Consider the following 62,050-nt stretch of genomic DNA (forward strand, 5'->3'; position numbering starts at 1 on the left):
ATCCATCCAAGCTGCTCATAGTACTCCGGTGTTCCGGTACGATAGTTGATTTTACCTTCAAGGTCGTACTTGTCGGTGAGGTAGAGCAGGATTGTTCCACTTTGCAAAAACTCGCTCATCCTTGTCTTCTAGGGCAGGGATGCGCCCATTCGGATTAATTTTCAGAAACCATCTTTGACATTTTAAGAAGCGTAAGACCCTGGGCTTATTGAATTTGATGTGCGATAAGCTTACTCTTTCTTTTGCTCATTAGTACGTATATCAACAGGGCGGTTCCCGTATACACCAGGCCAAGCTCTTCGAGGGCAATCGAAGCTTTAACCCCGCTGGGAGTAGCCCAGCTATAAAGAGTGATTTCAGGTGTCATATCGAAAGGAATGATATCGAACAAGTTATAGAAATGAATTTTGCGAGGGCAATGTTTAACACTGGAGTATGAAGATAACAACGTGGGGCGGGAGGGAAGATACATGGTTAATATATAGGTACAACGGGTATTGTAAAATTGGTCAGCTATTTGATCGCCATTGATCATTTGAGGCCACTGCAATCCACATATTAGCTAAAGTGCTATGAAGAGACTTCTGTAACCAAACAGGAAACAATGTAATTAGGGCACGTCTTCGTCATGTATGTATTTCAGATTTCAGATATTCGTTTCCTTAGAGAAGACAGCTTATGCATCCAGGTTCAGCAGCTTAATGACATCCCTGTTCGCAACCGCTAATACCTGGAGAAACATCTGACATTGTCAAATTATTAATATCCTCATTGGTAAGACAACTGGTGATTTGATAAATTACTTAGTAATGCAAAACAATTAAAACCGAAATGACAAATATATAGAAAAATTACAATTTTTAATTTTTACGTTCTGGAGTAGCTGAACACTACGAAACAGCATTCTAATGGCTGTATTTATTGCAGTAAAGCCGGAAGCATAGAGAGCGCGGATCAAGTGCGATAAGCTAGCGGATTAGAATTCGAAGAGTTGGGACATCCAAATTGAATTGATTACTCATCTTTGTGAAAAACTTACGTGATTTAGCAATAAGAGTCAAAGTCAATTACTGTAAATACTCATTCTTGAGACCAGTCTTGGTGGGAAGCGAGAATTCTGGTATACGCTAGTACCCAAATGCAACCAATGATCCCAATCCGGAGGTCACCCGGAATGTCTGAGTTCTAATTAAGCTATCTATGTAGAAGTGTTGTAATGATTTTTGGCATTCTGATTTGAGGACGCCACAAATTATGTAATATGAGTAAGCTAGTTAACTAATTAACTAGTTAAGTTAAGTTAATTGAAAATGTATTTTCAAGCCCCTAAAGCTATTGACGCTGTGCTAGATCGTCCGCTGCCTTCCGCAACCCAAATTACCGTACTTGAACAGTGCCATTAGGGCTATCTAACGCCTGACCGCACTGTAGCTCTAATTATTTATCATGCAGTACGTAACTTCCGCAGTCTAGTGTAATCCAAACATGCTTCGTCAGAATGCTCACTATTAATAGACGGCCTTCTCGGATATATTTTCTGAGTATCCAACAATACTCCTCATCATTCCTTTTTCGCCATGGCCATGCGAGTCACTCATCTCCACCTCCCTTCCTCGAACGTGAAGCTCTTCTATCGCGAACAGGGGCTTGCCACGTCACCCGTTCTCCTCATGCTTCATGGCTTTCCATCTTCTTCCCACCAGTATCGCAAATTAATACCACTCTTATCGCAAAAAAACCGACTGATTGCGCCCGATCTTCCCGGCTTCGGTTTCACAGAGGCGCTGTCCGAGTTCAAGTACAGTTTTGCCCATTAGCTGATACTATTGCGGAATTCTTGGATGCATTGTCCATTTCCAAGTTTGCGTATATATATTTGACTATGGGGCGCCTGTTGCTCTGCGTATCGCATTAAAACGGCCAAATGCCATAACGGCAATCGTCACCCAGAGCGGTAATGCGTACGAAGAAGGCCTGGGGTCATTTTGGGACCCGACTGAAGACTATTGGTCCAGTGGCAACTCTTCCAACATAAGATCAAAACTGAAACAAGCCTAAGCTGACTTCGAGGCCACCAGTGGCAGTATGAAGAGGGAAGTACGGACCTACATAAGATCATGCCAGAGTCATACTGGTGTAGGATTATGTTCTCCCTGCAACGTCCCGGCAATGCAGATATTCAGCTGGGATCTTTTCAAAGATTATGGAAACAATGTGAAACTTTATCCCGAGTTCCAAAATATTTCGTCGGACTCAGGTCCCACTTTTAGGCAGTGTGGGGTCAAATGACCCTATATTTTCTGTTGCCGGCGTGCATCCTTTTATAGGGACTTACCGGGCGCAGAGATTCACTTACTTGATGCCGGACTTTGCTGCGGAAACTGATCCGGAAATTATCGCACATCTAGTCCTGGCCTTCTTTGGAAAAGAAAAAGGTTGGTGCGCAAGTATGATTTGCCTCACACTATGACTCGCAATCGGTCTTTTCATCATGTCTTCTGTGCCGAAAGAAATGCGACATCGTGCCGGCGACTTTCTTGACAAACGCCAAATTTTATTTCAAAACGACCGTTTATTCCCTGCAACTTGTGAAATGCCTGCGCTTCTGAACATCTCATCTACGTTTTCCAGTGCCAAGATTATATCCTTGTATGCTCCTGATCGTATACTCTGATCTTGGTCATAATCAACGCTCATTTAGTTTGCTTGCATCTCTACTACCGCAAGATTCGCCTGCAACTAAATGAAGATCGGCATAATGTCTGATTTCGTCCGGAAAGAACATCTCCCCTCTGAGAACGTAACACCGAATGGGGCAACCTTTGTTTATTTTACTTGATGATGGCGTGGAAACTGGCCGTTCCCCAGCATCTCCATCAATTATGATATGCTCTCTCTTGTGCAGTAAATTAGGGGCTTGGTACTGTAAATGGTCAATCCACAAAGATTCCCATAAAGCTAGAGTGAATAGAACGTAGTCACATATGCTATAGCTTGCATGGATGCCATTTGTGACAGACCTGTGTTGATCCGAGCTATAAGCAACATTCCTCTGTTTGTGATATACTATTCCAGGAATTGGACCAAGAATAGCGGCCACCGTGGTTATGTTGTTGTTTTCAGCTAATTCTCTCTAAGTGCGTCGTGGCAGATAACAAGGCCCCCCTCTTTCAAATATAAAAATCATAATTAGCTAGAGCCGTTTTCCTCCGAAGAATTAATAAAACCTCAGTTGGAGTACAATCGAAGTTGAAGTATCCTAAGTGATTAAAATTTCCAAAGCAGAAGGGTCGTTGGGGAAGGGGGGAACTACGGAAACAAGGCCCCCCTTCCCCATCGGGACAACGTTCTCAACAGAGACACCGGCGCAGTTGGGGGAAGACTGAACTCAATGGAGGATGAGTCAACCGAGCCTTCGTTGTTCGATACGGTCACGAACCGAGAGCTTGCCAGCGTTCTGGAACTGGTTAAAGCTGATGCACGAGTTGCCAAGGGTCGATTACAGAAGAGAGTAGATATCTTTGAAGGTCATATGACGGCCCCATTTTCCAAATTGAGATCGTAATCTGTCGCATTTACCCTGTTTTTGGGTTGATTAGCCCTTTGTAAATTACGTGAACTATTACATGAATATTACATCGTAAATCTCGCCCCACAGAAAAATAGGTTAAATCAAACCTTTATTGCTAATGAATGAAAATACAAGCAGAGGGTCTCTCGGATCTGTCTTCGAGGAGCAGGGTGATATAAATTGGGCTAGCTTCATCGGCTGGGCAAGAATCCCAGGAACAACAGAAAGATACACCGACTTTGCATGCTAGGCAAGCATAATCATATGGCTAGGCTAGTATTCGCAGAAACTCGCGCTATACGATCAACTGCACGCTGCCTCTTTTACTTTCAATTCAAGGAAAATGCCTAACTGATTCCGAGATAATATATACCAGAATAATATATACCAGAGGTATAATGTCAAAACGGGAATCTAAAAACTTTCAACCTCGAAAGCCAACATAAGTTTCCACAAACGCACAACGCTGATACGAAGCGAATGATCAAAGCGAAACCAGCCAGAATGTCAGCTAGTTGGAGGCCAACAAAGTCAGAAACCTTTGTAAAAATGCGCTTAATTAAAAATCTGTTTACTCAACGGTGACGACGTATAATTATTTCATGATGGATACATGATAAGTGATATTTTCTTTCAACTGGCCGAGAACATGTCAGCAGCACGGTTATCTGATATTTGAAAAATATTATTCACTTTAAACTATATATATGACGCTGAGGATCCAATATTCATGGTGAGCGGAAAATACTATTATCATCACAAATGTAAAGCGGCGACAATTACGATCATGGATTGCGGCCCGCCTCCAAATTCTCTGCATAATGGATAAATAGCAGTCGCTGTAATGGCTATCCTCTCTGCTATCGCAACTTCTTGTCTGATCTCTTTTATTACATACAAATTGATCTTTTGCAATCCAGAGGACGCACAGTATATCGGCTACAATCCGTATGTTGTTCTCATTTACAATCTAATATTGGCAGATCGGTAACAGTCACTCGCATTCATGATTTGTTACAAATGGATTGCAGAAAGTAGGATCGAAGCGGCCGCAGCCGCTTGCATTTCCTGCAGGGGCTCTGGTTACAAATCGGGGATCCTTCAAGCGGATTTTTTGTGCTGTCAATTGCTATTCACACCTTCCTGTTGGTTGCAATGAGACGTCGGCTGAAACATCGAGTGTTCGTTTCTGGTGTTGTCGGCCTGTGGCTCTTTATCATCATCTTGACGGTCATTCCAATTGGAATTCATGGAAGATCCGTTTTTCTCTCATCTGGTGCCTAAGTTAGCAATCCTGAACTTTTGATGTGTTAAGATTGTACTAAAATGAACGAAAGTGTTGATTAGCGAGGACTACGAGTCGATCCGTTTATGGACTCATTATTTCTGGATTTTCTTGTCGGAATTTGGCACCGTCTGCCTTTACACAGCCATGGGCCTGCAGCTTCATCGCCGTTATACGCAGTCGGCCCTGGTGGGAAACAGACATTCCGAAAGTCTCAATCAGCTGCGTCGCGTTGTTGGATACATGGCAATCTATCCGATAGCGTACATCATTCTCTCGCTGCCTCTTGCCATTGGTCGCATGGCTACCACCAAGAACCGCAGCCCCAGCGCGCTTTATTTTTGCGTTGCTGGTACGATGATGGCAAGTTCGGGTCTAGTTGATGTGTTAGTGTACTCCCTTACCCCACGCAGACTACTCGTTGAACTAGGTTTTAACAACGATCGTATCGTCCACTCAGTCCACGATGGCAAGGAAAGAAAAGGCGTCAACCCAGAAAATTTCACCATGAATTCTGCAAATACGAGAACGGAAATATGCGCAAACTGTACAAATGTCACAGCGCATTTCGACTCGACGGGGACCACTATACAGTCTCCTGACACAAGCCCCGTACCAATGGGACAAGTGCATCTACATAGAACATTCGATGTCAACCGTGAACCCTGACGGCCAATAGCAATCACAAGAAATAGTTAGTCAAAAATTACTTTCCATACACGACTACGATAAATGCAAAATCCTTTGATAAGTTAGTGCTGTAATAACACGAGGCAATGTTATTATACGCGCCCACGAAATCTACTTCGTGTTGCACTCAAGAGTCGTCTGAACTGACACTGAAGGATCTCAAGCAGCTTTCGCACAAATGTATGACATGACAAACAATCGAGTGGACCGACGCGTTCTTTTTGGTTCATTCTCGCCTCCTTTTTGTTATTCTACCCGAATCCCTCCCCAAACTTCTCAACGCATACGAGTTTCCTTTTTTCATCTCCCCTCACCGGCCGCATAAATCGTGCAAAGCTCGCGCCAACCATAAACTGTCTTCTCATGAAGAGGCATCCTGTTACAACACATTTTCATGAGTTCACACTGAGCAGACATTTGACAAGCAACTGTGCAGAGAGACCACTAGTTTTCTGTTCACAGAAGTCAGCGAGACGTCGATCAAATCCTTGGGCGACAAATGAGTTCTTAACTTTATTAGGCATCACGAACAAAGAAAAACAGTGTAGCTTTCCAAGCTTTTTTTGATTCACTTGAGTTCATTTTCATACCATTATCTCTTCATATTTCCAAGTTGTGTTGCAACGATGTTCGTAAACACAACAGTGGGCATAGGTTTCTTCGCAACCCGTATCATCTTCATCCACACTTGTTGACAGACTGTGTCATATTGAGGATATTCCAGTCAACGGCTGGACAACGAAACTTTTTCCGACTCTCTGTAAAACAGAGCAAGACAATCCCGAATATACAAGACATGATACCGGAGCTACTGCTGTTCAGTTATAACCAGTCTGAGGACAAATTAGAACTCCACTTAATAAATTAATACAAGTCGTTCGGCATGGAGAAGAGATATAATTTTTCATTTCCGCTTTAAAATAAAAGGCCATTTTGTAGAAATAAAGTGTTACGCATCTTTCGAGCTATTGAATATGTTGGTGGTACTTGTCCTTATTATTTCTGTTGGTTGGCGAACCATAGAAGCTTTTATATTGTAGGATTAAGAATTCTGAGAAACTGCTGTTATTTCAAGGTATGTGCAAGAACAGAATCCACATAATTAGAATCGCTGTGGATGGTATCCTAGTAGTCGTTGGCGACCATTTCTGCAGTAAGATGGTAACCATGCCAGCTTGCTCTATGTTAACTAGTCGGGAAATGTGAATCTTCGTTGCCAGAGCACAATGATGAATCTACTATTATTTGTTCAAGTAATAACTTTGCAAGTTATTGGCTAGGAAATAATATTTGTATACATTTTCTTCTTCGAAAACGCTGGTGTTGGTCCATGTCCCCGCACTGGAAACGCTCATATATTCCATTGTCGGATGACCATCTGTGGAATGAAAAAATTTCATTTCTTTGGGCGGATCTTATGCCTGAAGCCGGACTCAGCTCATATTGAGTGATTCATAAAGGCAGAACTGAGGGGACGGTCGGGAACTGGATCTATTATGGAAAAAGGCGCCTTTATGAGCAAATTATAGCAACATATTAATGATCAGTTGACTTCGCCGCACGTTTCTGCTTGTTTGTAAGGAACGTGGGCGTTCGTAGTTAATGTGAGAACAAAGGTGAGCTCTGTGATCAAAAGTCTTGGCACTTTCTACGGTCATCCAGATCAACCCCCTTGCGCATTCTCGGTAGCTTGCAATCTGTATACTGTGGTACATAAGGTCGCGCAGTCTAAGGTGCCTGATTTGAATTCCTCAAAGTATTCGATACGTGTTTCCCTCCATTCCGACGCATAAGATACTCCTAGCTCGTACGATATTCGGTCTATTGGTTGGTTAAGATCGATTCATAAAGTGTTTATGTAATGTCCTATTCGGCCCCCGCAGCAAAGAAAAAGGGTCGCCACCCGCCACCCAGAAATATGACTGCAAATTCATACAGCCTAGGAAAAGCTCCAGCCAGAAGACCAACAGACACGCGCCATGTCTAGCGCGGACTATCCCATTTTACGTTTTATTAACGAAGACCCGACGGCTGTCTCCAACAGGACCGACAAGTTCTGCTCCATTCGATCTCACGTAACGCAGTGGTCTTGGCGGAACGCTAGGTATCTACCAGCAAAACAAGATGCGGCAGTGCGAACAGCTGCCAATGAAGACGACGACGAAACAAACATACAGAAGAACTCAAGGGGTTCATATGAAGGAAGATTGGTGACCAAACATCGTCGCGGCCACATGATCCGGGGACGAGGGCGAACAAATACAACGCGTCATCAGCATCGCTATATCGCAGAAAAAGCTTCTGATGAATCCGACAGAGTTCAAGATCTGGCCAGATCCCACGTTTCAGTCACTGAGCTCCCACTTTCAACCTCGGACAATCTAAGCCGGGAATGCTTTTTGGCGTTGATGGAAATGGACTTCTCGACCCATTTCAAGTCCATGTTGATGTTCCGCTTCGATCCTCCTTTCTGAACAAATGCAATACATACTGTGAGGAGAAATATTTCCCCCAAATCATTTGCGTGCTAATATGCCTCTTCCAGGTCTTTCAATAATCTGGCCAGGCTTGATGCCCGCAGCTTTTAAGTCAACGTTTAATAAACCTATGCATCGCTGGTTTTCTTTAACTCAGCAAAATGCCATACTACTCACGGCCATGTCTTTTGCCTCCCTGGCACACAAACGAGTCCGTTGGCTTGAAAATAGAGACAGTAGTTTCGAAACTGCAGATCAACAAATGATGGAAATCTGTGAGATGGAGACCGTGAGAATGATCAACGAAATAATTTCAGATCCTACCCGCGCAATCTCGGATGCAATGATCCTAAGTGTTCTGGCCTTAGCAACAAACCGAGCCGAAGAGTCCACCTTCGACGAAGAGGTTTTTTCTTCTTTCGATGCCCCTCTGAAGAAACTTCAGTGGTTGAATATCTATGGAGCATTGCTTGTTAATCCGGTACACCAAGCTGGACTTGCTCAGCTTGTTGTCTTACGGGGAGGCCTCGAACAGGTAGAACTTCCCGGTCTAGGAGCCGTTGTTTCCTAGTATGTCATCCTATTATGCTTCAAGTAACGCGTCAAGGATGCTAATTGTAATATGAAGTGCTGACATTATTGAGGCAAGCAGAGCCTGCTCGCCTGCCTTTTTCCCGGTAATACTGTTCTGCAAAAGAGCATCCGTGACATTGTGGACCATGTTCGACATTGATGAACACGAAATCCGCGTGCTTTCAGGATGCCATGAGCTCGGATTAACCTCCGAACTTATCGAAGCCTTCCATGCGATGCGCGCTTATTCAGCTGTTGTTGAAAAATATATGTCGGGCTCATTGGCCAATCCTAATTTGGACAGAATCGCAGATCAACGAAATTTTACCCAACACAGAATTTTAAGTCTGCCACAAGGTTCGCAGTTAGCAGCAGTCCATCACAAGCAGCTATCTCTGTATGAACCTTGCCGCATCGCCGCTATGATATATGGGGTTGGGGTTATCTTTCCTCTACCTGAACAGACCGCGCCCTTCAAAAGTCTGGCAACAATGCTGAAACGAGAGCTTCAGCAAACTGATTGGTCCTATTTCAGCCAAAGCTCCCTAAGTCGCCGGTTTCTTCTATGGATACTGGTCATGGGTGGCATGGCTTCGTTAGGTATGCCGGAGAGGAACTGGTATGTGTCGCAACTGCACACTTGTCTGTCACAGTTCCGGACGACAACTTTTAGCAGCCTCAGAAGAAGCCTCAAGTCAGTGCTGTGGCTAGATTGTGCATGTGATACGGGTGCTCGTGAACTTTGGAAAGCCTCTAAGGACCTTGAATGACCAAAATTTTCGTTAAGCCCTTGAAGCTAGCGTTCTTATGTTTGTTGTTGTCGCGTACCTATTAATTTGCCAATATAAATGAAAGCTTTGGTTTTCACTGCGTCGAGATTCAGGGGAAGTCCGAGAGCCACGGCGGAGACCTGATCCTGGAGATCACTCGACACACCCTACGATACCTATACTTTCTGGTGTCTTGGGTACCGAATGGATAGACTCAACAGACTGATATGTGATACCCAAGAAAATGTACAATTTTGAGATCTACTCTTGGTGGATGTCTGTACACCAGTGACGCTACGCTTCTCTGGCTTATTGCTGACTCTGCACAAGAGATTTCACTGCTTGATACGACAACAGCAGGCCTAACCAGCATACTAAATGCCATATACTACAGGCTCGATATTTCGGAATCAAGATTAATCAATATAGAGATATAATGCGTCTAAAATTGATAGTTTACTGTCAAGTTTATAACAGTTCATGGACAAAAGTATCTGATAATATTTCTCTTGGATTAATAGAATTGGTAAATATATGCCATTGTAGAAATATATACCTCAAGGAACAAGTCCACTGACTAAGATCCGAGGTTTTCGTGTGATTCAATTCGGTAAAAATAATTTTTGCTGTCAAGAGCCGATCTAATATATACCAACAACGTGGTATTATGTTTTTAGACCATGATTCCTCTTTCCTTGAAGATACTAGGGCACCCTTGAATTTTCATGCAGTAGAACATGAATAATTACATATTGTTGAATCTGTGCAGCATATAAATTTCAAAGCGTGCTCACCAGCTACAAAAGGGGAGCTCCCGAGCAAATAACGCTCCCATATCAAAGCATTGTCTCGATTGGATTCCGACATATAAACTTGTGATTAGGTATCCAAGCTTTCAGTTATAGACACAAGTTTCCTCACATCAACTGTACCTCACAAGAAAGCCAATCACCCCAAACACATAGCAAACGTGATAGATTGCAGCTCTATATTTCAACGACCAATGGCTATCGTAGGCTATTTCTACTGAAGTAAACTTTCTCATCACATATCTAGTGTGTTGATATGTTCTAGGAGCATTCGACGTATAGCGATTAAACCGCATATATTTTTATATCAGACCATGGCAGGGCAGCGTATTTTGTATGACGAAAAGAAATGATCTAGCTTGACGTCAACATATAACGGTTGTTATGCTAGGGAACTACAACCCACCAAAATATGCACCAATAACTTATAGTTGTTGAGATATACAATTTATGACACTTGTCAAACTCTGGGCGTACGACAGTCCCTCATGGAAGTGTAAATCACGAAGAATTAAATCTCTAATTCAGATAAATCTGAGGATGCCCGACAATTTAGAAGGCGAACTAGCTAATAAACAATGAATAACAGTACTAGTACAAAATAGGAAATATTAGTAAGGGGTAAAATTCCTGTATGTATCCTGGTGGAATTCCAATTCTTGACAACACTTACTACATGTTCAGAGATCATCATTTCGCTTGTGTGACTGAACAGCTTGTAAAATACATTAACGGGTAGAGCTCTGCTCCCTTACCTGATGTGTAAGAAATTTACTGTTCTTAGTAAATGTCTCATCTACCGTCTGGCCGTCCGCGGCGCAGGGCGAAGCATTGAATTACAAGCTCGCCTATGGGAGAGTTTCTGCAGCCCAGTTATGCAGTTCCACACCCCACAATTAACCCCGAGCTAAGTGCGAAGCCAATCAGATTGATTTATATGCCGACCACCACCAGAAACAAATGATGCGGGAAGTCTCGCAATTATTCCCGAGTGACTGCGCAGTTTGGTACATTATCCAACTGTCTGGTTCGCCCGCATGTCCGTATTCGTTAAGTGGAGGCACCCACGTATTGATTTCCAGAAATTGCACGTCATTGACAACTTGTTGGCATAATTACATGTCAAAAGGCGCATTGAGCCCAAAAACCCTGACCAGATTCTGTAACAGATAGCAGCAAGTATGGCTGGATTAACGTGCCTACGGTATCACTCAACAAGTTTACCTAGAAATTGATACAGATTACAGTACCCCCGCGGGTAGTGGGTTTTATAGGTTGCAAACACTGTCGTGCAATATGCATGGCGGCGAAATAACTACTGTAATGACTGAGTAAATAGAAATCGGACACAAGAGTTTATTTTATGATGACCCCCTGCTGCCGTCCTACCTGATGCTGTTTCTCCTATCCTGCGCAAAATATTCCCGATCCTCCAATCATACGCTCCTCGTTTCAATCCGGCCTCCTATATGACTGCACCGCTGGCTTCGGCTGAGCCTGTGCTGGGTGCATACATCTTTCGCGCGCCACGGTGATCGTAACGCCAAAGTGTCGGGCGACTCCACTTTGACCGATCTAGGCTACAGCGAGGTCTTTGAAGCGGGCTCCTTCTACCATGCTCGCTACATCGACAACTCCTCGGTCAAATATATCCAGAGCATCAGCTCCAAGGTTGCGGATCTCACTCAGATCCAAGCCTCAGCGCCCGTAGACGCGGTGCTGCAGAACTCGGCCACAGGCTTCTTGCAAGGCGTGTACCCACCCGTTGGTACAAAATATGGCTCCATGAAGCTCGCCAACGGAACGACTGTCCAGTCGCCGCTGCAGGGCTACCAGTTGATATCTCTATCCGTCGTTGCCACCGGTGAGAACAGTGAGGACGCGAACTGGCTGCAGGGTACGACAAGCTGCCCCAAGGCCACTGTCAGCAGCAATAACTATTTCCTGTCGAGTCAGTACAATGAGTTGCTCTCCTCCACCACCGATTTCTATCATTCGCTGGCGCCCATACTGACTGCGGCTTTCAATGAGTCCTCCATGACTTATCTGAATGCCTACGAAATCTTCGACTACCTGAATGTTGCCCGAATCCACAACTCGTCGACCGACTTCTCTCATAGTGGCCTGTTGACCAACTCCGTGTACCACCAACTAATGACCCTTGCCAATACCCACGGGTACGGCCTGGCCTACAACGCCTCCGAACCTGTACGGCTTATTGCTGGTGCTATCTTGGCCGGCGAGATCCTCCAGGGTCTCAACAACACCATCACCGGAACGGGAGAGCTGCTGGATTTGCAAATTGGCTCTTACGGCACTATTTTCTCGTTCTTTGGACTAATGCGATTGCCTAAGGCCTCAATGGATTTCAACGGTATTCCAGACTGTGCTTCCTCGTTCGTGTTCGAACTGGTGACCAACGCGACTGGTGGCGGGATCCCCGTCACCGATGAGATTAGAGTGCGCTTCACTCTCCATAATGGCACCCTCACCGGATCTGACGAACCAGTGGGCTACCCATTGTTTGGCACGTCGAACGAGCTGATCTCTTGGTCCGATTTTGTTTCGGAAACGCAGAAGATTGCTGTCACCAGTGACACGAACTTGTGCGAGATGTGCGAACTCATGACGGGTTCCTGTGCAACCTTAGACTCGAACGCTTCTATAACGGCCGATGATTCGTCCTCCGGCTCTGATGGTGTCTCGCGTCCCGTTGCTGGTGTGATTGGGGCCATGGTCACGTTGGCAGTCATTTTGGGTCTTGAAGCGCTCTTTTTCCTGACCGGTGGCTTCACCATCACGCAGCGGCGCAAGGTGGATCGGGTGGCAGGCACTGGGGGTGCCATGACCGGGGACAAGAAATAGTTATCAGCCTGGTTGTCCACCGCTAGCCCTACTTCAATATAGTTAATGATAATCTCAATGTCGTATTCTGTCAAGGCCTTGTAGGTAGTCTCAGGGTCGAAAAATATATTTTACTACACTCCTTGCCTTGCCTTTTCCAGTTTTCACCTCGACGTCTTCTGCGTAAAATTGATGTCCTTCAACGGAGGATATTCAGGGAAGTTTAGTCTGTGATAAGGGCTTAAAATGTCAGACCCTGCCGATCGAAGAGCTATCTAAGTTCGGTTCCGAAGGTGCAATCCCACCCTGACTGCAGGAATTTGCCAATCGTGCGTGAAAATAAGACACAGAAAGGTGACCCGTGAGACTATCATATGTCGAATGTGCGAAAGAAATCCGTTGTGAACCCTTGTCTTAGCATACGCGTACACTGGTGCCGATGTTGCCTGAAGAACTGATCCCATAAAGTCAAACATATCGTCTTACGCCTGAGTGACCAGTGTCGTTCTTTCAACTTTCCTTGTCACACTGCTCCATTCCTTCTACCGCCGGGAGATACTAAATTCCGTTCGGCCTTCCTGATCGGGGCTAATTGCTGACCCTGTGTTCCTAATTAGCATAATTGTCTTACTGGTTGGGTATCAGTAGAATTGTTGCTCTTGCGAGGCCGTTTATTTAAATTTCATGGTGGAAATACAAGCAATGTAAGATCTCTTTGACGTTGACATGTAATGGGCCAATAAGCTAAACTGACAATACCCGTTTGGCGCAGAATCTACTAAGAAGCTAGCTTATCGCATAACACTATTCTCAACCTCGAGGCCGGAGACACAGACGACAAGAGATTATGGAAACAACGTTTGATGTATCAGACGTGAGGTGTGCAGTTCCCTCTAAACCAAGTAGAGCAGTAGTCATTGATCAGTGAATTTAGTGTTTTCTGTTTTCAACTGTTGTTAGGCGCATAAGGAACGGTGGTATACCGCTCTTTAATTACTAAATCCACAACTTCTAGCGTGCTTAGTAAACGAGCGCCGCACGCAAGCGAGCACCGCACCCCAAAACACCATAGTACAAATATTATTTTTACAATTTGATAATTCAACAACGACGAAGTTGTTCACTTTGATTATTGATTTGATATTATTCATACGTATAATTAATAGTATGGACTGCGATCGCGTGCTCGATATATATCTAAACGCTAAATCTCAAATTTCTTAAAATCTCACAAATAGGCTAGTCATTTTCAAAATCTTATTAGAACACAATTAAATCGTATATTACGACATTATTGTTGATATATGAATCGGTAGAATATCGCGTTTACTATGGTGTTTTGGGGTGCGGCACTCGTTTATCGAATACGTTTGAGAGCTTCAATCTTCATAATAATAGTTCATTGGCCATTTCGATCAACGTGAGGGAGGATAACAAAAGCCGGATTGGTATTGGTTAACTAAACCATTAGTAGTTAATGCACCTTCTATAAAGGGTTAGTGCGCAAGCCCGACCAAGCTCGACCAATCAGTGATGTGATAAGAAAAGACCCACCTGCAGGTGGCGCGAATTACCCGTTATATTGACGTGGAACTGGCCAATCACCACCTTTGCTGGTAGGCCGCCATGGATGAAAGATAGTTTGTTACTGTACACTGCCATATCCGTACTTCACTTAGGTCGTAGGAATACTTATAACGAACAGGCGCTGTTGTGTTGAGTCAGTTCTGAATACGCATTATTCATCCATTGAAGTGTCAGGCCGATAACTCATTGTATGAGTCAGACTTTCATCAGCGTCGTCTGGGACTTTCAATGTCTCTAACTCATCATCATACGGGAAACGAACTGCGAGATGCTCGGAATCCACAATGTCCCCTAGATGAAACCCAGTTCATCCAAGAACACCCCGAGTTCAGAGCAGTAGCAGCAGTCCGTAAGTAGCGTACTTGAGCAGCCTTGAATCGATGTCAATAACACGCAAAAAGAACCAACGTATCTTTTCGTCGAGCATGACAAACTACCTTTACGCCACGGTTACGATAGTAAGAAGAGAGCTCATGTCCAGCGGTTTTCTGGGAGCCGAAATGCGAGAAAAGTGCAAGAACATTCACCGAACAAAGTTCTGCCAAGGCAATCATTCTTAAGCCAGTGTCAGTCTGCAGAAAGGGATAGCCAGTGTGGTATGGCAGCCCGTAATTCTTCAAGCACAATTCTAATGCTGATTATACTAATGAGATAAATCAAATCTCCCGAGTGAATGTCTGGACATTGACTCCAGCTACATCACCAAAAGTTGGCCTGTTCAAGAAGTGGACGCTCTGGACCGTTACTGTGAAAACTTTCTTCAATCAGTGATAGCCTCATTCTCATCTCGACCGAATACTCGTGTTTACGGAAACGGTCCCAACCGTACTTTGGCCCTGCTGTTGTCCTCATGTGAGTTTCGATTTACAAAAGTCTCTGAGATTATGCAAGTTTCGCTTTTATGTTCTTGCCTCTTTCTTTACACTTATTTTATCATATCACACGTCGAGTCTCGCTAACAAATCAAGTTTTCGAAGAAGAATTTCCGCAAGTGTTTGCTACTTCAAACTACCAATCTCGTCATATCAATTGGATTACATCGCATGTTACCAAAGACCCGGGGGCTATGTTTGCTCTGCTGAGCTATTCTGGGGCCCTGAAGAGAAGCCAAGTTTTACGGAAAGATCACAATATCAACGTAAGTAATGATAGTTCTGCGTTTCAAAAAAGAATGGAAAACTAATGAAGCTGAAGACTGGCTTCATTGAACACTGGCAGATTGTGTGCAAAATAAAAGCGGTCGAAGTCCTAGGAAACAGAATGAATAATGTCGACGATGCAACAGATATTGTCACCATCTACAGTATCGCATGCTTACTGGCAGCTGATGTAAGTGTCGTGCGATCTCGGTTAGCAGCTTATTACATGCTACAAACTGAACCACCTTCGATTTTAGTTGCTCAATGGAGAGAAAAGTGCTCTTGAAGTCAATTTGCGGGGACTTCGAAGTTTAATGACCCTGAGAAATGGATTTGAGGGCTTTCCTGATGCTGTCATCGATTTCATTGTGAGGTATATCTTAGCTACTACAAATGTGGTATCTGTGAACTTGCTAACAACTACAGAACTTGTCAAATGAGCGAAGCGTTCATTAATAATACCCCGCAACCAGTTCCTCCGGACAGCAAAGCCCCAATGTCTCAATAGAGGCCTGAAATATTTTTCGCTACAGCTGTAAAGATATTGGGCCTGGATTCAACCATCCCCGTCTATTATGAACATGCTTGGTGGTACCAAATTGTTATAGAATAGGATTTAATCTATACAGGTTTTTGATCTCAGACCGATCTAACGAATGAAATGTCTGGTTCCGGAGATCTCTACCTCATGGGGGTGATTCGAATGGGCCCCGATATCGCTTTTTTGCTGGAAAAGCAAGGTATCATAAGCAGAATTATGTCCAAGCCTGTCCATAACACACAAAGTAGCCTGGAAGGGCATCAATTCGCGAACTGGTGCGCTAACAAACACTTATGCATTGTCTGCGAACTTTATAATGTCTCTTGGGGGGTACGAATGAAGCTCTGAAATCAAGTGGTCGTATTCATCACGTAGAACGGGGTTACAGGGCAGGTCTTTTGACCATCCCTTGGATGGAAGAGGACGACTGCTTCTAAATCTTGGTATTTGAATATTGAACCCGCCTCACATAAGTATCGCCATCTTGTCTATATAAATTCCAGCAGATGATCGCACAGAGCTGCCAGCTTGACAGGTATGGTGCTGCATGGATACCTAGCTTTACTAGGCTGTGTTGCGACGTTGCCAAACAGCCCAAGGTTGAGGAGATCCCTAGGATAACGCGCTAGCTGTATTCGACACCCCGTGCCATTTGGTATTAGATAATACGTCGCTGCTGATCATGTCGCAAATAATCTCATGCTATTAAATGGTTAGATTGGGCGCCATTCTGGTGGTACCGCATGAAAAATAAATTAGCAAGACAGCGTAAAGTTCAAAACGTGGCCAGAGGAGTATTAACAGAGTAGTTATTCAGAGAGCAAATATGATTGTCCTGTTGCGCTGGCAAAATGTTTTGGCTACTAGGAAGTTGTATGTAATATAAATTCAAGGGTTTCCAAAGTCGACTGTAAAAGAAAGACACAATTTATACGCAGGAGCACTCTAACTATCTTCTAACTATTGTTTGTGATACTGTGGATTATATTGTCTCTTGTTTATCGGTCAATCGTGATTATTAGGATGGCACGTTGACAATGAAGGCTCAGGGGTCAAGCCAACATATACATATGTTGTATAAACATTAAAATGCTTTTTTCTATCCTGCCAATTGCGAGTATAACACGCTTGAGTTAACGGCGTGCTACTCATCTCACCTGAAAGATGGCGTGTACGAACGCAGAGTAATCCAAAAGTAGACAAGTCAAGTAGAAGTGATAAATATTACCATTAATCTAACACCGCACACAGCAAAACAAATGTGATTAAACCGACCTACAAATGACGTAATAGGATTTCTATCTCTGATTCTCAGCTCTAGTATTTGACTCAGATTAAGAACAAGTCCATGTTTAGTTATCCTATTGACTTGCCAGAACAGTTAAATAAAGGAGAGGTCAGACAGCTCCAATATGAATATTTCAACATGACCTCAGGTCAGCCAAAGTCCCAAGGCCGTCATGAAAATCAACAAAATCTGTGCAAGGACCGAATATTGCAATTCCGTCCGTCGCTCTAAAAGAATCTTTCATATACGCCATCGATCCCACTGGCATATCATGCGTTCCTCATTGCCTTTAAAGCATACCAAATGAATTAAATTATTGCCTTTACGGCAACTTCGTATGGCAGCGCCAGCGGGCTCCTGAGTCTGTCAACGCTTCCCATCTACAGCTGGGAAGAATATCAGCAATGCAGTTTGATTGAGTCCTGTATATGTTTGTCTGGCGTCCTGTTCGGATCGCTATCCCCACACCTTGTGGTCAGATGGACGTAAATGAGCCATTACCCCCAACCGATAGTCTGTAATGTTAAAGACGCATACAGTAATTTACTGATATCGGAAGTTGGCGGAGTCTGGATTCCGCGTATCCACTAGGAAATTTACTAGATAGTGTCATGTGACAATGATTGAAACCGATGGTATTCAGGTCTAGCTATCATGTCCATATTTATAGTAGAGACGCGGAAAAACTCTACACAGTGATATCTGGCCACATCGGGGCACAGTTCCCTGATTGGGAAATTTCCAGATGAGCGTGTCAGGCTGCGGCAGCGGATTAATTACCAGGAGCCATTATACTGACAAATGTCAAATATGCGACTGACGGTAAAGGTTTAGCCTCGCATTCGATTCGGAGTTAAATATGGGGCGCTGACTCTGGCGAGATTTCACTAACTCGATCGTAAATCTCTGGAATGCCAAGAGCGTTCCTGTTGCAACTCGTTCGCCTACAGCAAGAGAATTCCAGAATCTTCAGATCTGCTCCATGGACAATTTGCTATTCACAGCCGTAGATACTCTTATAGGAGACGGTGCAGCTTCTAACTAGAGGCTTTACTGTTCAGAAACCTACGAAAGCAATTATTGGAAACTAACCACAAAAATGGCGGTGAGACTTGCTCCGATCTTGACACGGCGAAATCCAGCTGGATTAAATGCCTGAAATGGTTAGCTCGGCGTTGGGGGAAGCTATCTTTATTGCTTCCTATTCTGGTTAATACATTCACCCTGTACAACCGGCACATCAAAGTGACTCCGGGTCATAGTTCGGACGTGTCCTCTTAACCGGCCGCGGAACCCACGACAATGAATGTTCAGGCTTTTTAATTCGCGGAACTCAGGAGCTATCTCTCTCCGCTCTCTATCGTGATCTTTCCATCCGCAGATTGTCTTCAACAACCATCAAAACTTTATAGACATAAGTGTTTGATAGTGCCTGATGAATGTCTGCTAACAAAATTACGTGCAGGCGGGAATCTATCCCTCTAAATTTTATATTCATATGGGTCTACTCTTTGTAAACCAAAAAACCCAGTCTGGCTAGAAGCCGAAGCACCGAGCTGCAACCCTGTCGAATTTGACCAAGGTTTAACGTAACCGAGCTGCTGTACGGAACCTAGATCTACTTCAGGGAGGCATTTGCCTTGATGGGCTAGCGTGAAATCGGAGTATGATGACTACAGTCGCGACCATGCAGAAACCAATTAGACGATGTGCAGCGGCCAAATCCAAGAATCATGCCACCGCTTTACTGAAAAATCGGCGGCCAAAAAAGAGGAAAAGAAAGACTGATGGAAGTTGTGTCTTATGAATGCGTCAAGCCGGAACTATCAAAACTGAATTAAGTATTGTGACCGACTAAAGTATAAATATCGCCATTGCCGCCCGGAACTCAAGACGTCAACCGATTAGTACATCCGAATTTGCCACTTTGAACAATTTCCACTAACGATATGGATCATGGGGAATTTGATAACTCGCTTCTTTTGCTCCAATCACAACTTCCACATTCCTGCTCATCTTGCAGACCAACAGTAAGTTGTTTCCAATCGCTCACTAATACTCAACTTTCGCGCCAGCCCGAGCTCACGTAATAGGATAATCCGAGCTCGCTAGACCCAGCCATCAAACAATCGTCACAGGCCCTCTGGGACCAAAATTCGAGCTTCAAAATACAACCAAACCACCAACGCCCCGAGCCGGTTACATACAATGGCCAGAAGTTGAGCGAAGATAGCTTGTGAGTAAACGGCCTTGCATCCTATGGTTCAAACACTAATAGACGTATACCAAATTCAGATACAACGAAGCGAGCGAGTTATACCACCCGTGTTTGGACTTTCGAGTGGAAGATATGCAAAACACTTCTGTCGCTGTAATAACAAGCGATACGACAGATTCATTCATTACCAACGAGAAGTCAGATTTACTCTCAAAGGAAAACGGTGACGTGAGAACGGTCAAGAAAAGACTCCAGAACCGAATTGCGTATGTTATGCCCTTCAAAGTCTAGAGACTTGGCTCATATATGGTCCAGACAGAAGTCATTCCGCAAACGTAAACAACAGTACACCGAATCGTTGGAAAGACATATTCAAGACTTGGAACAGCAGCTAAAAGAAATTCGCAATGAGAACGCCCAACTTAAAGATATTTCGGCTTCGTACTGTGCAGGCCAGATGCCGGCCCCGATCGCCTCACAAAGTTGTACCGAATGTGTCATCTGTCTTCACCTGAAGAGAAATATGGGTGGACGCATTGTCTGTCCAGAGTCTCGCCCCATAAGCAGATGCCCGGGCTCTTGAAGTCTATCTTAAAAAACTTGTTGCTTGCTGGTTATTCGCGCATGTTTTGCAGCCGGCTTCGCCATAAAGATCCTTATACAGAAATGAGTTTTGAAGCTATTAGCCCGTATTCTCATCCTTCATAATGTCCATCGACTTGAAGCACATGGAGTTGCATATTTCGAAAGACCTGCGCAAATCTATGATACACAAAAAGGTCTAACTGATATACAGGAACGAACAGAATAAGGTTCGACTGATTTAACAGTCTTTTTTTCCCTGAAAATCTATCTCCGAATTGTAGGATGAATGAGAGCTTAGAAACACAAGCCCCCAGAAAAATACAAAGCAAAACCAGTATCGCCTCTGCGCATCATGGCCTATTTGCAAGCCTATGAACTCATAGTATACACAGCGAGGCCGGTCTATCAAACGCACTCAGAGGTCGGCTCTCCAAGCCAACCTCTGACATGAGATATGCAAGAAAATCGTCAATACTTTCCCGTACAAGAATCCGGCAATGGATATGAGAGACTAACTCGACAAGCTGAAACAGCTGAAACAAAAGGCCCCCGTCAGAGTGGGGAGAATGCGGACGAGAAAGGATCGCTGATCGTCGAGTATCAGCGGTGGTATTTAAGTCTTACGTAATAAAATCTCTTTCTTTTCGATACGAGTAGCAATTGGTCAATTTACTTGGAGTCAATCTCCAAAACAAACATCGAATTACCGAGATATCAAAAAATGAAGTAACACTAAGATAATATGTAGACCTCCATCGAGCGTCTAAGCAGAAGATCTCGCATTTTAAGCACAACCCTACGACGTCTCTAGGATTTGGTACTGCGACCACTCGCAAGATACGATTGGATGCGGGGGCGGGCTTCGAAAGCTTTTTTAAACTTAAGAATCGGCTCCGGCAGTTCCGCCTAAGAGAGTCGGCATATTAGTGCCTTGAAGATATATTTATATTGTCAGCTCGGAAGACACATACCGGTAGCGTCCCAATATTTTCATCATTGTCGATAGATTGATAAACAGCAAAATCAGCATAACTGATATTGCTTCCCAGCAGATAAGGTCCCGCTCGTTCGGAGTAATACTCCGCAAGGATTTTATAGTATTTCGGAGCGAAATCATTCTTGTACTCGGCCGTTTTAGCCTTTAGCTGGCTTGCCCATTGTGACTGCAAATAACCTGTTAGTCCATGATAACTTACCGCAAAGTGACCAGCTATCTATGACTTACTCTCCAATCAATATAAATATCTGCCACAGCGTCAACAACGTACTTTTCGAGGCTTGTTTTACCCTCGTAGCTTCCCAATTCTCGGGCCAGATAGCGTAGTATAGGAATGTGCTAGTATCACCGTTAGTAAGCAGAAGTCATTCAAACGAAGAGATGCGGCCAACCTGGTTCAAAATAGCACCATTGTATTCGAGCACTGGCACTTTCCCGGTCCGCGAAAGGCGTTTTGCCTGGAGATCCGTGCTGGTCGCTGCCCAGTTATCGCCGGGCGAATATCGTTTATCCTCGAACTTGATTCCAGCATCTTGCAGGAAAAGCCTGTTCAGACACTCACGTCAGTCCGGCGCAAAGCATTCCTGTGATATTAATTACCGCACGACTTCTCCTCTACCCAAGCTGCCAATATCGAAATAATGCAGAACGGGCTTAGTCGGAAGCTGCGACATGATGGATCAATTGTGGCTGTTTATTTTGGAGGTAATTTCTAGGAGTTGAATTGCGAATAGCTTTGTCCAGAGAGAAATTGGCAGCACTAGGTAGCGGTCAGATTTAAATAAATTCAGTGGAAACAATCCAACAATCCAACAGTAACTATTTACACAACAGTGGGGGGGCTGCGAAAGAATCTTACGTAACGCATACGTAAGGCATTAAACACTGTGTACGTTAGGGCCAACGGCCTTTGTTAAGGTAAGTTTAGATGAAACTTTACCCGATAGGGGCAATGCTTCCATTAACAGGCTAGCGTCTCAAATTGACTTCCTGCTCGTGTAGCATGTGTAAATCAAAGTATATCAAATAGTTGGTATCATTAGTGTGTATCAGGATTACAGCATTAATACAAGAGCTCCATCACTTGCCCAAGCTACCTTATCCATGCCGCTTGCGGGTGTTATCCAACGGCGTCGGGCTCGGAGATCAAAAACCTTGACAGTGAGATTATGAATGCTTGCATGCATCTCTCTTACGTGTTCATGCCACTCAAAATAGTCTAATACTATGATTAATTAGTTGTTACATCTAACAGGATCCTAAAATCAGGTGTTCACTAGCAAAGCACATTCCCAATAATCCACACAATCAATGATTAGAATACAGTGGTGTTCCAAAAGTATGAAACCAGTTACTCGTTAAGGCGATAGGTAGAGTTTCAGACTTTTGGAACATGAATCTGTACTGTCCATTCTGTAGAGTACTTCGACCCCTATTTTTGAAGGAAACTGATTACTACCATAGCTCAGGCGCTGGATGCATCGAAACGACGAATCAGATTGTGGGAATCAGATGATTTATATCGTGGATGGACACCAGCCGCCGCGCTCATGGAAAGCGAATATGTGAGATTAGCGTCATACACCGCATCCAATGACCGATTATGGTATATTTCAAACTTGATACAGCGGTGTTCCAAGGTCTGAAACGCTCTGCTTACCGCTTAAGCGGATAACGAGTCTCAAGCTTATGGAACACCACTGTATAATTCAGTGGAGCTATGCCGAAGACGAAACCACTAATCTGACATGGCAAACGTACCAAGAATTATTCGAGGTATTACTCATTGATTATATGAGAAATTCGGCATCTTATGGCCAAGTGACTAAATACCGGCATTTGGTAATTCTACTAATAGTAATACTGTTCGCTTAAACATTAATTGCATTTGATTCGATTTCATTGAAATTGTTAAATACGAATACACTCCGAGGAAGAATGTTTTCTAGAGCAGGCTTAGAAAGGCAAAGAAATACACGCCACCCAAAGTAACATTCTTCCATTCTCCCGTGCACATTCACTACGATAAAGAACGGACGACGCTACCTGCTATGGCATACGACCATTAGCGGAACGTGATCATAGAGTCAACTACCACTATAAAAAGTGTCACCCTCATCCACCGATCGAAGTAAAGCTAATATTGTTTTAGGACTTGCATCATGCCTTCATCACTCAAGGGATGGCATCCTGGCGAGGTCGCTGTGCAGCACAAGTTAGGATTTGATGAGGCTGTTCGAACCGGCTGGCAGCTAAATGAAAATTCCATGCGCGAACAACACCGGACATTCCACACCACCAATCTCCCATTCATACCAGTTACCACTATCGATAGTCGAGGTCGTCCGTGGGCCTCCATATTAGTCGGAGCTGACGGAGAGATTGGATTTGTTCGGAGTCCGAATGCGCATACGCTCACTGTCAAATCACGCCTGTGGCCAGGAGAGCCTTTGATCCAAACAGTCGAGACATGGCTAGCACGTCGCCAACATAAGCCCATCCAAATGCGTTATCTCACAGCCGGGCTCGGTATTGAACTTGCTACGAGAAGAAGAAACAAATTTGCAGGGCATATATCAGACGTGACGAAAGTAGGGACTTACGATTTCGACCTAACCCTAACTGTGAATCAGACTTTGGGGTGCGAGCGCTATCCTTTACTACTGATTGTGAATGAATGTCTAATAATTGCTTGAACCACTAGGAATTGCCCGAAATACATCAACGTCCGCACTCTGGCACCGCAACCGGAAACTGACCCACAAATCGCATATACCAATTGCGATATGGATCCTCATGCACGTCTTCCGGAAGAAGTAATAAACTTTATTACAGATGCAGACACTGTTTTCATTGGAACAGTCTACAAAGCCAAAGCAGCGGATGCTGAGAACTATCCCTCGCATGCAGGAATGAATGCACGAAGTGGATTGCCGGGATTTGTTCGCGTCCGTCCGTCTGATGGACGGACTGTTGTACTTCCCGACTACTCAGGCAACCGATTTATGTCCTCGCTGGGAAATATTTACTCATCTGAAGTGGCGGGCCTGAGCATCGTATCATTTGCTACAGGTGATGTCTTATATCTCACAGGCAACGCCCAGGTGTTGATAGGCCTACCGGCTCTCGAATTGATGCCGCGTCAGGCCACTCTATGTGTGCTCGAAACAACCGGATATACGCTTGTGCGTAATGCCTTGCCTGTACGGCAGGTTTCTGGAACCAATGTTGAACGCAGTCCATACAGTCCTCAGGTCAAATATCTCCAAGAAGAGCCTCAAGGGATGCCATCAATGACCGACGCGCCCATTGCACGACTCGCAACTGTGGTAAAATTTGCCAAAGATATTGCAACTTTGCATTTCGATGTCACTTATCGGTCTAAGAAGCAACTAAAAATTCGGCCGGGGCAAGCGATCGCTCTAGATTTTATGGATTGGATGGGACTCCCAGACTACCAACACATGGCTGCTGATGCCCCAGGATCGCTGAATGATGATCGTGTGCGTACATGGACTGTTTCAAGTGGACATGAACGCGGACCTGTATGTGGCTTTGATTTAACAATGCGAGAAAAGAAAGGCGGTGCCGTGACAGGCGCTCTATTCGACGTCATTCGTGAACACGGAGCACAGCAGAAATATGGGCAAGAGATAGACGTCCGCGCCCTCGAAATCGATGCTCCAGTAGTCGGTATAACCGGTGATTTCTGTCTTCCTTTCAGAGGATTAAAAATACTCTGGGTGGCTGGTGGCATCGGTCTCACTCCATTCATGGCCATGTTGGCAGCTCTATCTCAGCGCGGGTCCGATGCCCGGGGTGAATTTACCCTTGCCATTTCCACTCGAGAACCAACAACATTTCTACGCCTTATCGAATCCGCGTTGTCAGCCGATATTTCTAACCTGCGAATATGTATCGACATTTTCACGAACGAAATTGTGTCGCAGAGCAGGACTTTGCAAGATCGGAACATTCGGGTCATCTCTCACAAGGGTCGTATCCAACAATCATACTGGGATACAGTTTCTGGAGCAGAAAAAGTTTATATTTGCGGACCGGCAGGGTTTGGAGACTCTGCTGTCGATGGACTACGCGCTGCAGGTGTAGATGGTGAAAGAATCTTTCGAGAGGGATTCTTTTAATAATCAAAAACTTGCACGAACCTTTTTCTTGCAGGGCCGTTAATAACATGACAAGCAGATGTTGCTATAATTGCATTTCAAGGAGCCCAGTATGGAGTCAAAAACGAAGGTTATAAGAGCACAATAGCCAGAGCTGTCTTCAAAGGGAGTGATTAGACACTTTTCATGGCCAGCCCTTGGCTTCAATTGAAATCTTAGATCTTTTTGCAAAAAGCTTCAATGAATATTACGAAAGCGTCGTTTCCGTCTACAGAAGCACCGCTTGGTGTTTCAATTTCTCTAATATTTTGAAGCCAGCCAAGCTTAAAAATATGGGGCTAGTATGAACTGTGGCTGTATCAATGATTTCAACCAGACATCTGACAGACGACCGCTCAAGCTCAGACTGACAAGCGCCACGTATCCGAATCTTCTAATTTATCAACTACGAACACGATAGGTATATTTCTATAACATAAAGAAATGAAGTGAAATCAGGAAACGCTCATACACATCCAGGGTATTTCATTAGCGACAGTACTAACAAGAACCTACAGTAGGTAAGTTAATTACACTTCGCAATAAAGGAAATAACTGTAAGCGCTCGCTAAAATTTGACGAGCGTAACCTGTACGGTATGAGATATAACACGGGTCACAAAAAAGATGGCTTCGATTACTTTACTTTGATACGGCTGGTATTTTATAAATGTACCACCATACCTATGACCGAGAAAACTTGTCATGCAACCACAGTTCGTTAAGTAATTTCTTGGCAAAGCGGGGTTATTTCTAAGTATGCCACTTGTTTTTAAGACGGCTTTTCATTCCTTCAGCAATGTGGCGACAGGGCATGGAATTTCCAACTGGATAATCCGTGTCTAGATCACAGACTTACTGTACACAAAAGTTGATCGTCCTCTGCTTGCCAATTATACCGCAACTCTTCCTTTGAGTATTGCTTCTGATCTTTTAAAACAGTCCAACCCAGGGATTTTCACGATAGAAACTTCGACATGGAGGAGAGGTAGATTGCGTGTCCTTCTGGAAACCTTCCTGAGCCTTGAAACTGAACATTCTCTACAAACTTATAGTGGCCAATCGTCGAGAACTCACACAGAACGTGATCTTGACTACTTGCTATTCAAACGACGACGATTTCGTTCTGCGAAAGCCTGTTATCCTTGCAGGCGTCGCAAAGTGAAATGTGATCTCAGTCAGCCCTGTGATAGTTGCAATGTTCGTGGACACGCCGATCTTTGTGAGTATCCACAGAGTCGCATCGGTCCTGAGCCAGCCGAAGATAGGACAAAACACGGTCACCAAGGACACCCTTTCCATGCCTCTCAGGCAGAAACAGCAAATACAAATTCGGTTCGCGGTCTCTATGTGGATGCGGTAGAGCCATATGAATCGAAAGTCCATCTCGGCTCAAGTTCGCTTCCAAAGCTTTTGACTAAATATCAGAATCTAAACCAAAGTAAACGTCATGATGGGCCTCAAGCGGCGTCCTTTGTACCTGGTGCGCACCCGCAGGCGATTTTTGAAATTTTGTGTTTGCAAGACTCGAGTCCCAATTTTCCTTTCACAAATCTCTGGAAACCGGATGATGGCCCGGAGAAGATATACCTCGCTTTACCTGATGACGACGATATTGTAAGGTCGGTGAATACATTCTAACAACAGTATTCGCTCGTTCTAACAGCAAGCGATAGCCTAGTTCGGTTTTGTCAAGGATCGTTATTTCGCATTCTCCCATCCGTAGTGAATTTTCCGGAATTTGAGGCTACGCTCGCTCATTTTCTCGAAACCAGAGCGAATTCGACGGGGAACGCTTCGGCAATGTTTTCGCCCAATACCAGCCCTGCATGGTTTGGCCTCCTCTTCGCTATTCTCGCCTGTGGCGGACAGCTTGCTTATGAAGCGGATACTGAGATACTAAAAGCTCGTGTGTTTGGTATGCATCAATCCTGCCGCCTCGACGCCAACTTTTACAATAAAGGAGGATCCTAACATCCGAACACAGCATGTTGTTCATTCCAATGTTTGAGATTGAGTAATTTCATCTCTTTCCCAACCATTGAAGTGATTCAAACGCTTGTTTTGCTGGTCAATTTCTTGCGGAATCAAGCAGACGCTGGAGCATCATGGTCGATGCTCGGTAAATAACTACAATCTTCACGACATGCATACGTGTCTCTGCTAAGATTCCATTCTGTCTAGGTTTAACCATACGTCTCGCTCAAAGTCTCGGACTACATCGTGTACCAAATCCGGATGCAATAACTGATTCCAATAAAGCCGAGGCAACTGTGAAGTACTACATATGGTAAGTTTCGTTTATCGAAACTCATACGCAGAGACTGATAATTAGCCAACAACGCCCAGGCGCTCTCTGATATGGCAAGATACACTGGTATCTTTGTGTTATGATCGACCGCCGGGAATAACTGTCCTTGAAACCGTTCCATTCCTGCCACCAGCAATACCTGGGGACGATCACCTATATACGTTTTCCGACAGCTGCCATTATCTTTTTATGACTGCAAACAAGATTGTGCAAGCTCTTGATTATGCCAAATCTTCACAGCAACTATTGCCTCCAGAGACAATCCTTGATTACCGAAGGGCTCTCAATGCCATTGAATCTCGGTCTGTCCCTCATGTACAAGATATCTCGAAGTGCCAAAGCAGAGACGACTGTATTCAACACTACTTTTTCCGTACATTTTCAGACTCCGTCATGCTGTGCTTGTGCCGGCCTGCCGTTCTTGCACTTGACGGTCAACGTCAGGATGAGCTCACCGATATCTATCTGAGCCGTTGCCGCTCTGTTTTGCAAACGTACTTGGAGTTGTTGAAGTTGCAGTGTCCGATACGAAAGTCTTGGCTGTTCGTTCACATTACATTGAGCTGCGCTCTTATATTCGGGATGGCTACAAAACGCCAGAGTAACCCTCGAGACGAAGTTTTTCTGATACAATTTTTCAACACGTTATCGCAAACATCCATTTGTACTGGCGTACCGGCTTATCAAACAGCATTTGATCGTCTCAAAAAGCTCTTGGATGGTTGCGAGTGAATTTAGAGTACGTCGATAAAATTATTTCGGTCGAAACTCGGCAACACTGTAAATTATTACCTTTAGTCTTGCCCTGAGAAAGATATAGTCCACTACTAAAATATGTGATTGGCATTATCCAGCTAGAGCCTTAATAGTGCTGAAAATTCCATTCAAGCTTTCTCGGACTAGGTCCAGATATAATAGAATATAGCTATATATGTGTGTAAATGCACTTATTAATCTATGTAATTTCCGTCAGATATGTATCAGTCTGCTTATACCGCCAATAACCTATCGCACTCTGTGAAATAATTATAACTTTAACTACATAAGGCACCATACATAGTGCAGAAAATTGGCAATAAAACTCTTGCTGTATCGTGCCTGCAACATAGCACCCCTTTCCATCGTTCCCAATGTCTCTTTCCTGGACAATGGATTTAGAACACATGATAATCGTAATTATCATAGATCTCTAACCTCTTTTTCTTACTCATCAAAGGGCGGCTGGATGATCTCATGATACCCCATTCCGCGTTCGTTCAGAGTTATCTAAGTCGAATTACGAAATACCAAGCGACCAATATCAACTTGTCAGTACACGACACAACGATGGTGAGCTTTCGTCATACCATTACAAAACAAAAATCTGTTACTTTTGTACAAATTGTAAAGACTCCGTGACACCACTTAATCTTCCCAATTTCCACCGATTACGTCATATTTGCTCGAATTCGCAATTCGTCCAGAAATGAAACCCATAGCACAGTTGAGGAAGTTTCATGGCTCGGTTGACTCACGGAACCTGTTTCTGCTCCCGTAAGCCCTTCTTTGTAGTATTGTTTTTGGTATTCCGGTAGAGGTCGAACTTTCCAAATATTCAATCTTTTTTCACTTCTGTTTCATTACTCACTGCAGCAGTCTGATGGAATTGGCCCCGGACACACCATTCCATTGTTCCAAAACTTCATCATGTGACGACACATGACACACAGGGAGTTTCCTCGTGAGTTCAAACTCTGATTCCGGCAGTATGATGACAAAGACCGCTCGAGTTCACAATTCTGTTCTCGAAGATGGCCGAGCTGCTCCTCTAGTTCCTTCGCGTGTTTTTCCAAAGATTCTGTGTATTGTTGTTTTCGCTGGCGAAATGTCTTTTGCCTGAACCAACTATTAGCGGTGTTTTGTCTTCACTAGGCATCGTACCACGTACGCTAATCGGTTTTGGATCCTTTTTCTATCCAGGCTCGTGGTTTGATTGATATTTTGAGATTTGACGGTCTGCCTGTGAATCTGAGAAGCTTGCCATTTCTTCTTCGCGTTGGCTGGAAAGCCGGGGGTATTTTCAGTCGAATTTTCCTGCACTGGGCGAGCCTTGTTATGGCTCTCAACTTGATCGGTATTCCTGCAAAGGCACCAAAATGGGTCATTTGTTGCTATGTAATAAAGCAAATTTGTGGCTATTTTGCTCACTTTGGCGGGGCTTTCGGATCTGTAGGAGAGCTCGGTCTTGGGGTTTCACACTTCTGACCAATATCAGAGATCGCTGTAGTGAGGAATGATTGGTCCGTGATAAGATCAAAAGGATCTTTATCGTCCTAGAGGCAGTTCAGCGACCACACATCATTTGTATTAATAAAAGGATTTCTAACATTCTGGTTGTATGGTAGCCAAGAATCGATGGGCTGCGGCGGTAGCCAAAACATGGGATTATTCATTTGACTTATCTCCATGGCGGAAAATACTCGTTCTGAAGGGATCGACAGGAAGTGAACATGATGTGTCCGGGGCCAGGACGCGGTTCATTTATATGGTCTTGAAACTACACATGGTCTGGGGGGGCGATAGGTTCGCCCTGTAACGTCTATGATTCTTTGAAAGCCTCGCTAGGTCGACGGGCCATCTTTCTGTAGAATCAATACAGCAAACCTAGGTTCAATCTTGAAATGAACAGCCTAGAGATCCGATTGGGAGTTGGTTTCCATCTTGCCCGAATGCTGAAAACCCGAAAGCCACAAAAGCAGAACTGTTATCGTCGTTGTGACCAATGAGATTTGTATTCAAAAAAGCTTCAGACTTCTTTCCTCAAGCTATCCAGATGTGGAAATAGTCCCAGCTGAACGTACCAATGCGGGGTCTTTAACCGAAAACGTCCCACTTATTTGAGTGGCGTTCGGGAGCACGTGCCTGTTTCAAAGTTTTTATCGTCGACCCGATTCTGGACGCCGGATTGGCAATAAGCTCAGCCTAGCCTCCATAGAGTCATGCTTCCCAAATACGCGCAGCTTAGCTTTGTTTTTCCCATAAAAGTTCGTCACATGACGTAACCAATAATTCTGTTTGTCTACTGCTTGTGACCAGGCAGGCACATCATGAAAGAAAATGAAGAAATAGTCAATTTGATGTGCCAATGACGACGGGACTTCCCAAGTTGGAGAAGGAAAGAAGAAGAAAGAAAAGTCCCAGCTATCTGCATGATAATGTTGAAGCACTATCTTCACAACGATCACGTGCCCTGGGCACGACCACGCTGAGTCAGCTCTTAGCCTAGTTCAGCTAGTAGAGTGGCACCCGGCGGAATCCCTGTCTGCCCGAACGCTATCCACCCATGCCATCGGCCAGCGGGAGTTCGCTCTTCATTTCCTTTTTGGCTACACGGATCGGCTTCCGCTTCGAGACTGTGCCTCATCCAAAAGTCTCAGAGCAGTCCCGGCGACGGATCGCAAAAGCCTCTCTATATCCAGTCCTGAAATGTGATGCCTTACGTCCATGTGGACAACGCATCAAGCGGGAGCGATCGAGCCCGTGCAATTACTCTTCTCATATAAGTTCATACGGTCGTCAGTGTCATCGTCGCCAAGCAAGTCCTATGAGCAGATCAACTGTGCATATCCACTTTGACAGCTCGAGTCAACGTATCCCTGTTGCTCAGGGTGCAAAAGACAACTTTCCCGCAACATATGTTGCTCTTTCATATATTCCTTGTAACCTAAACAACACCAATCAGAGAAGTCGTACGTGATCACGAACTGGCTTCTCTATCATCAAAAATATCAATGTCACTAAAATTTGCCAATGATGGTCTACCTCGGGAATTCTGTTGTCTTTTTCTTTCTTCAGAATATTTAAGAGCTGATGCAGGTAGAGGGGAAGCTTCCTGCACTGTCAGTGGATTTATCCAATAGCACACCATATGAAGAGCCGACGTCTCACGTCCGTGAGATCTTCTCGCTCTACGACATCTACTACTGATTTGGTAGGAGAAGATGGTTCACGATCCGATCTAAGTTATCTGGACCGTTTTCAATAGCTTGGGATGCTGTGGGGCTTAAGAATATTCCTAATCGCGATCAGGGGCTGGATATCTTGGCGAGATCGAATAGCCTGAATGACGGTGTTGGAGAAAAGGGAAAATTTCATATGTTTGGTAGTGGAAGACCCAAAGGCCTCATAAAGTCCGTCAGATTCTGACAGACAAATAGATTCGTTTGTAGTAATATTTTTATCCAAGAACCAAGGTTAGAAAAATCATTTCAAATTGACCATTGTCTGGAGCCAGTAAGGTAAACAACTAAGAGAACAGAGCTCGGGTCGGGTTAAGGTCGCCATTTTAACCCGCAACTGTGCGGGTTATGATGTTGTCTAAATATACCTTTCTTGGTACTCCGGCGCGTTAACTTCAGTTATAGCCACCCTCCATCAATAACAATGCTCTGTCCAGTCATGCCAGAGCCATCCGCAGCAGAAAGCCACAATGCGAGGTTTGAAACATCAGACGGCTTCAGAATCCTTTTAAGGGCCTGACGTTCCAGCAAGCTCTTTTCGTACTCTGGGGTAATTATATCTCTTTTTTGTCTCTCTGTCGCAATTGCTCCTGGCATGATACTGTTGACCCGAATACCCCTCAGACCGAGCTCATGGGCTAATGTTTTTGTGAGTCCAACAATGGCGGACTTGCTGACAACATATGGTGCCATATCGGTCAGAGGAGTAGCCCAAGCAACACTGCCCATGTTGATGACCGAGGAAGTCTCGCTGAAAGCTGGCAGGAGTGCCTGGGTGATAAAAAAATGATGGCGGAGATTGGTAGCGAGACCTTTCTCCCACAAATCCAACGTAATATCGCCCGATTTCTGGCGTTTATCGTTGGCGGCATTGTTAATGAGGACATCAATTTGAGGGTAGAGTTCCAAAAGCGAGGCAGAAACGGACTTAACATCGCCCTCAATGTCTGTCACGTCACAATGCATGAAGATAGGTGGGTAGGTGACACCAGCCTTTTCGAGTTTCTCGATAAGCTGACACGCGGCTTTCGTAAGGATGTCGAGTATGACGACCTGGGCACCCTGATTGGCAAATGCTTCAACCATTGCGCCACCGATACCGGTTGCGCCGCCTGAGATGATCACAATTCTTTTGCGGAGAGTTGGATAAACGGCAAATTGAGATGTTAGCATGATGGAAGATGCTTGGGAGAATACTGCAGTGGGATAATATAAAATCGATGAAATGTGTTGAAAGATTCGGACAGATTTAGAGAAATGGGTCAGCAAGTCTCAAAACCGACACTTTCGGCCCAATTTATACGGATTACTCCCAAGTCGGGAATTTCCTATTACATCAAAGACCGCTCCCCGTAAATTTATTGCCTGTTATGGTAAGCTTCCGCTCCGCGGGCGGTGACGCTTAATTGTTTATGTGTATCCACCACTGTGAGAACGTGAATATTATTTCATAACGTAATTAATCTCAACTTCTACATAATGGTAGAAAATACAACCATGTTGCGTGCAAATCAAGTGCAGCGTTCTTTGCATTTAATGTCCTATTCGATCTCCTTCTTTTGTCCTGAACTTTTCAACTGTCATACTGTTCTACCTTTTGGCGTATGCTATATGAGAATTCGATCTCGTCCTGTCCGCCATTCCTAATGGACTTGACAGCTTATTAGCCTTTTCTCGATTGCCCTCAGGAAACTTTAATCCACGTAACTCTCTTTCTGGTCCGGCTAGTGTGACTAGCGCGCAAATTAATGAGAGCGGCAAAGTTCACTTGTCGCACTCTGGCCCGTTTAGGCAAGTCCGCAGAAGGTGGCAACATCCTTTTTAAACAATAAAAGAGACCAAGATTCGCAATTAAGCAGTTTTAAAGCGTGCAAAGAGAGTGCATTAATGTTTGATTCTTCAAAAAGTTGGGTTACCACCGCCTTAATGGTTTGGAAAGGAGACATAGCAAGCTATGATTTGAGGTTTGGCCCAGTATTACCATCAATACAGAGGCTTACTAACATATATTCTCGTCGTAGTCTGGAGAGATCCTGCATATTCTTTCCGCACGTGCGGGATCCAGAAAATGTGCCTGAGATTACTGGAAAATTTCACATCTGTCTCTCTCGTGCCGCTTGGTTCAGAAGCATCAAAGTGAGAACTAGAGGAATCATGAGAATGTAAGAGCATCTCACAATGACGTGATGAGTTTTCTTTGCTCAAGTTTTGAATTTTAGTCCACCGGACGACTTCTTCATATCAGACGGCCGGGAGCAGCTCACTTTCGAACGACATCAGATGCTTGCATCATCCAAGACTCTTGATTCTTTCCAAATGGCTGCTGGAGATTACGAATTTCCATTTACAATTCCGCTGTCGAGTAACATCTTGGAAACAATAACAGGTCCGAACCATGAATACCACACCTATCGAGTAGAAGCCGTGTTGGAGCGTCGCTTCAGGAAAGATTTAATCGTTTCGCGACCGGTAAAACTTTACAGCACTCCTAATCCGGATATGGTCAACATGACACAAAGCTTCCCAATGGTACGGACGTACACACTTGTCTACAAGGTAGACTAAACTAATATTTGATTGCTAGGCTGTCGAGGGTCTTTTCTCTCAAAATATTCAGTATAGCATTTCTATGCCGGATCAAAATATTCCTTTCGGCAGCACTTTCCTTGTGGAATGCTGGTTTGCGCCACTGTCGAAAAGCATCAAACTTTGTGCTCTCACAATCGAAGTTATTGAAAAGCACTACTTGCGATTCGATGCCACCGCAAGAGAGTCAGTACGGGATAATATTCGTTATGTCACCTCAGCAAAGAACCATACAGTTTTCACACAGAAAGAAGATGTCACCGACGAAGCTAGTTCTGCAGAGACTGAGTGGCGTATCAAACAGCCAGTTTCTCTACCAAAGAGCTTGCAGCACTGTTCACAGAGTATTTCGACTCAAAATATCAAAATTGGACATGCTCTGGTAATAATCGCCGATTTCCAAGACGGGCAAGGCCTAGTATCAACCAAGGTGTGCAAATCTGCTCAGTATTCGAGATCTTGCAACTAAACTCTGGTCCAGGTCATGAAAGAAATATCATTCAACATTCACATGGCAGCCAGTGTGATTGAGCAAAGTGCCATCGTTCCTGGTCAGGATTTTAATCTTTTAGTAACCCACGGAAGTCCTCCTCCATCTTATGGTAAACACACTTCGGATCTCATTTTCGCGAACTTACCTGAGATTGGTGCCTTGGATCATCCAGTATCAAATTGCGGAGCGGTTCCAATCTGCTTTCGATTTTCAGAGTCTCCGCCCTGTTACGAGCAACTTGGGCCTACTGATCCATGATGAATTTACTGGAAATCTTGGTCATTTAGTTAGACGACTAGCTTGCCGTTTCATGCAATAATCATTTTAGCCTATCTCCTTTGTTATTGGTATAACCACGTACTTGTGTGTTCGAAATTCCATACACGGTGAATAGCGACGCGCTCTCAGAACCCTAAGCAATTTCTAGATTGCGCTTGGAATCATGTAGTTAATCAGCTCAACTTTATTTCTTGGTGGATCGGTATCTAGAAAGAGTTTGATATGGTCTTGCTTGATACATATATCTTCCTCTTTCCCCATCAGTTACGCCACTTGGAATGAACTTCATTTCGTCTAAATAAACCTCGTGCTCCAATCGTTGTTTTCTCCAATATCCGACACCACGCAAAAGACAGATATTCGGACGCAATAGGGTAAAAGGACCAAGTATTCAATTGAGCGGTCATAGATGGAATATATCAAATTAAGCAAAGGCGATCAGATAGGGCCCATATTTTGACTAAACCCGTAGCTGAATCCGTCGAGACCCGAGTGATATTCGGTCGGAAGTCCAGGGAATGTGAAACAAAAAATTATCGAAAAGAATATCGAAATTTCCAATGGCACTAGCCGGGATAGGAGGATTACCAAGTATATTATTGAAACTGAATGGGTCCTGCGATAAGTCTTGACGATCTGAAGCCGAACTTCATTCCAATAGGCAATTTCACCAATTCTTATAGCTTGAATGTCGCTACCGGTAGAATTCGGGGGGCTTTGCGGTGCTGCGTTAAAATGAGTTTAACGAAGCGAATTTGTCGTGCATTGACAGCGAGAGTTGTTGGATTCAACTTCAGATACATTAGAATATGATGGCGGTGAGACTCAGGGAGAATCGGAGAGCCAACCCAGAGACCTGATCATGGAGATCATGAGGGAGAGGCAACGAATGGAGTGAGTTGTATTGACTAAGTGATCTTCCAGAAGGAAAGGTCTATTTACAAGCGGCGGTGGACGCCGACACCTCAGGCACCTACCTGATCACCTATTTGATCAATTTGTTCAATTCCTCTCTCTCTTCAATCTCTTTCAGCATATTTTTGAAATCATCATCGTCATAATCGTCAATTTGCTTTCTGAAGAAAGCCATGTTATTTTTCAGCCAAGCTCCCTCTTCTCCCGCCTGTTCTCTTCTGGTTAGCCATTCCTTAGAATGTAGGTAGGTTGGTCGGATTTTAGAAAGCTTATTTACCTTATAGAAAAGCGAAACTGTGTACATATTTCCGCCCAGTGGTCAACTTGCCAAAAAGAAGTTTCATCCAAAATAGCTTCAAGTTGCCCGCCACCTGCGTCAGTCAGTGCCAGCTGTCCCGGGCCTTGGCATCGCAACAGACTGTCACCTTACGTAATGCGAGCTGCGGGAAGTCGCAAACGACGGTTTGGCTCGGAGGTGAGTTTCCTTTTCCGGACGTTCTGCACGTCAGAGGCAGCTCAGGATTGGTGCCTCGCGTTTTCCAGTAAGATGAGGAAAAACGGAATAAAACCAAGTTTTTTCGTGTATGCTATTTTACTTTTGCCAGTCATGAAAACCCAATCAATGGATGAATGTTTGAAGAGCAATAAAGAAAGGACAGTACCCATGCTGATCACGATGGCCAAGCCGTGGGGCCGTGCTTATCTAGGACCAGTTGCAACTCATTTCACGAATCAGTTTACTATATACATGCGCGTCAATGACGAAACATTCCTCATGATGACATCGACCCACACGATGCATTTGATGGGCATAACTTGTTGTTTCGGCGCGTAGTTATTACCAGACATGCGCAGCAGGAGGTATTCGGTGATGAAATTCTGCCGCGGTACTGTAGTTGAGCGAACGAGAGGCATTGATGTTCACATTGGTCTTCATATATTCTTGGTTAGTACCATCCATGTAAACTTTCAGATACAGGTGTCATTTCGGATTTAGTTATATTTCGGACCAGGTTTGGGAATCAAAGAAGAAATGCTAAATCAGCAATTTATGCCACCACGAATGGTTTTCAGCCAATAGTAAATATTGAAACTGGAAGTTGGAGAGTCTTGGTACACACTTAGGCTACTATACATGAAGGCCATCCTCCACAAATTGCTTTGCACCTTCTGTAGGAGCTTTCCAGGCAACGCGGTCCTTGGTAAACTGCTCCATTGTGGGTCTCAATTTAGTCTCGTGCAACGAGAAGTCATCCACGCTGCCAACACGCAGAATACTCATGCCGGGGAAAGCTGCACCGACACGGTACATGAGCGAGCCACATGTGGAACAAAAGTAGTTGGTCATGGTGTTTTCTTTGCCCGGCTCTTTCACAAAAACAGTGCGCGACTGGCTGTACCTCTTTAGATTATCGCGGCCACGCAAATGCTTCAAGTGCGTATCATAGACCGTGAAATTAGTTGCATGCATAGATGCGGTAAGCTTGTGACAGTCGGAGCAATTGCAGACGAAAGAGCCAACATAGCCAGCTCCATGGGTTGGCTAGAAGGTTGATACAGCTGTTAGAGCCGAGCAGAAATGACAGTAGGTTCGAAATACACGACTTACGAATGACAGTTGCACTGCACCGCAAAAGCATGTGGCGGTCGCTTCATCCTCCGTGGACCAGCCATCATCAGCACCTCCAGCTAGAGGGAAGTACGGCATTGATTTGTCAACAGCTCTGGGCGACATGTTTCTTGCGCTTAAACAGGGTCGTAGTTGGAAACGTGGGATGGGTGATATGCTTCGTGATTAAAGAAGAGCGAGGATCTGGGAGACAAAGCGGACTGGTTTATATACCTGCGAAAATGGATCGAAAGGGGCTGTCGGTGTCTGGTCCCTCACGTTGACTGTTCGGATTATCAATAAAGAGATGCTTTACTTGCTTTAAAATCATTCGATGACCTAGTCTACCCATTACTCAGCAAAGAGCTTAAACCCTTTGACTCCCTTGGCTTTACGTATTTATGGCTAGCAATTCAATTATTCATTGGCTCCTTAATTGACTTTAAGGCATGATGTGCCATGGCCCCTGTGTTCTTACTAATTACCCCGATCAGTGAAGTCTTGAAGACTAGCGCTACCCCATGGAGTAGGCGACCTAAGCGATCGAAGCGGGAGCGAGATAGCCGAATTTATCCGATTGGTTCAATCCCATCTTAAGTGACCCCATCTCTTGGCATTCCTAATGAGAATGTGGTCACTCGGGGAAAGACAAATGTGAAAAAAGAGTGGATCCGTTTGTCAAACTACGACGAGCGAGCCGGCTTAAAGTTAAATATATGTTCATACTTGTGGCATAAAAGGGGGGCCATTTGGTGGTGCTTATGATTGTCGTGCCATTTGTTGCCAATATATCACCGTTCATCTTCTGTCGGTCCGGCGAATACTCAGGCGCAATATCAAATTTCTTGTCGCAATGTCTCTACCGACCACCACCAGCACCTGGGCCGTGCATGGCACTGGCCCTGGCGCAGGGACAAGTGCGCTGAAGTGGAAAGAAGACCAAGCCTCTATCATCGTTAAGCCCAACAGATGTACTGGTGAAATTTCAGGCCGCCTGACTGAACTACCGCGATCTCGTCAGTAAGTCTTCAGAGCCGAGCGCATTCTGCATATAAGTCGTGTTCTAAGGAGATATTGTTACAGTCTGTCAAGGCACATACCCTCGCAAGGTAAAGGAAGGCGTGGTTGCTGGCAGTGATGGTGCTGGTGAGGTTCTTGCAGTTGGATCTAGAGTTTCCCGCTTCAAGAAGGGCGATCATGTTGTGACGGCTTTCTATCAAGACTTCTTCAGCGGCCCTGCCCCTACCAAGTCTATCGCAGACAAGGCTTTGGGGGGCTCAGCTGATGGCACATTTCGGCAATTTGGTGTTTTCGATGAGCAAGGCTTACTGCACCTCCCACCCAACCTCAATTTCCAGGAAGGGGCAACTCTTTCGCCGCTCTTACAGTGTGGAACAGCCTGAACGGATTGCAGACCCTTAGGCCGGGTGACTGTGTTCTTACCCAAGGGACTGGCGGTGTCTCTTTGTTCGCTATTCAGTTCGCTCTAGCGGCTGGCGCTACGGTCATTGCTACCACCTCTTCGGAAACCAAGGCACAGAACCTCAGGGAAATTGGAGCGCATCACATCATCAACTATCGCGACGAAAGAAACTGGGGAAGAAAAGCGAAACAGCTGTCTCCGCAAGGCCTAGGTTGCCATCGCATCATTGAAGTAGGTGGACACAACACAATCAAGCAATCTCTGGAGGCTGTTACACCTGGAGGTCATGTTGCTATTATTGGTTTCCTAACCGGAATGGACAAAGGTGAAGATCATCCCTCCCTCCTCGAGCCGTTCTCTCGCACGTGTGTTGTTCGCGGCATTGAAATGGGCAATCGAGCTCAATTTGAGGAGATGATTCGTGCCATTGGGGTCAACAACATCCATCCTGTGATTGACCCTGCTGTCTTTTCTTTCCAGGAGTTACCTGCAGCATTCAAGTACCAATTTGAACAGAAGCACATGGGAAAGGTCGTGGTCAATATTTCCTAAATCTATCGCGGCTACGGTCTTGGGCCTCGCTCAGGGCAATCAAGAATACCAGGCTTGGACGATGGATGTGTTTGCGAAGATCCCGTTCCATGATCCACCCCTCTTCATATTTGATCAAGAATCAGACAAAACCACTCCATCTTGAGCTATGTGTGGGGTCATAAGTGTCTCCAATCCTGCCATGCTCCTCTTTCTATTGTGTATTTATTCCGGTTATGGATGTTTCTGACGCATGCCTTAATATGATATATTTTCATTCATTGGATGATCACTTTTAAAAGAAGGGAAGACGAAGTATGCTAAAACAAGCTAACTGCCAGTACATTGGATACTAACCAATGTTAAAGACGAAAGGTCTTCGTATCCACTCTTAATAGTTAAATATAACTGCTTTGTAATGAATGGGCCGGTTATTGGACTGATTTAAGAGGGGGTTTAGAAACCAGGGGTGACAAACGTGCTTGTCAGCGCTAATCAAATTTCCAAACCTTGGCATTCCAACTGTCAGCATGCTCAAAGCCAATACGCTTCTTACACTACATTACAACGATATCTAGCTTGGCTTTTCTGGGGTTCAATTGATAACAAATCACCCACGGCGATCACGATGTAATGCAGACAGATGATGATTAGATCAGGACGCTTTAGATAATACCAAGAACAGTTCAGTTATTCGAACTCCAGGACAGTATAGTATGTCTCGAAATTGATGTCACCACCTACATGCTCTATTGTTTCACGAAACCTTATTACTGATATACTGCTATATTCGAAAAAAGCTCCCCCCGATACACTCACAGATTGTTTCTCAGACCTTATCTTGAAACACGCCAGTCCAAGTCTAGTTAATGTCCACAAAAACCCCTATCAAACTGTATCGTCTTGCATGAACGGTAGTAAATGAGTCATCGTTATAATATAGTAAACTTCTAAGCAACCTCGTGGAATATTACTCCGTCCAACAGAGGACCTAGATGACAATGAAGCTAATGCAAATTTCAAGAGAGCTGCTCATTTGCTTCAATGTGTGGAGTCGCAGAGCGGCCTCCTATACGGTGATGTTGTGGAACAATGTCATTTTTGGCGCTGGAAAATAGGACTCACTTTGGAAGATGAGAATATGCAAGATGAAATCTATCAAAGGATCGTCTTCCCTTTGGCCGAAAACTTGAAAACCTTTGTGGGCATGTCTCAAAGGTGATGATTGAATAATTATATGTAATTTTTGAGTATTGTTTCAGAGGGGCTCTTCTCGACCCAATCTTCCTAGCGCCCTCATTATCTCTGGTGAAATCCTATTGCTCGTAAGTAATGCCTTGCTTTTATCTGTGACAGTAGACGGATACAGTATGGATGGACGGATGGATGATTTCATTTACCCTGACCCCTCGCAAAAGAAACTTGATTATAAACCACAACCTACTAGACTGGGTACGGATTCGTATTTTGGTCTAGTTGGATAAACCAACTTCGGTGAGGGGTTAGGGTAGATGAGTCTATTCAAACATCGATCGGATCATTGTCGTAGTGGCGATACCTATGATACTCCTCGTCGATAGACCATCCAAACGAAAAGCCACTCCGAAAGACACAACTTAACAGACTACTTCACTTCAAAAATCAATCGGAGTGATGAATATTCATTACGCATCATAACAATCCCAACACTCTAATTCATCGCCTTAACTATTGAGGTGATTGATTTTGACTGCCCGTCAAGCATATCTCAGCTCACCATTTCACTCGGGAAGCAATGACGACAGCGGTCGAATTTGCCTCTATCCACCCCCGCTCTTCTTTTTTCTCTCTTCCTTTTTAGAGCAACCAGCTTTCTTGAATCGCACGTCACTCATGTTCATATGCATTTAAGGGAAACTGATATCAAGAATAGAGAGCAGTGGCAATAATGTAGGAATAATATTCATCAGATGTAACTGCAAAAATCGACTCAATTTGGGAATATTCTCATTGCCGTTACTTGAGCCTGGCAATCTCCGCCATACTGTTTGAGATCCACCGGGATATGCTCAACGTCCACGAAACCGAACTTCTCATAGAGATCATGACCATCATCAGAAGCTTCAAGGTAGAACTCAATCAAACCTACCTTACAAGCCTCGGCAAGACCAAGCTTAATGAGAGCAGAGCCGATGCCATGGCCACGATATTGAGGCAGCGTGGCGAGAACTTGCAAGACTGTCTGCCATTTAGACATGAATATCACAACTTAAATAAATGCACTTACAGCCATATGTCTTTCCAGACATATATTTTTCCCTTATAGCCGTCAGGGTGCCGATGAACTCGTTGCAGGCCTTGGAATTTACTCCTGTGGGCCATTCAATCTCCTTGAATTCGATAGGTTGAGGTTCATTGAAGAATGACCAATTGGCCCAGCCGACAATCTTTTGCTGACCGTTTTCCTCAACCACTGCCTTGTAGTTTCGCACGTATGGGTCGTTTTTCATCTTATCGATGAGACCTTTCGCCCGGAAGGACTGGCTTACTTCGCTAGGAGTGCCAAAAATGACGCGCGAGATATTTTCCCCTTCTCTAGCTTTGTTTGCCTCATCATTGGCGATGGATTCCACCTGCGCTAGAGCGAAGCAATCTTCCCCTATGGCCGGGAGGATCTTAAATTGGATATAGTCTGGTCTCGGTGTAACCATATTGAAGAGGCTTATAGATAGATTAAGCAAGAGAATTCAATAGGCTTCTTAGAGGACAGCAACGTTGTTAGCGCCACCTGCGAAAGTGGTCCAGCGTGTAGCTATTTATTACAATAACTCATTTCACCCCAAACCTATCTTGGTGCCCGACCTTGAGATAGTGACACGCTCATTGGAGATTACCCAGCGGAAGAACAAGTGTCCGAGTCATAACGTAATCTGTAAGCGAGTAAGTCAGAAAACGCGATCGCGCCCTAACGCGGTAGCTCCCTCACTTCAACGACCCACCATGCACCCAAATCGCGGAAGGGTATGAAAAAAAATAAAAGGAAAAGGGGGAAAGACCCCATTGTGTACGCGTGCGACTAGGCTAGGCAAAAAGGGACGTGTGCTGGATTTGGCTGCAGAGGGGAGCCCATTTATAGCGTCATTTGGCCTAGAGTCGAAACAATGAGAACCGCTTGCCAAAGTCAAGGGCGGTGACAAAGTGCTGCGCGGGTGCAGAATAGTCGTGCCACAAAGTAATAGGCGGTCAAGCGGCTGCTCGCTCTGGGTTTTGGAAAGGCCGCCGTTTCTGACCTTAGAAGCGGCCATTTTCGGCGTCAACTCCACAAGTCCTCATATTGTATGCGTACATCGGACTGGTCATATTCGGACCAATGTGCATGTGGGAGGGAGGGAGGGTAAAAATCGATTCCATTGAGCTCTGCGGCAAGGATTGCATAAAATCCCCTCCGTGCTGCTTGACATGGCAAATATCGAGGCGACCATTCCCAACGAGAGCGGAGCTATGTTATTCGCATATCCTAGTCTTTGTGCTGCGTCACCTAGACCCGCCTTTCCCTGACGAAGCCCCGACGCTGTATCTCTGCGGACATTCAGAACAACTCACCCAACAATCCGGATCTGTGATTTCCCCCGTCCTAGACAGCCAATTTGCGACCAAAATTTCCACAAAGGGTCAGATAATTGGCAATAACTCGACAGACACGTAACAACACGCTCAACAACACGCTCAAGTCGGCAATATCGACGCGTTGAAAACCGAGACAATTGGTCTTTCCTAATATGAGGATTCAACTCAGAGACCCACTGATAAGGCGATAAAGCGATGAACTCGTGACCACTACTTAACTTTAATATTCCTGATACGCGACGCGCATCAGGCGAAGTAGAAATCTATCCGCACCTTCCGGAGACGCACTCAGTCCTACTATCTCGAGAACATGATGCGCCTCCCGATTCCGAAAGACGTTTGGAAATGGTTGCAAGTTCGTAAAATTCCACGTATCGAGTGGAAAGTACACATGGCTCCCGATTGGGGCTGCAGCTTAGCATGCTTGGCGACGATCTCAACCGCCGAATTGGAAAGTCCAAGAACTCGAAGGCTCAGAGTCCGACACTTGCCTGCGTGCACAAATTTTGGTACCATGGGCGTTATTTCGGTGACGAGTGCAGCGAATGAAATCGTTTGCACAGTTGAAATCTTGACAGGTGCTAAGCTTGAAACCTTCTCCTGCCAATCCTTGGCACGATCATCGAGCGGACCAGCCCAGATGAAAGGGATGCCGAATACATTACCGAGATTTGGAATATAGAGAATAGTTGGATGAAGGCCAAGATTATCGGGGATATCGGTTGACTCTAGAAGATTGTTGAAGTTGGTCCAATATGTCTGAGCCGTGCTGCACAGGCTGCTGGAGTCGAATATGATCATACCCCCCTTGGATCTAAGTATACCTCGTTAGTATTGTTTGATATAAACCGTGAAAGGGACAAACGTCATGTGCTGGGTAGACCTTGATCGTTAATTCAACGACAACGCCCAAATTCCCACCTCCGCCCCTTACGACTTCCAGCATCCTCTCATTCGCTTCGAACTTCCCCCTCAGCGTTTACGACTCTCGCTCCCACAATGTGATCAACTCCATACCCCATACGGGGCGACAAAGGCCCATACGCTCCCAATGTTGCCCAGCTTACATAACCCACGGTGCCAACATTGCCCGTGGAGGTTACTAAGTCATGCTTGGCCAATTCCTCCAACCGGGTTTCGTCAAGAATGCCGCCACCCTCGGGCGATTTTCTTGCTCGGCTCAGGCTCTATGTAATTGATGTCCCGCATGTCGATTTGCAAAATGTTGGATCTGGTGGAATGGCCGTGAACATCATGGCCACCTGTGCGGATGACGAACGAGGTATCATTGGCCACACATGGTTTGATCAATGTAGCCACATCGTTTGCGTTTTGGGGACGTGCTATTATGGATGGCTGATAATCCAGAAACAAGTTTGTGGTCTTGACAGCCTCATAACCTGGTGACACTGGGGTGTAGTGCTTGATGGAAGCTTGTTCCAAAAGCGTCTCGAATGGTGTTGATGCCATTTTGGTGTAAACTTCGACGTCGAAAGGATGTCCTAGCGTTGAATGTAGGTGCGTAAGAGCTAGGGTTAAATAACATGACGCGAAAGAATCAGTCTGACCAAACTTTATTGTCGCTAAAATCGGCGGATATTGGCCTTCACACGCTTTGGCGCTGGAGACGGATCCATTCTTGGGATTGTTGAAGGAAATGGAAGGTGATCAACAGAAAACGAAGGAGTTTTTTTAGTCAGTTTGTTTACTGTTATTTCACGTGTCCTCGGTAGATGCTGAAAGACATTGCAGAAGGATAGCAAAGTTGAGTATGATTTTACACAGCACTACAAGGAGACCTAAGCGTGAAGTTTGGACTTGGAATTCAGGGAATCAGGAAATTGAGGGGTGAGAATTGAAGAGATTCAAAAAGTGGGAGTGGAACCGCTAAGGATTTATAGAACCTCGACATAGAGGGTCACCCGCACGACCATCACGAGGACATGCTTAAATTGGATGTACGCAGTTACTAGATTTCGTCCATTTTTAATATAAAATTAGTATCTAGAGAGAATACTCGTTGATAAATTTACTCAAGCCAGAGCTTTCGGGTACATACTAACTTCCGTATTCAGTAATTTATTAGCTAGTACTACTTAATATAGCTATAATAATCCATAATACGCTTTATTTCAATAAAAAACCGTCATATATAGCGGTAGAAATAAGAGTAAAGTATGTAATTAAGGTTACAATTCATAATTTATTCAACCAGCGATACTCCTAGGTACCAAAGTTCAATACCGTGGAAAAGCGGCGGTGGTTGAAAGTCTGGTACCAGCAAGCTAGCAAGGCTATTCATGGGTGCTAAAACTCCGGGTTCATGGAAAAACAGTTAGTTCTGTTGGATCTATTTCACAGCTCCTTGAGCGTGTCAAATAACCTCAGGATCTTTTCTCGCATGTTAATCACTCTCTGTCCATCTGGATGTGAAAAATTTTATCGTCTTCATAAGCACAACAAGTGCGCATCGGTAAGTGCACAGCATCAGCCCCACGGGTGGGTCCGCCATTGGTCCGACGTTCGTTCCCACTCGGAACACAACACAACAACGTTACCCCTCATCCCGACGACATGAAATGCCCTGTGTGATGAAACGCCTACCAGGTACCTACACATTTGAGCACCGCCGCTCCCAAACCACGAACTGATTATTGGCTGAGAGCAGCGAAAATAGTAATCATTTGATTCCTTGTTCGATAGCTCTTTTCAAATAAAGATCACAAAGTGCTGGAGTGGCGGATTATACAGGACGACAAGCACTACTAGAAAATCCACTGTTTACTACTACGACGCGGACATCATCCACAAAAACGGCTAAGATCAATAGGAAAGGCATTGTTGCATTATTTCGCATACCTAGTTCCCTATATTGATTTTTTATATTATCCTAATTATGTTTACCTGAGGATATACCAATTTTGGTGGAATTCTTGGCAACAGAAAGGTACATAAGATAAAAATACCGATGAAGCGAATACACGAGGAGGTAACCATCATGTAACTTAATGTATGGAAAAAAATAGCGCTACTAACGGAACAGCCGCCCCACAACCTGGTCTGCAAGTAGATGGCCTGCTTGAAGGAAACATAATTTGTAGAAGTACTTCGGGAACGCATCAAACTGCGACGATATACTGTGCTCCAGGAGAGATTACTAAGTATAGATTTTCTATCTCCATGTATGCTGCTTTTACATTATATACTAGAGATAAAGGTCTATGAATATGAAGACTCTTCACGTTCCCGTGTTGGTCCAGGAAGTCTAAAGGATATCGACACTAGTTGGTGTGCTGGGATGTTCGCGTTCAAGCACATTCTCACTCCCTTGCAGGTCTCGTCGATGGATCACTTCCACCTATTCATACTTTCCTTGGCTGTTAAGGACATTGCCAAGGTTACTGACACTGGTGAGGGTGGAGAGATGCTCGCGTCCAAGCACCTTCTCTCATGCTTCCAACGCCCGTCGATGCATCGCTTCCGCCTCATCATAATTCCCTTGACTGGAGAGCCCATTGCCAAGGTTATTGACACTGATGAGCGTGTCGGGATACCGCGTCCAAGCTCCTTCTCTGGTGCTTCCAACGCCTGTCGGTGCATCACTTCCGAATCTTTATAAGCCCCTTGAAGATCCAGAAACCGTCCACAATTAGATGAAAGAGTGGCGGCATTTAGTCGATCTTCCTCATCGACGTCACAAATAGGCTTCAGCACACTATTGGCATCCGCAAGGAGCGATCGACATTGTGTCCAGTTTTCGTACTCGCCATCTGGAAATACCCGTGCCATAGTCTCTCGTGATTTGGCCTGCGAGGCGTGGAGCTGCTGATGCTTATTTCGAGTTAGACCGGTCTCGATCTGGCATCTATTTTCTCGACAAGAAAACCCTTTACCATTTAAGTTACTAACCCCGGACCGATAATTGCACCAGGCGGTGCATGTCAAATAACCGTTCGTTCATTTCCAGTCGGACCAGAGAATAGCTGAACAGCGGCGCCAATGCATCATGGAATTCCAGGATATGTGGATCGTAGTCGCGCACCAGATCTTCGGGGATTCCCTGCCGATCGAACATACGCATCAACGCTAGGAGATCTGTCGCCGCCGGCTGCTCCTGACGGATCTGCTCAAACGATAGCTGCCAAGTTGTGATTATCGCATACCGAATGCTAGGATCGCGCCGGATTTCCGTGGAATCCTCATTCTGGAGATGTCGCGTCCGCTTCGACTCGCTTTCGTGGGAAAGTCGAAGGTATGCCGAGACGGTGACAAGGGGCAATCGGGTGGCAATATACGCCGCAGCCTGCGTGATTGCCAATGGAATATATTCAAGTGCCTGGACCAGTGCCCTCTCGTCCTCTCCATACTCTTTAGATTGGGGGCCCGAATCCTTGCCCATAAAAGGGCGAGGGACTCTTCCTCATTCATTGGTTGAACCTCGATCACCTGACCATCGCTCCCCACCAGTTTCCGTGCCGCGAGACCATTTCGCGATGTGATCAGGATTGATCCATGGGCCGCCTGGGGCAGGAAGCTGACTAGTGGCCCTCGTTCATTATATTCATTGCCACCGAAAAAGACCCTATCGTCATTCGCATTATCTAACACCACCAGCCAGTGCCTATTGCCTGGGTCACAATTCCGGCTCAAATATGGTTATACCTCCTGCATACTTTTGTTACACAGTAACGAGTTTATGAATTTTAGAAGTTAACACATGTTATAACAACGAAATTCAAATATGTATTGAACCACCTATAGTAACAGGCGTCGATGCTGATCGTAATCTCGTGTCTATGGCTGAACAGGCTCAAACATCCGCTCTCACGCGAAAGGAAGATAAGCAGCAATAAGGCCGCCCCAGCCTCCCACATTATCTTTGCTAAAAGCTGTCGCCTTCTGATCCACAGTCACCATGTTGCGTACCAAGTGAGTGCCAAGGTTGTAGATCCTCAAGGACTTGGGCTCATCTTCGATGGAGACAATATTTTCCTGAGCATATGGGCCCTGGACGCCGTTGAGACCATTGAAGAACTAGATTAGTTAGAATGATCTTCGAAGATTTGTAGTGTCAGTCAATGTTCATTTACCTGCCAGAATGCCAGTCCGTAGAATATCATGTCATGACCCCCAATAACTCGCAAAGACCATCCCATGAAACACTGCGAAGATGAACCATCGCAGTTAACGTAGTCAGGATCGTTGTATTTGGGATTAGGCCTGATACGTTAGTTGAAGACATCTAGACACGTTGGGAAAAATTAGAACTAGCTTACGTCCAAGGAGCGGGAGCTTTCGGAGCAGGTTGCCAGTACACGGTTTCCGTCTGCGCCATCGAAGCGAAAACATGCGCAGCATTCAGCATCTGGTACTGGTACAACACGAAATGTTCAAAAGCTGTACCGACGAGCCACGTTCCACCTTTTGACTCTACAAGTAAGCCTCTTCCAACGGCGACAGATTGGCTTGTACCGTTGGTCGCACCGCTGAGGCCGTCAAGATCTCGGTTGACCGACCATCCCCAAACGCTCTCCATGTATGTAGAACTCCCTGGCTTCAGGTGCATGAACATGAATGCCGCCTTACACCCTGGAATGTCTGTAGTGGGATATGAAGCACATTTGGTCTCGACGGCTGAGCCGATTGTTCCCCCAGCGCGGAAATGAGTATCCCAAAGACCAACGTCTCCAGCCTTGGATCCAGCAATGTTGTTTTCAACAAGAATAGCACCGGGTAAGACGTCGGCGACGTCAAAGGCCAAGTCGCTCACTTCGATAACCCCTTTAGTTCCGGGAATCCCCATCTTGAACATAACCTGTGGATTGTCCTCATTCTCAAAATATTCACCAATGGCTAGAATAAACGCGGTCAGCAAGAGGCCTTTTCTCAAGAATAGCTACGAAACATACCACTGAGAGTCGACCACGCCTCGCCCACAATTCGAGATCCTGCAGGTACTTCAATGGTTCCCGCGACTCGATAGTCGCCTGCCGGGAAGTAAGTGATCCTTTTATTTGCGTTGGCTTTTAAAGCAGCATTGATGGCATGAGTCACATCTGTCTTGCCATCTCCAGTAGCACCAAATTCCCGTACGCTGGAAAAGCAACGAGAACTATAGCCTTCGTACTGCGGTCGAGACTTGGTAAAGTAGGCACCACTTTTGTCTGCCAAAATTTGGGAACGAGACAGTTTCCCGCTGGTTTCCATATAGCTACCATTCGTGAGGTCCTTGTAGATGTTTCCTTGGATATAAGACTCAATTGTTGATGGGTGCGCTGCTCCAACCAAGAGGGACTTGCCATCGCGATCAACCACTGTCTGGTCCACATTATTTATCTTTAGGTTTTCAATAACAATGGAGCCGTCTGCGTCCCTTGTATGCTGTGAAACGATGATATTTTTAGTAGAAGTAGCTTCAGAATCAAGAAGGATGAGAGATCCAACAGAGTCTGTTCCCGCGGCGGTGAAGTTGATGCCCACCTCGCAGTTCTGGAAATTTAGCCCCTGGAGAGATAAGGTGAAAATATGCTCCACAGAAATGCCTGTCTTGACATTATCAAATGCAACGGCACGCATGGCATACTGCTGATTGTTGAGTCGGATTCCAACATCTCCCCCAGATACGGATATGTCTCCCATGAATGTCGCAGATCCGCCCCCTCCACCAGTAGTTCCGTTAAAGACAATACCCTGGTGCATGCTGTCTTTGCCTAGCTGGAGGTGGTTGAAGCTGAAGGTTACCGCTTGTGCTGACGGCCAGTTCACGCATGCCACAGATGAGTGGGCAGGGACGGCAGTGGTATCAAAGACGAAGTTCCGCACTTGCAGGTACAGATTGATAGTAGTCGGGAAAGGCGAGACGGGCGGTGATGGGAATGCATTTATGAGGTACAAGTCGTTGAATCCGGCCTCGGCCTTGATTGTGGGACGATCAAGCGGGTTACCCACAAGCTGGGTGAAGATATACATATTGACGCTTTTTGAGATCTTGTATGTGCCAGAAGGAAAGTAGATCAAGGCAGGCTTGAGTGTCTTCGCAGGCGGGTCACCGGGCCCACAACCGGTAAAGCAACGCCCTCCATCTACGGTCGCGGTCAGCAAGGATCGCATGGCATCAACGAGTCATTCTTACCATCAATTGCCTTCTGAATGGCTTCAGTATCATCTGTAATGCCGTCTCCCTTGGCTCCAAAATCCTTCACATTGCGGAATACTGCATACGATGGGTCCTCGAGGAAAGGAGAAATGCCTGTGTGTTTGATGGTTTCCATCCAAAAAGGCTCTCCGTGAGAGGCATGGAGACATTGTGGAAGACTATCCATAGACTCATCGGCGAACTTGTTAACAGAGAGAAATGCATGAGCCTTATTGCTGTAATATGTTTTAATATAGGAACCTGGAATTTAGGAACCGAACAGAGAGCTTACATGTCTGGAATGAGCGCAGCCGTGATCACGGTGGCTTGGATCCAAGTTGATGCTAGCCACTTCATAATTAATTGACGGCTCTTCGAATGACTAAGCTATATCCAGGAGTAACTTTGACGGTTTATATCGCCAGACTCCGATCCATCTAGGCTTTTATAGATACGCAAGGCCTCGTGCGGGAAGCCCATAGTCCATATTCCGCCATAGACCCTTGAAAAAGAAATGCTCGGGTAAGTATACTTTCGCAAAATAGGTCAGTTAGCTAGCGCTTGAATAAATAACCCATAAAAGAAACCTGAGTCAATTTTAAGCCTATCAACAATAGCCAAGAAGGATCATCTCAGCAATCAGTAACGTGATTGGTGGAACTTATAGCTCCGCCTAACGCGGGGAAGATGAAACAGGTATCGGTAAGTTAAAAGGTTAGGCATCAGATGAGGTAGCATCGCGCTACTGCGGGATGCACTCTCTCCATTCTGTAACAGTGACGGCAGTGGCCAGGGCATTGAGAGAGACGTTGTCTTTTTGCCTCCCGTACCGAGACCAATGCTGACGTTCAAATCTAGTTGATGAAATATTGTCGTGGGTGTGGAAAAAAACTGTTGGCAGTTTGAGACTGCTAACTAAAGAAGACAGACCTGCCCCTCTGGGATATGGTAGATAGTTTGCTTCTCTCCGCCTCTGTTTCTTTGTTTCTATCTTCTTCTTTCTGCACGTTTCGCCTGCCTTGAGTTAAAGAAGTGACACGCATGCGTATTCTCCTGACTCCTTCTCTTTCTGTTTATGGCCTCCGGAAACTCATCGTATACACCGTCAGCAGCTAATCCTGCATGCCAAAGATCAGAGCGTATTATCTCAAAGACCATTACATTGTGTTGCATTTGCTCAAAAGCTACGACAGGCCGTTTTCACTCTCACTAGTTCATTCTAACGGTGGAGGAATAATTGGCTCTATATCCACTAATACACAGCTTCACAGCTTGCCAAAATATTCTCTTATAGACACCATTTGCACGAACCAGCTAGCATAGCCCTTTTAGAATGGAATCCCAGCGTTTGTCACGGTCTCAAAACCAATAAACAATGGCTCAGCCTCTCCGATCTCAGCGGGTCGCTGTTCCATCAGGAATTTGTGCGTATAAGGCATCCATTTGTGCATTCGGTAAGCAAGCGCATTATAGGAAGGCTCCAGAACTGTAATCGCGGTATAAGTCTGGAAGCATACGTTTCTTTTCTTGTGAATATCTTCTTAGCTTACCTGGATCCATAGATCGTTGTATATGCCCACCACAAAGAAAGGTGGGAATAGACTCCTGTTCGGTTTCGAACGATGCATGCAGCTCCAACGCGGCTTTCACTCGTATTCCTAAATTTGTGAGCCATAGATCTTTACCTTGGATTCGAGACGTCTCAGCAATATGCGATATGGATGAGATTCCGTAGCTGGTATGGGCATAATCACGGCAAGTCTCTTGTGTAATGCCGCTGATGTTGAAGTACTTTTGTCCTTGCCAGTATTTGATGAGTGCCGTCGGGGCGTCTTCTACGCCTCTGCCAGGTACCGGGTACGGGCCATCGGAAGTCAGGTAAATATAGGCAGGGACTCGGCCAGCAAACTTGCCCATTGCTTCCTCATACGTTGTTTTGTTTTCAGTGAATACCGCAATGCCGAGGGAAGACTCCATCATGACTGTTCAGGATGTATCAACGGTGTCTGTCTTGTGCTTTATCCAGTAAGCAATACATACCCAAATCCCAGTTGCCGTTATTAGCCGTATCGCCCGGCAAAACAATCGGGAGATAGACATTTGTCAACATATCTTCAAATTGCCGGATGCCCTTCCGTGACCAACTTGCACCGGGGGCATAGCGCATAAGTTCACCCGCACGAACCCAGTTGGCAGCGGACCAAGCCGCTTGCAATGGGGCATTGGTGTTGTTATGGCCTTGGATCGTGCTGGACCAAGCGTCCATGTAGTAAATGGCTTTCTCTGCGTATTTCTTCTCTTTGGTAATCCAGTATGCTAGCGAATTGATGTACGCTGCCATAGAGTCTTCACGTTCCTGGTAACAGCCAATGTTGGGTGTTGATGTTGGCCCGCACTCAACAGTCTTGTACGGGACTGCAGTTCTCGTCGGAGATGAGTAATTGTAGTTCATCATCCTGGTAAATGCATTACTCCATGGTTCCTCATGATGATCAACTTTTTCTGCGACGAAATCCAGCTGTATGGAATTGACAAATACTCCGGGATGAATCCATCTTTCTGGAGCTTCGGTGGGAATAGGTATCAGGCTGGCAGTTGTAGAGTCGGGCTGTTGATTCGCCTCTGAAGGGACTGAAATTGCATTACATAAGCACACAACCGAGAGAATACCGGTTGTAGAATATAAGATGAAATTTGAACATAACATGATTTTTAGTATTCGTGAAGAATAGCGTGGAAAGTAAAAAGAAAAATAGACCGCAGGAGTACTTATACAAGGTTTCCTCGGAGTCAGAGAATAGATTCGATGGCTGCTTTTACTTACAGTTCGTTTTTGACCATAATCTCAAACCATGCCCACGTAATTTTATCGTCGGAAAATGGACAACCCACCAATTGCAAACCATCATGTCCGGCAGTCAAATCGGTGAACTGACCAGTACTGGAGATGATACATTGAATGAGGGGTTGGTTGAAGTGACCTGTTTAGAAGCGGAGACCTGTTGATAGATCTCCATCGGGCGGGTATAATCCGTTACGGCACTGTACTCCGGGATTCCCCGGACTACCATGTTGAGAATATTGACCACTTGACACTAGTGACTAGCCACTCTTAGTGCAATTTATGCCTCAATTACAACGCACCATTTCGGCATGTTATCTCGCCGCTTGTTCTACGGACTGGAAGTCGGCGCAGTCGCCAATTGCTCCGATACCGTAACTGTATTTTGTGAAGATCTTCCCCACTCTCTTGTAAGAATTTAAACTTTTCGCACAGTGAAGAATACACCATTAGTGACGGTACTCGCATCTGGCCCAGAATCCCCAATCCTAGTTCAGTAGGTAATCCAAGACCGAGAGACGGCTAACAAGTCAGCAAGAGAATTTGACAATCTCTTTTATTACTTTTTGTATCTACATTCTCAAACGTATTGGTTCAACATAACCATACAAAACTGCATACTGAGACGCGGGGCGGCCGAATAAAATTGACGCTAGGGCCTACAGTAGTAACCTACTGGGTCCTCAGCTCGGCAGTGCTCCCAATTTGGAAGAATAGACAAGCCAAGTCGTTTTACCTGTTTTCATGCCATAATACATGCTACATTCATTCCACCCGGTTTTGATTGAATATTCGGGTTTTCGTATAGTTTTCAACCGTTGAATGATTGAGACAAAGGTGCTTGGTAGATCGATTAGTTTGGGGAAGTCTAGCTGAGAGTTCCTCAAGTTCACAAGAAATGTACTTCTTTCCAATTCCATTTTACGATACCATATTTATGGCAAAACGAAAGCCGAGCCTCTTATTTTGGAGCGATACGAGAGCGTCTGTTCATATGACCATGCCGAATTCGATAGCAAAGGCCGAGGATCATTCTGTAGCCTTCAAGGGACAAAAAGGTCGGCGTTGATGCAACTCTCAATTGGAGTAACGAGTTGCCGAAAGCCAACCAGGTGGTAGTTCCTCTAGATCAAGTGTTATTACTTCTCCACTTCAGGGGGTATGGGTTACATAGGCTTGAAAGTGGGGTCAGTCCGATTCCAACTAGTCGGAACTTATGGAATGAAAGCGGGGAATCATGCAGAAAAGACAGAAGCCAATCTCTCCCTACGAATTAGCCCAGAAGGCTTTGCATAGTCCATTGGAAAAGAGGAGTTTGAGCACTTAAGTTGCTACCCCTCAGCTATTGGAACGATGCCAAGCTAGATTTACGTCTACTTCCGGTTGCCGCAGCAAAGCGAGCACCGGCCTACGCGCACGACGAGGCTCAATGCACTAGCTCGAAACACACACACTCCGATTCGGGTAGGATTCGTGGCGCTTTATAATTATCTGTGTCCTATATAAGAAGGGTTGGAGAGGCACAGAATCAATACACCTTCACTTTCCGTCAACCTGCTATACATAACAGAAAGTCATGTTTTTCAAGATCTTTCCTACTATAGTGGCATATAGCCTTGTAGTGTCTGCAACCCAGACTTTCAGCAACACCGGCACACTTGCAGGTTGGAATGCGCAGACAATTGAGGACAAGGGCAGCATCCAAGAGGTCACCAATGTCGTCTTCAAGGGCACTACCGCCCTCAAGATGACCCAGATTTATGATCCCAACTGGACCGGTCGTTTTCACTCGGAAAAAGCCAAGTCTGCCGTCTACAAGCTCGGTGACCAAGGCTTCTATGGATTCGCTTTCCGCCTGCAGGATGACTGGCAATTCTCCCCAGCCCAATCGTACAACTTGGGTCAATTCATCGCCGACTTCACAGATACTGGGTGCGATGACTGGATGCCATCCAGCATGATCTGGATCGTTGGTAACCAGCTCTATACTCGGCTGAAGTACGGCACGATCTGCGAGCAGCAGATTCGGACTTTCAGCAATATCGCTACCGTGACATCAGGAGCGTGGCATCGGGTCACCATCCAGGCCAGCTGGCAGTCCGACGATACCGGTTTCTACAAAGTTTGGTTTGATGGCAACAAAGTCGTCGAGGTATACAACGTGCCGACGATGATTAACGATGCTCGACCATTTGACTACCACGTCGGTATCTACGCCAACGGCTGGCACGACGACGGTGGCATGAAAGGTAGCCAAGGCACACGCCAAATCTGGTTTGATCAGATTTCTGCTGGCACTACTTTTGCCGATGCAGATCCTGCTGCATGGTAGAACCGTTGAAGCGTATGAAATGCTAACGAAGATAAGAGGCCAAGGCTTGGGGAACTGAGCAAAATGGTACAAAGTCAGATGAATCAGTTATATCTGGAAATACAGCTCTCTGGATGAATGCGATGATATTTCCTTTAGCAGCAGACTTGGGGGTTGCCAGGGTGTTAGGAAATGCGCATAATTTGCGGTAGAGAGTGTCGTTTGGCCATTGATATTTAATTAACCCTATACGTAACTATTTATAAGCGGCCTGCCATTAGTCATACCCGGTCTGTCGCCCCAACTAATTATACTGCGACACCAGAACGACCTAGTCGCACAAATAGAGAATTGCAGCCGTCTCTCCGAGGAAGCATAGCTGCATGAGATCTACTTACGCTGCGACTTTAGCCGGCGTTGGTAATCAGAAGCTTTCTCTGGACACTAGGTGACCTTCGCCCGCCCCAAAGCCCACGATGATGAAGTGGCTTACCGGCTGGAAGAGGGTAAAGAAAAACTGAAAATACTTTAGCTGCCATTCTTCAGCTGGATAACGGGGCAGGTTTTTTTTTCGTTTGATACAACACGTAAACAAGATTATCACTATCGTATTTAATCATCACTCCCTAATTTTGTGCAACACGCAGTTTTTTGCAGGATTGAAATATACAGGAAATTTTGTACTGAATCATATCTCTACTACATGGAAGAGCGTTGTGGGTGGGTGTGGAGAGCCATGAGAAAGAAGTGGTTATGGACCAGGAGCTGATCTCCAAGAGGAAACAAAACTTAGACCAGGCCCGAACAGCGTACAACGCCTTTCATGGCAGGCATCTCAGCGTTCCGTGCATCCATGACCGGCTCAGCTTCCAGAACTTTCGGACTTTAGATGGCAGACCAGAAGTCGTAATTACAGATTGCCCGAAAAAATAGTTTCAAAATACATTTCTAATATTTGCGAGTATCGTTGAGACTCGGGCGTGAGAGGCAGGAGGCGACCGGACAAGGGGGGCCGAACAACTGACGAGCGTTATTTCAAATTCAGGCAGAGAGAATACGACAGCTATCAGGTGGCAGAAGGGGGGCTATATACTGTTCGCCCTCATTCTCAAAGGGCTCAGTTTAATTGCAGAGTACTCTGTAAGGGCTGGAAATGCGACTAGCTCTTGCAATTAGCCTCTCACTATTTTCGTGAATATAGGAGCGAGGAAGAAGGCAAATAGTTTTGGCAACCGATCGACAGAAGCCGCTGTTCCTTCTACAAAACCTCACATATCGAGCAGTCTACTGATTCGGGGCGGGCGTGAGGCGAGGCCGGACGTGAAGGAAGATCGTCGAAGAGCTTCATGTCAATCGTCTTGGCCATCAACCAACAGAGAAATGGAGAAGGAGTCTATAAGATTAGAACACAGTGGGAGTTAGAAATTTAAATGAACAAAGTCTTAAAGCATGCATTTTTGAATGCAAAACCTTCACTCTCTTCCTTGGTCAGGCCCTGGTTACTCCTCATTTTGTTACATGTAACTGGGGTTCCCAATTTAGACCCTGTCCATATTCTTGTGCTCCAAGTTTTTCATCCCTAGAATAATGGGATCTGCGCTCATATGCTGCCACTACTGAGCCGCTACGCTTCCTACACTACTCCTGAGCTTCGCAGATAATGTATTCCGCCAGAGAGCGAGCTAGGCATCTAACTCGGTGTGACATTAGGTCTTTACTCCTGGAAAGGGGAAATTTGACGGGACATAAATTCTCGACATAGTAACTATAGTTGTCATTTTCAGCCATGTTTAAGCTGAGTGGCCAACTCCCTTACGGAGGCAGGATGGGTCGTTGGGTGGCTCTGGCGAATCCCCTAGGATTCTGCCCATAGTTTTCATATCATGCTGTTATAAAGATCCCGGGGTTGTTTCTCAGGAGGTTCCAGAAAATTCAAATCAACTTTCTCAAAGTCTAATCATTCAGACTACAGCCATTTAAGAATAACAATGCGTTTCCAAAGCCCACTTCTTATCATTGGCCTCTCAGTTCCCCTAGCCTTCTGCCAGGGCGACTTTGTCGAGATCCAGATCCAAGACGGAAAATGTGTCTTCCTAGGAAAAACACCGCACTTCACGGACACCACTGGGCCATTCGCTAACGCCGATGGCAACGACTATTCCGATAAGCTCAGACCTATCCTACCAGAATACACACAATGTTCAGAATGCAGGCGCTAAGTTGACTCTCTTTCTCAGATATAACCAATTCCCCGCTGGCCTTTGTGGCACGAATGCCAATAACTCTACCAATCAAGTGATCAACATGTACGGCAATGGCGATGATCTGAAGAAAATCAGTTTCGCTCGCGGGTGGTGCTTACTTCCGATGTTGGAGAAGGGTGCATCATGCACTGTTCCTGCGCTTTCATTTTCCAGTATGGCAATGCCTTCTAGCAAGCTGGTCGCATGCCGGAAAAGCGAATTTGGAGTTCTTTGAAAACAGCATTGGATGGGAATAAAAAGCCTGCAGTGCTTTTAATCTTTTGAATGGGGACTGGTGGAGTTGGTTTTCCACACCTAATCCGTCTCACAACACTGTGCGACCATTTACTCGAAAAGCCCTCCCTCTACTTGGATGAGAAGGCCATATTTCTCTGGGATGAATTCCAGGCGGTAGTAAGCAACTCTATTATCCGAAGAGCCCTCGTCACCAAGGGATGGTCAAAAAAGGTAGCTCGACAGAAAGCCACAGAGCAAAACGCTGTTTTGCGAGAATATTATCTGCACAATCTATCAGATTTCCAGTCGTATCACTTGTGATGGGTGGGTGCCTGAGGTGTCAGCGCCCACCGCCGTAGATAGATAGATTTCCCTTCTGGGAGATCATGATCAATACAACTTCACTACCCGTTCGTTTCCTTTCCATGATCTCTCTCCAGGTCTCTGCTGTGACTTCCACGACCTCCCCTGAGTCGACCGGCCATCAATTTGGTATAAGTCAATAAATCAGGATGTGATAAATGACCAGGTTTTAGGCGAACGGAGTGGTACGTATTTTGCCGTTCCTTGGATCAAACGACCATGTTGTGTAACATTCAGCATCCAATGTGCGGTATTTTTCCACCGCCAAGGGAAGATATATGATCCACCAAATCCACGTGTCATCCTATCGCCCGCACAATATACTTACATATTATGTGGATGATCATAGCCATGGAAGGATTCACTGCCGTGACTTCGATCACCGACCACTATATAAATTTGAGTAATGGGACATACATCGTGGATATACAGATTTGTGGCGAGAAAGACCAGGCTATATTGTGGCTGTTTTGCGTTTTATCTACATGGTAGGTCGGAGAAATTAGGTGACAACGGCACCAATACACCCACGGCACTCTAATTGGAAACTTAGGGACGAAGCTCCGCTATAGTGGGCGGCAGAATGCGGATAGGAGGTGTCCAAACAGCTGCTCGCAACTGGGCTCCGATCCAGACACCCAGTGTGTCTGCAGAGGTACACTGATTGTAGTAGTATGAACACTGATTCTTCATTGTTACTCCCAACGTATAAGATTTTTATATTCAGATTGAATACCGTAGCCCCTCTTCAGGATCAACCGGGTGGTTTTCCAGAGAGATTGTTACACTTTGAAAGAAGGCGCAAGTCCGGTAAGTACAAATTAATTTATTGTTTGCAAGCGACTTTTTGAAGTGCCAGGATCGCCTTGGTGGTGTCGAAAAACGTGTCTTCCATCGGCCTTCCCTGAGCTAAGTTGGAAAACACTTGGAGCGCATCTTCAATATTGAATTTCGGGAATGTAGGTATGACTTCGCTGTTTTTCCCAATACGTCCGTCTAGCTCCGGCATCTTACGGAGGTCCTCGGCTATATGGTCGAAAGATATAGCATGACCAACGACAAAGCGTTTGTTGGCCGCTGCGGGGTTTGTGAGTGCTGCAATGTGGAGTTCGGCCAGGTCGCGAACATCAATCTATCAGACAAATAATCAATATATCTCGTGAAATCTTGTAGGTTGCAATGCTCACAAATCCCGGAAAGGCAGTTACAGGTACTGTACCAGAGTCGTTCTTAGCACTATTCATGATAGAGTAGACTTGCATGGTGCTGAAGTTTAGCTGGGAGAGATCCTTGACATTCTGGAGTGGCGGTCCAAATATCAGAGGCGGCATGAAGTTTGTTATAGTAAATGGTGGCTTCTCGTCTTTCACGAATTTCCACACTGCCTCCTCTGCGACTTTTTTGCCGACACAGTAGGAGATCTGATAGGATTTTTGCTGCATGTTAGAGAAAGATTATGCCAAAGATAGTATAAGGGAGGACGAACATAGCTATCTTGCGCTTTAATAGCATCCGCTCTATCCATGTGTAGCCACTGGTCATTGCTTAATGCTCGACTTTCTACGTCTTCCGCATTACCAAGGGCAATGGCGTTGATACTACCCGTTATTGCAATAGCTTTGACCTTCGAATATGTTTTTGCAGACTTCAGTAACCCGGTATTCCCGAGAATAGATGGTTCCTCAAAGTGTTTGACAAAATCGGTGTTTTTCGGGTCATCAAGCAGCGGCGCTGCGACATGGATGACGTAGTCAATCTCACTATGTTCATTAAAGATCGAGTCGAAAGCACCTGTCTTTGTAAAATCGGGCACCACTTCGAAGGTGACATGTTCTGCCCATTCTGGATGGGTTGATAGTATCCGGTCGGCCGACGATAAGGAGCGTACGATTGCAATAACCGCATGCCCATGCTGGATCAACCGGGCCAATACTGTAGCACCAACAAACTCAGAGGACCCTGTCAAAAGTGTCAGTGGCATAGTAAAGCCGAGACAGATATCCAATAATTCTGTGATCGATCAAAATGATTAGGGCGTAGTAGGCTTAACTTGAGTTGTCTACTAAACATGGGATATATACGTAGCTTTTATTACTCTACGGCATTCCATAGCCTGCACGACCATAATATGACATCTACACTCTAATATCAGAAGCAGAATATTGTCCAATGGCGTTGTTTACTCTGTCAAGAGACCAAACTTGTTCCCTAAAGAGCCGCTTAGTTTGGAACCTTACGCTGTTTAGAACACCGATATTTCCCGCCGTCACATATGATATATTCAGACCTCGAATCAAGCCAAAACGTCCTAGTAATACGATGCGCTCCTCAGTTTCAGCGCCTAAATAAGATAACGAATCCTTATTCTCGTGGTTCAACGAAACAGCCTATATGCTAATGTAGAGCTACTAATAATGACGTCATCAATTAATTTAGTTAACTTTAGCAGCTGTTCTATGTAAAATGTAATTGTCATTAAAGGTCTAGACTCCGTCCTGCGTAAGTGCCATATATCCAACTTAAGTCATATATACTTTGTAAACGAATGAAGAGTCTGAGTTGCAAATTCTATTAATGATAGTGAACAAAATGTCGACAGATCAAGAGAACAAAACCATGATTCTGGTACATGTAGTCGTGGAGCCACAAGATATACCCAAATTCCTGGCGGCCTTTCATACATGTTTTGAGGAATGCAAAAAAGAGCCCGAACTTGAGAGATTCGAAGTGTTCGACATTCCGGCTAACAAAGGGGAGTTCTACTGGATTGAGACATGGAGAGGAGATAAGGAATGGTTTCTTAAGGTGAGTGAGATTTAGCACAGAGAAAGGACAGAACAAACTCATTGTTTTGCCAAGGTACAAATGAATCGTCCATACTACGAGCCCTATCTTGCGGAAACCCAGCCTTTGTGGGCTAAACCCCGTGAGTATACGGCACAACTTGGTAAGATTATACAAGCGTCTAACCAGAGGCCTGCCTGAATAGGCACTATCAATTTCCTTGAACATATTTCACATTTTCCGTCTTTCCAAAAGCAATTTTAGGACTGGAGTCCCCGAACATAGTCATGGAATTATTATGCGTAGAAAATTCCCCTCGAGGTGCCCCTAGTGGACAGTGTCAACCACTCTCTTTTCTATGGTCATCCTTACTCTCAGCATCCTTTGAAATTCCTCGTACTGTCAAGGTGTACATACTCACCAATTAACATATTGAGTACGAATTATAATACAGATGCAGCTGTGTGCCTGGGTTGAGGTTTGCCTTGCCATAGTCGATAGATACATCCTTGATGATAGACTGTGAGTGAGGTTAGATCCTGCAGTCTATTTCATTGGGAAAGAATCGGCCAGGACCACCCATTAAACACATCAGCGCTGCATTTCACCACACAACGATCTGGCACTTCGAGGTTTAACTCGTAACCCGCCGAGAAGATGATAAGGCGATAAGCTCGTGACTCTCGATCGTCTCCCTAAAACTGTAACCCACAACAGAACTTCGATTCAATAGCTTCCTTCCGACAAATAGTCTGGATAAGGAAGGGATCGTCTGTCGGGTCATCAATTCGGAAGCCGACGCCCAATCATTTACCGCCAACACGCTCACGGCGCACGCATAGACACAA

General features: G+C 45.1%; 13 protein-coding genes across 13 annotated transcripts; 10 read left to right on the top strand and 3 right to left on the bottom strand.

Moving 5' to 3' along the window:
• Positions 1-1,577: 1,577 nt before the first annotated feature.
• N7510_000001 (alpha/beta fold hydrolase) lies at positions 1,578-1,817 on the top strand (the record flags this gene model as incomplete). The annotated part of the gene is made up of 1 exon (XM_056971931.1): positions 1,578-1,817. One exon carries the CDS (start codon positions 1,578-1,580, stop codon positions 1,815-1,817), a length of 240 nt encoding a protein of 79 aa, XP_056837048.1.
• A 3,186-nt stretch (positions 1,818-5,003) lies between these two features.
• On the top strand, positions 5,004-5,525 carry N7510_000002 (family A G protein-coupled receptor-like protein; the record flags this gene model as incomplete). Its single annotated transcript, XM_056971932.1, has 1 exon — positions 5,004-5,525. The coding sequence occupies one exon, from the start codon at positions 5,004-5,006 to the stop codon at positions 5,523-5,525; it is 522 nt and encodes a 173-aa protein (XP_056837049.1).
• A 2,000-nt stretch (positions 5,526-7,525) lies between these two features.
• N7510_000003 (uncharacterized protein) lies at positions 7,526-8,020 on the top strand (the record flags this gene model as incomplete). Its single annotated transcript, XM_056971933.1, has 1 exon — positions 7,526-8,020. The coding sequence occupies one exon, from the start codon at positions 7,526-7,528 to the stop codon at positions 8,018-8,020; it is 495 nt and encodes a 164-aa protein (XP_056837050.1).
• Positions 8,021-8,742: 722 nt separating this feature from the next.
• N7510_000004 (uncharacterized protein) lies at positions 8,743-9,366 on the top strand (the record flags this gene model as incomplete). Its single annotated transcript, XM_056971934.1, has 1 exon — positions 8,743-9,366. The coding sequence occupies one exon, from the start codon at positions 8,743-8,745 to the stop codon at positions 9,364-9,366; it is 624 nt and encodes a 207-aa protein (XP_056837051.1).
• A 1,846-nt stretch (positions 9,367-11,212) lies between these two features.
• N7510_000005 (uncharacterized protein) lies at positions 11,213-13,040 on the top strand (the record flags this gene model as incomplete). The annotated part of the gene is made up of 2 exons (XM_056971935.1): positions 11,213-11,243; positions 11,725-13,040. The coding sequence occupies 2 exons, from the start codon at positions 11,213-11,215 to the stop codon at positions 13,038-13,040; spliced, it is 1,347 nt and encodes a 448-aa protein (XP_056837052.1).
• An 8,144-nt stretch (positions 13,041-21,184) lies between these two features.
• Positions 21,185-22,048, bottom strand: N7510_000006 (glutathione S-transferase; the record flags this gene model as incomplete). Its single annotated transcript, XM_056971936.1, has 5 exons — positions 21,185-21,283; positions 21,349-21,540; positions 21,603-21,713; positions 21,767-21,920; positions 21,975-22,048. The coding sequence occupies 5 exons, from the start codon at positions 22,046-22,048 to the stop codon at positions 21,185-21,187; spliced, it is 630 nt and encodes a 209-aa protein (XP_056837053.1).
• A 1,488-nt stretch (positions 22,049-23,536) lies between these two features.
• On the top strand, positions 23,537-25,519 carry N7510_000007 (uncharacterized protein; the record flags this gene model as incomplete). Its single annotated transcript, XM_056971937.1, has 2 exons — positions 23,537-24,015; positions 24,079-25,519. 2 exons carry the CDS (start codon positions 23,537-23,539, stop codon positions 25,517-25,519), a joined length of 1,920 nt encoding a protein of 639 aa, XP_056837054.1.
• A 1,100-nt stretch (positions 25,520-26,619) lies between these two features.
• N7510_000008 (Zn(II)2Cys6 transcription factor domain-containing protein) lies at positions 26,620-27,510 on the top strand (the record flags this gene model as incomplete). The annotated part of the gene is made up of 2 exons (XM_056971938.1): positions 26,620-27,153; positions 27,184-27,510. Coding segments are annotated over 2 exons (861 nt in total), but the record flags the coding sequence as incomplete, so codon positions are not given.
• Positions 27,511-27,682: 172 nt separating this feature from the next.
• Positions 27,683-28,579, top strand: N7510_000009 (fungal specific transcription factor domain-containing protein; the record flags this gene model as incomplete). Its single annotated transcript, XM_056971939.1, has 2 exons — positions 27,683-27,690; positions 27,886-28,579. 2 exons carry the CDS (start codon positions 27,683-27,685, stop codon positions 28,577-28,579), a joined length of 702 nt encoding a protein of 233 aa, XP_056837056.1.
• Positions 28,580-32,244: 3,665 nt separating this feature from the next.
• On the bottom strand, positions 32,245-33,018 carry N7510_000010 (SDR family NAD(P)-dependent oxidoreductase; the record flags this gene model as incomplete). Its single annotated transcript, XM_056971940.1, has 1 exon — positions 32,245-33,018. The coding sequence occupies one exon, from the start codon at positions 33,016-33,018 to the stop codon at positions 32,245-32,247; it is 774 nt and encodes a 257-aa protein (XP_056837057.1).
• Positions 33,019-34,125: 1,107 nt separating this feature from the next.
• Positions 34,126-35,182, top strand: N7510_000011 (uncharacterized protein; the record flags this gene model as incomplete). The annotated part of the gene is made up of 3 exons (XM_056971941.1): positions 34,126-34,374; positions 34,430-34,861; positions 34,913-35,182. The coding sequence occupies 3 exons, from the start codon at positions 34,126-34,128 to the stop codon at positions 35,180-35,182; spliced, it is 951 nt and encodes a 316-aa protein (XP_056837058.1).
• A 2,065-nt stretch (positions 35,183-37,247) lies between these two features.
• N7510_000012 (GFA family protein) lies at positions 37,248-37,853 on the bottom strand (the record flags this gene model as incomplete). The annotated part of the gene is made up of 2 exons (XM_056971942.1): positions 37,248-37,661; positions 37,728-37,853. The coding sequence occupies 2 exons, from the start codon at positions 37,851-37,853 to the stop codon at positions 37,248-37,250; spliced, it is 540 nt and encodes a 179-aa protein (XP_056837059.1).
• A 727-nt stretch (positions 37,854-38,580) lies between these two features.
• On the top strand, positions 38,581-39,702 carry N7510_000013 (zinc-dependent alcohol dehydrogenase family protein; the record flags this gene model as incomplete). The annotated part of the gene is made up of 3 exons (XM_056971943.1): positions 38,581-38,743; positions 38,811-39,116; positions 39,176-39,702. 3 exons carry the CDS (start codon positions 38,581-38,583, stop codon positions 39,700-39,702), a joined length of 996 nt encoding a protein of 331 aa, XP_056837060.1.
• Between the last annotated feature and the right edge of the window lie 22,348 nt (positions 39,703-62,050).

The sequence above is a fragment of the Penicillium lagena genome (assembly GCF_028827675.1).
Source record: "Penicillium lagena strain IBT 129212 chromosome Unknown utg000001l_segment0_segment0, whole genome shotgun sequence".
NCBI classification, from domain to species: Eukaryota; Fungi; Ascomycota; class Eurotiomycetes; order Eurotiales; family Aspergillaceae; genus Penicillium; species Penicillium lagena.